This window comes from Aulostomus chinensis, chromosome 10 (assembly GCF_037954235.1).
Source record: "Aulostomus chinensis isolate RoL2024-O1b breed Wild chromosome 10, RoL_Achi_v1.0, whole genome shotgun sequence".
Classification (NCBI taxonomy): domain Eukaryota; kingdom Metazoa; phylum Chordata; class Actinopteri; order Syngnathiformes; family Aulostomidae; genus Aulostomus; species Aulostomus chinensis.
This window is the reverse complement of record NC_141329.1, coordinates 15,635,264-15,707,352: the sequence shown is the minus strand read 5'-3', so window position 1 is coordinate 15,707,352 and position 72,089 is coordinate 15,635,264. Positions and strand designations below refer to the sequence as shown.

At 42.3% G+C, this 72,089-nt stretch overlaps 3 protein-coding genes across 5 annotated transcripts in view; all 3 read left to right on the top strand.

Annotated features, from left to right (window-relative positions):
* The window catches only part of bcas3 (BCAS3 microtubule associated cell migration factor), a 408,395-nt gene extending 406,737 nt beyond the window's left edge, over positions 1-1,658 (top strand). For both annotated transcript variants that reach the window (XM_086216159.1, XM_086216158.1), the window contains one exon: positions 228-1,658. In XM_086216159.1, coding sequence (XP_086072285.1) covers positions 228-376 — 149 coding nt within the window. In that variant the 3' untranslated portion in view covers positions 377-1,658. The remainder of the gene's footprint in view (positions 1-227) is intronic.
* A 6,553-nt stretch (positions 1,659-8,211) lies between these two features.
* tbx2b (T-box transcription factor 2b) lies at positions 8,212-18,182 on the top strand. Of its 2 annotated transcripts, none has more exons than XM_086216164.1 (7): positions 8,212-10,168; positions 11,025-11,292; positions 12,630-12,776; positions 13,854-13,930; positions 14,044-14,213; positions 15,092-15,672; positions 16,198-18,182. In XM_086216164.1, the coding sequence occupies exons 1-7, from the start codon at positions 9,810-9,812 to the stop codon at positions 16,639-16,641; spliced, it is 2,046 nt and encodes a 681-aa protein (XP_086072290.1). In that variant the 5' UTR covers positions 8,212-9,809; the 3' UTR covers positions 16,642-18,182. The 2 variants fall into 2 exon arrangements, with proteins under 2 accessions (XP_086072290.1, XP_086072289.1); XM_086216163.1 differs by having other exon boundaries at positions 11,025-11,295; positions 12,627-12,776.
* A 19,264-nt stretch (positions 18,183-37,446) lies between these two features.
* Positions 37,447-65,902, top strand: tbx4 (T-box transcription factor 4). Its single transcript, XM_086215157.1, has 9 exons — positions 37,447-37,624; positions 40,201-40,346; positions 40,701-40,795; positions 48,165-48,284; positions 50,982-51,129; positions 58,579-58,731; positions 58,879-58,967; positions 61,878-62,113; positions 62,200-65,902. The coding sequence occupies exons 2-9, from the start codon at positions 40,203-40,205 to the stop codon at positions 62,847-62,849; spliced, it is 1,635 nt and encodes a 544-aa protein (XP_086071283.1). The 5' UTR covers positions 37,447-37,624; positions 40,201-40,202; the 3' UTR covers positions 62,850-65,902.
* The last annotated feature ends 6,187 nt before the right edge of the window (positions 65,903-72,089 follow it).

Sequence of the window (72,089 nt, the reverse complement as noted above, 5' to 3'; positions counted from 1 at the left end):
AGTGAATGTGATCAGGGCACTCCTGCAAAAGAGAGTTGCTCTCAATGAGGTTCCTTTGCCTAAATAAATTTTATTTAAATGCATTTCTCTAAAGCTTATCATTAAGGTGGTTTTCTCCTTGTGTTCTTAGCAAAAAATTATATCCACAATGTGCACAAGCTTTCATTTCACTAATGGGTTTCAATATACAAATATTATGAACCTGAATACCTTGTCTCTCCCTTCAGAACTGCAGAGGGAGGGCAGCATTGAGACCCTCAGTAACAGTTCGGGTTCCACGAGCGGCAGCATCCCCCGCAATTTCGAGGGATATCGCTCCCCCCTGCCCACCAACGAGAGCCAGCCACTCAGCCTCTTTCCAACCAGCTTCCCATAGAGTCCAACATCTCCTTGAAGAAGAATCACCTGCATGCCCTCCCAACCATCTGTCCGCACACCATCAGCTCGCTCCCTCTCGAGGATATGTGTCAAAGCAGTGTGTATCAATGTGAGCTTGAGACCTTATCAGTATCTAATGTCTTGTGTTTGATTCAAAGTCCTGTCTGTGTCTTAGTGCAGATTTCCACTATTTTTTAATTTGCCAACTTTATGCCAAAATCATTCCAAAATAACAGGCTAATATATTATTTTAAGCATTTACTTTAAATTGCCTTTGAGTCCTGGACACATTTGATGTAGACTTCTAAAAAACACACTTATGTCCTGTAAGGTTAACAGCCGTTACTGAGCAATTAAGTCAATCTGAGAACTTCCTTTATTTCAAGAAATTATTTTTTTTAATGATAGACCAGTATCAGTTCTGCTTGTTAGCTTGTGTTGAATCCCTTCTCAGAAGCCAGATGACACAGACAAACTCTTTGTTTTTGCGTGTGTTTGAAGTTGTACGGTTTGCCAAGTGTCTGAACAAACCATAAGAAGGGGCACAGCTACAGGCAGAAAACATTGATTCCAGTCAGTAACGTGTAGCAGTTCCTTTTTTGTGTGTGTATGTGTGAGTTGCTGTCCTCATGGCTTCTATCTAAATGTTTTTGAAAAAATTTAGTCTTTTCATGCCTTTGGTTTTCTTGTCATTACATTAGACAAAAGATGATACTACGTTGCTTCAGTAATTTAGATGTTTACCGTGCAATTGAGATGTGTTTTTGAAATCATTTACTTCCAGCATATTCCCTATTTGGCCTTTCCAGATGATGCATTTTAACCAAGCAGAGTAATGGAGGCTTATAATGCCATCTTACTGTGCTTTGTACATTAGCAACATTTGACCAAATCTTTTCCCTGTTTAGTCAAAGATCTGTAAATTAAAAATATTTATATTTTCATTATGAATAATAGCTTCTCCCAGAGCAAAAGATTGACTTTAATAATTAGAAACTCTTGTAATAAACACAATTTGCCTGTTGGTTGCCTGTTGAATGTTTTACTTGGTGAAAATGAAATGCACTATTTACACAGATAAAGAAGATAAAATGATAAAAGTAGAGTACAATCTGAAGTCTGAGTGTTTGTGCATGTTATGTGGGCCTGATACTTCCCAGTCATTGACTCAGGGCTTGAGTTTGCTCGCTTTAATTCAGAGCAAATGCTTGTTGTTGACTGTAAGATTTGATTTGTAAAATACCAACATCTTTTCCCAGCAGTCTGCAAGAGAAACACAATAAAACTCAAAGAAATGAAACTGCCTTTTTTTCATTCTCATTGCTCCTAATTGTGCCATTCAGATTTCAACAATGGTGGTGACCATCAGCATGTTGTATCATTGGTAATTAGGGCCATATTTCTAAAAGGCAGTTAAGTCATGTTAAAGGGACTTTTTATGGTCGACTGGCTCTTAGCTGTTAGAGTGAAATGAGTTGCCATTTTTGTTTCTCTGCTGATCAGCACAAAATTTTAAATCCTTAAAATGTTCAAAAATGAGATTTCAAATTAGAGTATGAAGAAAAAACATGTATACTCTATAAAATTCAAGTAGATTAGTGATAGAGTATGTCTTGTATGCTTTATCTTATCTCATTCATGTTGCAAAAACTGAAAAAAGGTCTTTGCCCAGCTATGATGAAATAGGTGCAGACATGAAGAGTTGACTCCAAGGGAAAATTCAGTATTGAAATGTCTAATTGTCAAATCAATATTTGAAAAATAATTCTATCATTCATTTATTTAGGAGAAAAGTAATGATAATATAAAAAATAGAACGAATACATAAAAACAAAGTATTAATTCAAGATTATACATGCAAGTCTCTTATGGTAGAAGTATATATAAGCTGTATCTTGCAGGGAGTGTATCATCGCATTATATAACAACAAGCAGAGCAGTTCTCATTTTAAACTCTTTTTTTAAAATTTCCAAAAAATTACAAGAAAAATACATATAAAACATTATATATTATGTTAATGTAATATTTACCATTTAATATCTCGAGTAGATTTGATACATTTAGGGGTTTTTTAACATCTGGGTGACTTAGAGATGTATTTAAAGAACAACAATGACACCACACACTGCAAAACCTGACATCTGACAAGAACTGTTTCTGTTTAAATATAAACTGTATTAAACTCCCTATAAAGCAATCTCTTTGAATTATTTATAACTAGAGGAAATTCCAAAATAAGGTTGTGTACTAACAAAATAGACTTGAGTTCACTATATATATTGGTGACCCCCAAACTGGGAGAGTGGCTCCAGCAGATTCCAGGAACAACACCTGAAACCTCGGTCCAGAAGTACACTGTCCGAGCTAAACTGCTTCGCAGAACCCTCCAGCTCCCAGTGTCTCTGATAGAGGACCCAAGCAAGAGGATGACACAGAACCACCCTACAAGGGTGTGAGGGTCATTTTGTGTGTGTGTGTGTGTGTGTGTGTGTGTGTGTGTGTGTGTGTGTGTGTGTGTGTGTGTGTGTGTGTGTGTGTCCAAGCAGCTAGATTTGAGTCAAGGTGCATCATAAATGCCAGTTCTGATTATATCAGTTATAAAATATTGTCATTAGCTTTATTAGTGAGCAGACATTTTCAGCATTTGAAATCCCAGTCATGCATTGAGTGGCCTTGAGTCTCTGTTTGCTTGATAAACTCAAATAAATACTATTTAGAGTTTCCTCTAAGGCCAATATTGTTAGCAGTTCAACCTCTTCAACTAACATTACACCTGTCATGACATCAACTTCTTGCTTCTTCTCCACCATGGAAATTGTGGCTCATAGAATTTCATCTGTCAATCAGATTTTCATTGCAGTGGACATTTTCATTCCTTTTATGCATCTCCACTGCACAATGGAAATGCTTGATAATTAAAAAAAAATAAGAAGAAGAGTGACTGTCTGTCATATTGAACCATTACTTCTTCTGATTTGGTGCAAAGGATACAGGAAGGTAAAATTGGAATAGCCCATCTAAAGTGGAAAGGTGATTATAATAAATATCTTTTACTAAATTAATACTGTCAAAAATAGACATTCAGTTAAATAGCCCACACTATTTTCATTTGTTTGGAGTAACAGGAAAGAAAAAGGTTCAGAATGGTTTTTTTTTATTATTTTTAAATTAAGAACCTTTCAATGGGCAAAGTTTCTTGCATGTATGACATAGTCATACATTAGTCATTCAGTTACAGGTGATGTGTGTTTTTAGAAGTTTGGAAACATGATGTATTTATCACTGGCATAGACAGATGTGTAGCTATTTCTAGTTCAAAGTATACGCTGCAATTAATTTTTGTTTCCAGATAAATTACTTGATGATACTGTATAGTAAGTACACTGCTGTTTGCGTTTCATACGCAATCTAAGTGGCACTGTCTCACAATGTGGCCTCTCATTTTTCTGCCCAAACAAAGAGCAAGTTATGAACATGAAAAACTCAAATCATGAGGTACAAAGAAACATTTTATACAAATGCAAAGTATCTGGATTCATTATCCATATATGTCCTTGATTCTAAAGACCTGTTGGTACATTCAGGAAATCATGAATTTAAAAACAACATGAGCATGTTTTTGTTTGTGAACATTCAAATTGCAATGTACTATAGCTTGAAATTTAATTAAAATTGCTAACATATGAAGAATTTTGCACGTTTATACGAATACGATCTATGTTGTAATGAGGGGATTTGTCTCACAAAAATGTTTAAAAAGGTAAAAAAAAATTCTTAAGCAGAAATAATTATCTTGAGCAGAAAATCCATTGCGTTGCACTTTCTTGTTTATTTATTTATTTATCTAAGTAAAAGCGATATTTTAAATAACTGAGAAATCCTTGAAAATTATTGAAAGGATTATTTCACAGACCAACCAATCATCCAAATATTCACTGAACACAGTTTTCTGTGTGAGTCAGTGTAAGTGCCCTCCTCCAGCCTTCTCAATGAATCATGAAAATCCAGTCTTTACCTGCAAATGGGACCTGTCAAAGCAGGTTTTCTATTAACAGTTGATCGCATTTAGTCTCTTTTAGTATTGCCCTGAGCACAATCTAAACAGCTTAATATGAATTTAATTCACATTTTCGAGCGATTTCTTGGTTGTGTTTAAGAGTTGATTATTTCTGTCTCTTATTAGTTACAATCGTAGAATAAGGCTTATATTAAAATTAAAAAGTCTTCACTCAGCATCTGAGTCTTGGTTTTGCTTCCTTTCTTCATATAAGAGTAGATCAATCTAAAGGCAGACCAATCATTTCCAGCTGATAAAAGAATATGCTTCAATTTTGAAGCTTTTAATTGTTGGTGGCAAATACGCCGTCAACCCATTTGTAAAAATGTGATTAACTTCCAACCTGTTATACTTTCTTTCCCTATAGACCTACAGAAAATGTCTTTCCCTATAGATATTTCCGAATCTCGACATTTTGTCACAGCAAAATGTTTGACACTGATCTTAGTGTTTTAGCCATGTTACTAAATATGACATGACTATTTCCTGGTTCTGCGAGAATCTTGGTGAGAGGTATCAGTGTAATGTTTGGCGTCATATTATAGCATCTCTGGGTGTTTTACTTTAAAATTCAGACTGGTGGAAAGAGAGCAGAGGAAAGAGCAGCAGCCTCCCTCCGGCCTGCAGGTATCTTGTGCTCCTCTGCTGTGCCTCTAATATGATTCAATGTTCCCGCCGCTGCAGCTGCTGATTCAATTTCTCCGCACTGTCAACACATCTGCAGGAAACAAAAGAGAGGATCGCACCGGTTAGAAATAGAAAACAACTGGAATACATATGCGACTGTGACAATGGAGGAGGAGGAGCCTGAACCACATTAACGTATCACGCAACATTTCCATTTTTGTACGCGAAGACTGCACAGCCCATACAAGGAACATCAATTAAACTTATTTACTCATTTATTATGCCATTTTATTTGAAATGTAGATTAATTGAAGTGTTTTCAAACCCGAAATGCGAAACCTTTTTTTGAGAATCAGCAAAGGAAAAGAGGACAAGATACAGCGGTGAAACGTAGTGATAATATCAAATAATACTCCGATCATTTTCAAAATCCTCGATTTAAAATCGCTTTTGAATCAAAGTCTCTTATGTACTTGTTTGTTTTTGTGAAATTATACGATTATTTTTCAGCGGGTATTTTAAGAGAAGCTATGATATTATTTTGGTTTATGAAATAGATTGATTTTGTTTTCGATTTTACTTTTAAATTATGCCAGAGAAATGATGATGGGTGCACAGGAGTTTTTCTACCGCCAGGGAGAATCTTGATGAAGACAGTTAATATCACTGTCTGTCAAAGCCTATATATAGCGGGATTTTCAGTGATTTCTTTCATCATAAATAAAATACCTTCCCGTCCCAAATTTAAAAAAATACTGTACCTTAATTACTAAGCCTGCCATCATACAATTGATCACACTGTTTAAAGAATGCATCATATTGTGTGTGTGTGTGTGTGTGTGTGTGTGTGTTTGTGTGTGTGTGTGTGTGTGTGTGTGTGTGTGTTTGTGCTGCTGAGGCGGCTGTGGGTGTGACAGCCGTCGCTCTTTCCCCCGACTCTCGACAGCGCCCTCGCCTGGTGGTCAGCGTGCCAGGCAGCCCAGATAAGGGTTAAGAAAAGAAAAACTGCCAGTAAATGGCCCTAAAACGCGACTGTGTTTGTCTTGTTGAAGAGCTGTGATACATTCGATACATCAGGTATTATTCTGGTATCTCCTCCATGGTATTGTTTGGGGTGTGTGTGTGTGTGTGTGTGTGTGTGTGTGTGTGTGTGTGTGTGTGAGAGAGAGAGAGAGAGAGAGAGAGCGAGAGAGAGAGAGAGAGAGCGAGAGAGAGAGAGCGAGATAGAGAGAGAGAGAGAGAGAGCGAGATAGAGAGAGAGAGAGAGAGAAGATGGGGAAACATTTAGCTTTCCCTACAAGTGAGAACTGATATGTTTCATTAGGAAAGCTGAGTGAACTGGAGGAGCTGGAGGGGATGAAGGGGAGGAGGAGGAGGAGGAGGAGGAGGAGAGGCACTGCTAGCTGCAAGAGGAGGAAGGGAGAAGCAGAGGAGAAGAAGAGGTGGTGGTGGGGGAGGAGGAGGAGGAGGAGAGCGGCCGTTGGTCGCCGGGTTTCCATGTGACAAGGGGAAATATGAGGGACTTTGACAGGTCTTAAACGGTCTGGCGCCAAGGCCTCAGTCTAGCCGCTAAATATAGCCAAGAGATGATGCAGGAGATGGGGAGGAGAAGATGTGGAGATGAAAGGAAGAAAGGAACAATGTAGAGGGGAAGAAGAAAATAATCTTCGATTCTAGAAGAATATGGCGCAAATTGTCCCGTTATGTAGCAATTAGAGTGTCTCATGGCCGGATCGCTGACAGGGGTCAAATCACAGGACGGGAGATACTTTGATGCACAGTTTCCCATCTGCTGTTGTCTTATTGTGCGGACGAAATAATGAAACTTAAAAGCGTCACAAAGTTAGTGGGAAAACCGTCATAGAACTATTTGTAAAATGAAGTTCAGCTGACAATTTCCCCGAAAAGTCCGATATCTCATGTTTAAATTTTGCAGAAAGGAACATCCGGCTTATTTTCTGGTAGTGATTATAAATTCACTTCATTTACCAATAATAAATTTCACGACAGACTTTGAGAACTCTGGGGGGCAAATCCCCCGGATTTTTTCTGTTGTTTATAAACTTCGTTCCAACCTATCTCCAACTGACAACCTGACAATACCAATGAACAAGTCTAATAAGCATGTTTCGATGTATTTTCCGCTCTCGTCGACCAATATAAGGAGAAAGTGAACATCTTAAGACCACGAACAGAAGGCAGACCCCTTCTCTGTACAGCTCCAGCAGTCCCCCGACCAAATGACTGTTCATTCACGCCTAATGGAGATTCCTGTAGCCTACCGTTGACGGCACAATACGACAAATGGTGGCTCATCCTCACAACTGTACATAAAGTCACCTACTTGAATATTCCGTTAAAAATGTTATCTGCCTCATATCATATCTGTCTTTTAAGATGCAGCATTCCAAACCATCGGTTTTCCGGTTAAATCATACAACACACAACCCTTATATTAGTGTAAGGAGTATGTGTAAAACATTCTTGTTGATTTTACAAATAAAGTAAACGCTCACTGGCATTTCTTTCAAACATCGAATTAAGTGGACTTAACGTGTTGTCACATTGTCATTGACTACTGTTGATGACTCACTGTGAAACAGTTGTTGCCCTGGGGACCTGTGTCTGATCTCATGGGTTTGACAAAACTTTGGTTTGACGGAGTTTGGTGGAGCTCTGTTCTCTGGTCCTGGGCTGCCTGTCTAGAGCAGTGGGATGGAGGGCGAGCAACAAGTGTGTCAATGGAGATATACAAACATGATTTGGACCCTATGCGGCCCAGTGAAACGTGTAGGGACGCACTTGTGGCCGTGTAATAATTTTATTTCATCATATTGCCTCTGTAGTCACAGAGTAAATAGGCTACTCAGGGAGGGAACCATTGTGGTTTCATCTGCCTTCATGTTCTAGTCGGTATAGCTACTCCAGTCAGCGACAGGTAAGGTGGTTTAACTGCTCACTTGTCAATACCTGTCTTATTTGTAAATATCCGTAATGTTTTGTTTCATTTTAGTTTGCTTTCATCACTTTTCTGCCCACAGGTTTAAAAATAATTATGTGTCATCATTTCTGACACAAGTCACGATCGCGACAGACATGTGGAGCAGAGCAGTGGGGGGGGGGGGGGGGGGGGCGCACACGCAGGACCTTGGTGAACATCGGGGTGTCCGCTCTGCGGCCAGCCGACAGACGCCAAGCGGCTCTTCAGCAGCCCTAGTCTAGGTTGATCAAGGGCTCCGGCGCTGGATTGTTCCAAAGCAGCTCAGCAGAGCGGAGAGTCGGCAGGCTGGTGGTTCACCCGTCGCTCCAGGAGTCCCGCACTTTCTTCTTTTAGACAAAATAGTACCTGCTGGCGACTACAGGCACAGCGGCCTGAAATCGCCACCACATTTAATAATGTGAAAATAAAACGATCAGCACCACGGGAGCCAGCAGTTACTACATAACTGTAAGGAAAAATTGGGTCATATTATTTTGAGATTCGAAATTAAAAATAAACATGCCTTATTGTCTCCCAAAACCAACATTTTATTAGAAGCCAACGTTGAGGAGTTTGTAGGCTATTAGAGAGAACTCACCGCTTTCCTTCTCTCTGAGTTTTCTCTCAAAAATCATCCATCACCACTCATCTGGTTTCCTCTTTTTTTTCTTCTTCGCAGCATCTGGTTTGTCTTTTCCAGTCTCGTGTCTTTATAGCGCTGTTGCTGCGCGGCTGCTGTCTTCCAGTCAGCTTGATCGGTCGAGCGCACAGATAGTCTCCCGCCCGGGGACGCCGGGGCCGTGTGCGGCTGTACAAAGCGACCATGGCGGGGTTAATGTGCAGCAAATCCAGCCTCGGCTCCCAAAACGGCCGAGAACATGGACGAACTGGAAGTCTTTTATCACAGAGAAACCGAGAGAAACGCAGCTCTGTGAGCTCAATCAAATCTCCCCGGAATGCAGAGCATTAGCTGCAGCCGTGGATTTACTTTTCTAAAGACAGCGGGTAACGTGGACAACTAGTTGCCCCACTGTATAATGGTGACCATTGAGACACTGAGTACGTGGACAGGTTGCAGTCTCCCGAGGCGACATTGTAAAAACGTAAGCCGAAAGAGGCGATTCTTCCACCGGCCAAGAACTGAGGACTGACCCGGTGTTTGGCTTGGGAATGGGGGTGGGATTTACCGATCCATCCTGTCATTGGTTAATATTTTATTCTGTTGACATGTTTTCTTACTGCTAATGCTTCCGACACCTTCTTGTTCCCCCTCCTCTCGGTCTGGCCAGAGCTGTCAGAACCACGCCTTTCGGGGCCCACAATTGGTCCAGAAAGCGTAAAATCAGCAATCAAAGGGGCTTGGTTCATTAGTGTTGGAGATGGAGGCAGGAAGGACATGTGAGATAGTCACAGATCTGCAGTGAACGAGGCCACATCTCTCCAGTCAGTGTGGGATGACTGAAGCTGAGACACAGCTCTTACCTCCGAGAGGAACACAGCGCAGCCGGGCTCTGCCTCCCCAGCGTCGCATCCACTGACGGGCTCGGCGAAGCCAAACGAGAGGCGTAACACCACTAGCAGAAGCAACTCCGGGTTATTCTCTTCAACCTGATAAGGCGCTGTGGTGTGGTTGACCAGACGCTACGCTACTCTTCTGAGGCGCTTCAAATTGACAGCTCGTTCATCGCGAACCTACGCTGGTTCTGGGACGGGGGAAATACCATTAGAATATCCATTATTTCACTTCGTTTTTTGTGGATGCACCGATGAGAGATCCAGTTTTTACAGGGACTGCAATGGCTTATCACCCTTTCCACGCACACCGGCCGACCGACTTCCCCATGTCCGCCTTCTTAGCGGCCGCGCAGCCCTCCTTCTTCCCGGCGCTTAGCTTGCCCCCCGGTGCGCTCACTAAACCCATTCCTGACCATGGCCTGACTGGGGCGGCGGAGGCTGGACTCCACCCGGCCCTCAGCCATCATCAGGCGGCTCATCTCCGCAGCATGAAAAGTCTGGAGCCCGAGGAGGAAGTGGACGACGACCCTAAAGTTACATTGGAAGCCAAGGATCTTTGGGACCAGTTTCATAAACTCGGGACGGAGATGGTTATTACAAAGTCTGGGAGGTAAGAATGAACAGAATCGCTATTTATTTCTTCACAGCAGTGTATGTGCACAAGAATGAGCTGCAGTTGACAAGTTTTGGATGCATATTTTAGATTTTAGAAATGACAGGCTTTCGCTGTTTGCTATGAACTGATTATGAACTTTTCCAGTTTGATTTGAAAAAAAAAATCAAAATACAAATAAAGAGCTCACCCAGGCCACATGCGACTCGACTGCGAACATATTAAATTAAATACTTAAAAACTGAGTTCAAGTAACTCTATCATTTGGGAAGTTAAAGTCCCCTATATCAAAGAGAGTAAATGAATATGATTTTTTTATTTTATAATATTTCTGATTTTTTTTTTAGACTGATCAAAGAAGAGTATACGTTTGATATATTTTGGATTAATTTAGGGCCCAGCTTTTCTCCAATTTTATCTCCCAGTCTGCATTCTGTTGAGGCTGCAAAGCTTCTGGATTTTATAATCGGGCTGTCACTTCAAAAAGCGGGGATGTGAAGTGGTGTGGTCATAAATATACTGCTCAACTTGTAGAGCAGTGCTTGGACAACACACTCATACACGCACGCACACACTGACACACAAACACACACACTCACACATATACACACAGACACAGGCGAGCAACAGCAAAGATACCACAAACAGACGCGCGCGAAGGTTTTGCTGTTGCCTAATTGCGTGCAAGACTGCGGAAAAATAATCTGACAATTACAATATTTCCACTCGTCGGAGCTGCGTGTTTTTCCGCGTCGCCCTTGCCGGCTCTTAAATCAGATTTGTTCAAGTCTCGCATGATAATCTGATGTTATGATTCGACTGAATCGCAGCGTTTGTGTTTTTCTCTTTGCAGGAGGATGTTCCCTCCGTTCAAAGTGCGAATAAATGGACTCGATAAAAAAGCCAAATACATCCTGTTAATGGACATCGTAGCGGCAGACGACTGTCGCTACAAGTTCCACAACTCCCGCTGGATGGTGGCGGGTAAAGCCGACCCAGAAATGCCCAAGAGGATGTATATTCACCCGGATAGCCCGGCCACCGGCGAGCAGTGGATGGCCAAGCCTGTTGCTTTTCATAAACTCAAATTGACCAATAACATCTCCGACAAACACGGATTTGTGAGTACTCTTATACACTTTTTTTCATTACCGAACAGATATGATTTGTTGTCTAAATTTCAAATGTTCATGTTTTGGCAAACTGGAAAGGACATGCTTGAGTCAACATGCTTTGAAGAGCAGATCAATATTTTATGAAGCATGCGGGTGAAATGGGGTCAATATAGCGGTGAGATAATAAAAGTAAATTAGAGCAACAGAAAATTGTATGGGTACTGTGAAGGAGCAGGACCTCTGTTGCGGTGAAATGTGAAGGAACACTTGCGGAACCGTTTTGAGACGGTTTCAACTGTGTTACAAGCACATTCTTAAATTCATTGTGAACGGTGCAATGATTAAGCTGTTTTCGCCACTTGGCTTCCCACGGCTGCTGACATAGACGGTAGTTGATGTTTCCCTGCGTGTCTCCACAATATAATCAGCCGGACCCTCAATAGGCGTTTTTGAAACCCAAACTATGCTTGGCTATTAGCAGGAGCAGGCCGAGTCTGGGTCAACCTTTTTTTCAATCCTGTTTCAATAACCTTTTTTTCTTTTTTGCAAAATAACAACAAAGCATCATGGTTTATGGGGCGAAGATTAGTAGCAGATTGGGTTAAAAGGAAATGACATGAAATGAGCTTGAATGGACCGACCACTTTAATACCCACCCCAGCTTGTAATAGTATAGTATAGTATAGTACAGTATAGTATCTAAAATGTTAGGTCTAGTGTTGTGGGCATATCGTCGGACTGTACTGGAGGGGATGCATATTTTTCCTACCATTTCCTCTCACGATCTTTAAGCACAGCAGAGCAATGGTATGCACAAAGTCTAAAAAGAACAGAAAAGTATACAGGTCAGAGATTCAGTGTTCAGTCTTCATGTTAGGCATGCCAGTCACACTCATTTATTTGCGTGTATTATTTGACATGTAGGATGCATTCAATTTTTAACATGTTTAAGCTGGGTCTACATGTGTTTGATTTTCGCTTGAATTTTTTTGCGTGTCCTATGTTGTATTGTGTTGTATTGTATGTATTAAAACGCTTTGAAATTCGTTGGTGCTCAGTGTCTTTAAACAGACGGACCTCAAGCTATAATTCATGGCTTGTAAAGTTTCTATTCTCTGTGGCAAATTTGAAATGAATGAAAGAGTGGAAATGTGTAGCTTTCCCCGACAGAAACTGGATCAAATCAATGTTTTTCATCACAACATGTGTGGCCTGGTCAGGTTCTTTCCTTCGCTCCGCAGTAATTACAGACAAGTCTCCCTGCACAGTCATTATACACGCATCCAGACATACAATGCCGTGATATTTACTCCAAAGCTGTGTGTTTGTGCTTATTGGTGCAGACCATCCTGAACTCCATGCACAAGTACCAACCCAGGTTCCACATAGTGCGGGCCAATGACATCCTGAAGCTCCCCTATAGCACCTTCAGGACCTACGTCTTCCCGGAGACCGAGTTCGTGGCTGTGACAGCCTATCAGAACGATAAGGTGAGTTCCAGTACTAACTCAGCGACTGCCTCTAATAGGGCTTCTGTATTTTGCATAATAAATAAGTCCCCTCCCCCATCGGCTCCCGAAGACACCATCTGATTTTGTAGGTCGCCTAATTTCCCCGCAAAGGACTCGAATGTCCCACTTGATTTTTAACTGCTTTTGCCTAAATTTGACGGAGATATTTATAACAATGCATCAGATTTGCAGCCAAAGAGTCGCACCATGTATGTTATCTGCTGTCCGTGAGTTATAAATAAACCTTGACCAGTGGTGCATAAACTAGATGTAAGCTAAACAGAGGACAATCTGTTATGGGAGAGGCGCAGTCTTTATTGTAATTGTTTGGCTACTAAGAAATGTGTGCGTTTCAAAATGAAAGGACAAATAATATAGTATATTCGAGTATAGGGTTTACATTTGTCCGGATCTGGATATTTATCATCAACCCACTCGCTTCTGCTTCATCATGTTACCATGTTACTAATTGGAATTTGTGTCAAGGGGTATAGGGGTTGGGGGGGGGGGGGGTCCTTGTAAAAGTTTATGGCAAAGACTCACAATCGATTATAGGGCAATTTTAAGCTTGGTCACCCTGCAGGCAGAGTGGACGAATGCTGGAAGACACTGTTTAGAAGGCCAACGACTGAAGCCCTTGTTCAAGGGCCACTGAGGGCCTCCAGGAGCATTGAACACACCGATCACATCAGGATGCGCCACTGATCCAAACCACAGTATTAATTATTGATATGACAGTCATCTGTTCAAGTATTGTTCCCTCTGCCCCCCTTTCTGTATACCAGAGGGCTCCAGCTCCATAGAGGAATATATGGCAGAATGTATCTCTAGGGGCCTATGAAAATAACGCTTTGTTATTACGCTTTTATTAGCCTTACTCACGCAAATCTGTGACCCATACCGCGACTCCCGCCCAACAGTCTCCGTTAACCTAAAAACATTGTTTTTCTATTTGCTAAGAATAACAATGGCCTCTATAGCTACGTAAGCTATGTTTTTTATTCGGGTTCCATACTGGTAGCCTAAATTTTATAATGTCCCTACTTGTACTGACAGATAACGCAGCTGAAGATCGACAACAATCCTTTTGCCAAAGGGTTCAGAGACACAGGGAACGGAAGAAGGGAAAAGAGGTAAGCAATTATTATTATTATTATTATTATTATTATTATTATTATTATTATTATTATTATTATTATTATTATTATTATTATTATTAACAATGTTTTTTATTATCATTGGACAGGAAACAGCTGACCATGCCGTCATTACGTATGTATGAGGATCAGTGCAAGGCAGACAGGGAGGGTGCGGATTCGGACGCCTCTTCCAGTGAACCTCCTACCGGCAGAGACGCCATAAACTCCCCCCTGGATGCTGGTACAAGCCCGTTGAGGTTCAACAGGTCCAGTCGAGGTATTTTAGGAATAAGCTACATTTTCTATTTGTGTGTGTGTGTGTGTGTGTGTGTGTGTGTGTGTGTGTGTGTGTGTGTGTGTGTGTAAAACAGTAAAGACATATACACCTATGAAAAAGTGATTTATCATCACGCAATGCAAGTAGGCTGATTAAGACGCATCCACAGTCACCGTGATTTTCAGTATTTCACATCATGCTACAACCTGAAAGCTGTTTTGGTTGCGCCAGTTATAATAATAATAATAATAATAATAATAATAATAATAATAATAATATTATTATCATTATTATTATTATACAATAGTGTAATAATTATATCATATATTATTAATATTATAATATTATTTCATGATTATACAATTATTATTTTCATATATTTTCAAATATTTCTCACACTAGCCAGTCACATATGTCCCTTAATTATTTGGTAGCACTAAAGTAAACCTGAATTTTGAATGGAGCATAATGCAACAAGAGCCTGAAAAATGCTCAATATTTATGACAATGGTAGTTTCCATGAAATTATACATTTCAGTCAAATATATTTTGAGATTATTTTTTATCTGCTTTTGTAAAAATCTAGTTTAATTTCCCTTCCATTTATTTTCCTTCATTTTTTTAGCAAACTAGTGTTATTAATTGCATTGTTTCTTAATGTTTGTATATTCAAAAGCAGATGATGACTGAGTGTTTGTTATGAGCAGCAAAAAATAGCATTTAATATATTTGTAAATCTGCAGTGACAGTGAAGGCCACGCTCATTTCCATATCAGTGAACATATGTTGTCGCAACATTTCTGGTAATATTCTAGTGTCTGTTTCATGCTAGAGATGAGGGTTATGACAACATTTCCTTTTAAATCTTTGTGTTGTAGATGAGAAAACATGCACTGACAGTGAGCAGGAGCTGGACCATCACGATGAGTGCTGCACCAGCTCCAACAGCCCAGGAGCTGAACCCATGTCCCCTTATAGCGCCAGATGTGAGGAGCGCATTAGGGACAGGCCTGCCGAAAAGAAGGATGAGTCAATATTCAGTATAAGGAACCTTGAGAAGGACAAATCAGAAGGCAGGCACAGGAAGGACACCACAGATGTGTTGACAAAGGACTCTGAGGCTGGGGCCGTTGGTGCCAGTAAGGATGCCTTCTCTCCTCTCATGGTCCAGACCGAGAGCCCCTCACACTTCAGCCCAGGCCACTTACAAAGCCTGGCTCTGTCTGGCCTGCACAGCCAGCAGTTCTTTAACCCTCTGAACACCGGTTCACCGCTGTTGTTTCACCCTGGGCAGTTTGCCATGGCCCCTGGAGCCTTTTCTGCCATGGGCATGGGGCATTTGTTGGCCTCTGTATCTGGAGCGAGTGGTTTGGAAAATGGCAGCCTCTCTGCTCAGGGCACAGGAGGAACCCCCAACCCCTTCCCTTTCCATCTGTCCCAGCACATGCTTGCCTCTCAGGTAAGGGAGAACCTCCAGTCAGTCTCTAGTTTAGTTTGCCTTTACACCTGAGGTATTGGGCTGGTCATGGCAGTGAAGGAGTCTGAGCAGGATTAGTAAACCTGAAGTTGTACCTCCCTTTTTAACTGTATGTTTATTTAGTTCATAAAAGATTATTCCTTCTGTTATGGTATATGGGCATTATAAGAAACTGGGTTTAATTCAATACTGAAAATAAGCATCATCTCTCAGCTGCATGTGAAATGTTTTTTCTGAAAACGTTTGTATTATAGCAAGAAAGTTTAAAAGTAACATCACTTTATTTATTTAAATGTGTCATTTGTCTTTTGCAGAATTTTTTTGTAATGATAATTTTTCTTGAAGAGGAAGCAAATATTTGTTGCTTTCATATCTGGTCATTCCAGCACTGCTTGAAATAATTGAGAGATACTGATGTTCTTCGATTTGTGTGATGAATGCATTATTTCATTAATTTGGTTATTTGACCACTTGACTTAAAAAAAAAACTTTTATCTTGTATTCTAGGGCATCCCCATGCCTCCTTTCGGTGGTCTCTTCCCTTACCCTTACACCTACATGGCAGCAGCTGCAGCAGCAGCCTCAGCCCTCCCAGCAACCAGCACTTCCACCCCACTCTCCAGGAACCCCTTCCTGGCCTCATCCCGACCCCGACTTCGTTTCAACCCCTACCAGCTCCCTGTGTCCCTGCCTCAGAGCTCCAGCCTGCTAACCACTAGCCTTGCAAGCACTCTCAACCCAGGCTCTGAATCCTCCAAACCCTGCAGCCGGGAGAGCAGCCCCACCCCAGAACACCACAGCAACCACAAGACTGGAGGCTCAGGTGGGAGGCCTGTATCTCCCAAAACCTCCATGAAGGACTCAGTGAATGAGCTACAGAACATCCAGAGACTGGTGAGTGGCCTTGAAGGCCAGAGAGAGCCCTCCCCAGCTTCAGACTCTCCTAAGTGATAATGAATCAGTTTGGGATGAAGACTTGTCTTGAAAGGACAACAGTGCTGTCTTCTGCAGAAGCACACTCGAGACCAGGCAGTGGGTTTGTCTAATATGGGTTGATGGAGGCTGATAAATGATGATGTATGGATCAAAAGACACATTTTTTTCTTATATTCAAAATTCACAAGCAACTTTAGCCAGGTAGACTAATCTGGACTATTGTTGGACCCCACATCTCTCCCTGACTCCCTGTGTTTTAGGGTCAATTTAAAACTAGCTCTGGAAGGCAGGTTGTATCCTCCCAAAAAACCTCATTAAAATGTAACATTGTTACATTGATAAAAAAAATCTTCAAATTTAATAATTATAAGTTAATGAATCACATTGAAAATATATACATTTAAAATTAAACAATGAAGTAATTATAACGAATACTATTCATCAAAAAGAAATTCAGAACTCACTAGTACACTGAGCATTCCCACAACATAATATTGATTCATATTTCATCACATCTATGATGATGATGACGATGAAAATGATAATGTAGACCGCACAATGCCAATATCGGCCCATATATCGAACCTGTGTGACGGCCTGCAGCTCCACGGAGTGAGCGGAGCGCTGTGCAATTTGTGCATCGAGTTGCTTAGCTGGCTTGGTCCGGGCGCTCAACAGGAGCCTCATGACGCCGGCGGGAAGGCGGGCGGACGGGTCAAAAGCAAAGCGGGTCAACACAGACAGAACTGCTTTTATTTCATGCCTGAAAGTTTTTTCAGAGTTATTTATGTGATTAAGAATAGATTAAGATGTAAATAAAGCTAAGATCCAAGAATATGCAATTGGTATTAATTTATTCAAGGCTGTATATTAGCGTGTATATATTTCGAATTTACTCGTTACTATTTTTCTCCTCCTCTGCCCATTTTATCTACTGACGGGTGACAATTTAAAAGAAAAACCAAACCTAAAGTGACTTCGTAAGCAGCTTTAATTTTCGGCATAGGCTATGAACACCTTATTAAACATAGTTCTTCATTTGGTGTTTGGATTACGGTGGTAGAGAGCGATTTTACTCCGCATTCTCTGACAGGTGCTCAGGTGATTTTAGATCTGGTGACTGTCAAGGTCATAACATATAATTTACACCCACTCATTCAATGACCCCATCTCTGTTACCACACTCATTTATTCGGGGGTTTCCTTTAATTTGTCACCCGTCGTTACTGTAAGTGGAAGCTATTTAGCGATTGTTGGGTTGAAAACAATGTTTGTGGAGCATCGCTGATTTTTTGGGGTGTGTGTGTGCCATGTTTAGTCTGCAGCCACCGGAAAAATACAGAGGAACAGAGCGAGAGCTCCACATGGATTCAAAAACACCTCAGGTCATTTCACTCCAGCCAGGAGACGATCAAAGCAATTCTTCCTATGGACGCATCATTCATATCTATTCATAAATGTATTTAAAGATGAAAGTATCTTGTTTATGCTGGTTGTCCGGGTTTTTTTTTTTTTTGATTGCCTCACAATTTCAATAAAAAATCGTTGTGCTGAAAGCTACCGTGAATTATTATTATTATTATTGTTATTATTATTGTTATTATTATTATTATTATTATTATTATTATTATTATTATTATTATTATTATTAATGATGATGATGATAATAATAATATTTTATGCAACTGCAGAAATGTATGGAACTTTTGTAAGAGACAACTATATTTACAATATCAGCACACACATATTAGACAGGGGCGCCCTCTGTCGGGCACAGAAGAACTACTCTATGTTGGAGAATTTGGTGAAAAAAAATCTGTCTTCTGGATTTAATTGATGTAGGCTTGTTTCGTGTTAATTTCAAGCAGGTTGGGAGATTCTGTGAGTAAGTAATTTTCATAACTTTACAGAAGTGGAAATAACACATTTTGTTCTTACAGGCCATTCATCAAAAACGCTTCCAATCTATTTTGGTGTGTCCAGAACAGTAGCAGAAGAGGGATAGTTTATCACCGCCATCCGGATCTATTCTGAGTAGCTCCTCAGTCACCGTCAACCTGCATTTCCTTTAGTATTGTGTGCTCGCCAGTATTTTTAGAAAGATTCGAGAAATGTAAGTATTTATAAGAGGAGCTTTCTCTGCTGCGCTCACACACATCCTCTCCAGCCTGAGGGCAACTCTGATTGATAGGGAGCTTTTCTTGGAGAAACAATTACATTTTTGATGTTTGGACCTTTTATTCAAGAACAAATCGCCACGTAAATATGCTTTACACAAATCACAGATTTCCATTAATTATTGCATACAATGTCAACATATAGCAGCTATGACATAGTTGCTACATAAATTAATAGTTGCAGTGGATTTCTCAGGTGGCTTTCGTTTTTGGGACCAAAGGCAACTTGTAAAGAAGTTCTATGTTGTTAAGGCCAGCATGAGTGTTTGCAGGTTGCAGTAGCGCGCGCGCGTGCGCGTGCGTGCGTGTTCGTGCGTGCGTGCGTGTCTCGGTTTAAAGGGTTAAGAAGGGGGAGTTTAGAGCAGCAGACAGACTTTTGTCCTGGACCCGGCGCCTGTCGCCTGCCTGCTATCCACTGCCTCCACACCGCCTCGCTTCCTAATTAGAAAGCCCCCTCCTCTTTCTCCTCCTCATGCCCTCCGCCCCACCCCCTCTTCATTTTCTTTTCTTTCTGCGGCGATAATCACAAAACTCTCATTCTCTTACGGGGCCATGCTTTCCACTGTGTTATCTTCAATTAACAGAGAGACCTCGCACTCTGGAAGAAAAAAGTATTTGTCTAAATCAATCAGTCAATGAGTGATCAATAGCCTCCCGTGGAGGCCCCGTGGATCATGACTAATTGCTGGTGACGGCGTGGGGTAAAAAGGCCACGATCACTCCAAACTTTGTTCAGTGATCATCACCGGCCTGTGCTGATGTTTCAGCTTTTGTGGGCTAACTGAAGACGTTGCACTGCTCCGGTGTTCACGTTCAAAGCATCAGACAACACCTTTCGTAGATGGTTTGTGTGAAGCAATGTGGCAGGTCTGGCTGGCCCCCAGCTTCTGTCTTCTTTCTTATCTATGTCCAGGACTACAAGAGATATCTCAGAACCTGGTGACTTCAAGTCTGTAGCAGTCATACACAAGAAACACACACACAAATATTCACTTGCCTGCCTCTGGAAAAAACCTACTTTTTTGAACTAAAACTTACCAGTACCAATACAATTCGCAGAAATGCTTGGTTGTCATAAAATCATGATATGAAATGACCTTATATAAGTTACACTAGGCATTTAGTGACTTTTTTTCTGAATTATATGATTGATTAAGTTTATAACCTATAGCATCCAAGCATTGTCAGTCATTTTCTGTTTTCTACTTACATGCCCGAGGCAAACAATGCACTGTTCATTACACTATATTCATGTGACAATTATTCTCCATATGAGTATTTTATACAAAAAAAATTGTTAATGTATATGACTTGCCACAACACTGCAGTGGCAATAATCAGTATTGACATGCCTGTGGTACTAGGACTTTTAATATTTTGCTTACATAACAATCAAGATAGGTATGAGAGAAAGCTCTTGTAAAGAAAAATATTACAATTTTTTATCCCGTTAGATCAAATAAAATCAAGTGAATTGTCAAATTACAGTCCCTAAATTTCCTGACAACCACAATAAACTTTTTATACAGCTAATCCATTGGAAGTGCTGGTCCTGTTTTTTTCTCCGCTGCCTACTTTTTAATGGCACATGCTGCTTAGATGAATCTGTTGATTTTGTAATTTGTGAAGTATCTTATGACATTATAATACTAAGTTTATAATAATATTAAGGAGGGAGAAAATACCTTGTAGGCACTAACTCTGACCCTCAGAAACCTTCTTGTCTTCATATAAATATGACTGATTTTAATGTTTGAAGGAGACATATTGAAGACATGATATGAAGACCAAAAATAATATGCATCAGCTTGTAGTTTTTATTTCTATGACCACAAAAGATTGTATTAAATCTCCATTCAGTCTCAGGACAAGTGAACTGTAGAGTGTCAGTCAAACAGTGTTGGGAAGCAACCATGTGAGAGACCTGTGCTGTTTACACAGTATGTATTATTAGACCGCAATACAGCCCTTGTTCTCTTTGCTACTGACAGCAAGTGTGGCCTATTGGCTGCTTCACACAGGTGAAGTCATTACACTGGCCCAAAGTAAAGCTCTAGGGATCCAATCACAACCTAGGAGAGGAGGGAGAAAACACTCTAACAACCTAACCCTTCTTCAATTTCAACAATTTAGCACCTAGAGTACAAATACAAAAAAGGAGAGAAAATTAGTTAGCAGTTATTCATTTTACCAATAAAGTGAGATGTGCTAAAGGGAAAAGTGAAGAAAGATTTGAGTTACCTCCAATCGTCAGAGCAAAAAAATCCATTAAAACACCTAATAAACACACCTATAAAAATACAGCTATAATAGAATACAGACTGATCACATGGGCTACTACAGCTTCATTAAACTAGGATGGATCGTGATCTAAAACCTAAAATAATGATTAAAAAAATAAGGTTGCAACTGTTTCTTTTATATGATGTAATCCAGAAATGGTTGAAGTCTCTGATTGGCTTTTGTCATGGTTGTGTAAACAACACATGCAACAAGACATGACCGTGTGTTTATGTGTGTGCGCGCGCGCGCGTGTGTGTGTGTGTGTGTGTGTGTGTGTGTGTGTGTGTGTGTGTGTGTGTGTGTGTGTGTGTGTGTGTCCATGTCTGTGTCTGTGCCTGTCCACTGGGTAGTTGAGAGCAACAGATCCATGGCGTGCAGACCCGTCGCCCCCTCCTGGACACTGAGGAAGGAGAAGGGTCCACATTCCAATTCTTTTAACATTCCAATGTTAAAAGTGAGCAACTGTGAGCTTTTTTTGTGTGTGTCTTCATCCCCTTGTCAATGTTGATAAGAATCTTGGAAGTCATATAATTCACTCACACAAATACATCATATATACAGTATATATACAGTGTGTGTGTATATATATATATGTATATATGTGTACAATATCTCTAATTATAATGCCTTCCTGCAGATATTCACACACACACACACACACACACAATATTCTTATTTTTTCATAACAAAGATGGCAGACAATCTCATCTCAGTGCCTCTTCCAAAACAATAAACCACTAGGTGGCACACTTACTTCCTCAAAAAAAGAATCACTGATGCCATAGGATTATATGGCACTTCTTAACTTCAGTGTGTTGAATTATGCAGGTATAATTCAAAATCATTATATCTACTGTAAATGCAGTCATGTTTAAAATTCATTTAAAAGACAAACTAAACTAATTTTAAGTGAAAAAGTCTGGATTTACCTGGATTTTGGGGGGTTAGTGAGGAAGGAGAAATATGCAAATAAGGAAAAACATACATATGTTTACAAAATTGTAAATAAAATGTATACAGCATCCAGCTTCATTCTTCAGAGTGGGTGACAGTTTCTGTCTGAATGGCAGATGCCTTTCACTTGTCAGAACTCAAACAGCAGCCAGCCTTTACACTCCTGTAACCCAAATCGTGCACACACCTTTTGCAAATCAAGGTCTTTGAGAAATTGAGCTCCTTCATCATGTATATGAACCAGACAGCAAGAGCAATTATATTGGATCTCTGCATCTAACCCAAAGGATATATTTGGTCTGATGGCTCCGAGACCCATGGCTTTCATTAGGAAATGAACAGAGAATATTACCCACCAACCGTTCGACTCCTCTCAGAACATGTACACCCTCCAACACTTGTCCAAGCACAGACATATATAAAATACACAATGCCTGCTTGGATAAATGCTGTGTCGCTCTGCAGACATCTAGTGTACTCAGCCTGGAGTTTGACTCATTGGCGCTTGTGCTTCAGGCGCAAGCACACTAAACAGTAGATGTATATATATATATATATATATATATATATATATATATATATATATATTATGATGTTCATTATTACATGACATGTCATCCAGGTGCAAACATGGAGATTTGGGAATTATCAAATGAACATTCCAAAAGCACTTCCTTTGCCTTGTGGCGATCCGTATAGACGAAACAATGGATAGGATGGAAACACTGACAAACCAACTTGTAGAAGCAGGGGAAAAAAACAATCATACCATCTTTTCTTATCTTGTGTTTGCCAAAAGAAAATCAGAATATAGATCTGATATAGTAGTGCTTTTTTCTACTGACTCCAACATACTAACCCCTAATAATGAACCAACTGATGCCAAGGAATAGTGACACCAATGTTATAGACAGTTGTCAAAAGCACGTACTTGTTTGTAGCACTGTGTGTTTAGTGTGTTTATTTGCATCTGTGTCACTGATCAATATTTACAAAGCACAATATTTTGTCAAAAATAATGAACAAAAATAAAACAAACAACACAAAATTCAATCACTCCACTGTGCCACCTGACGCAGACGCTCCTTTGTTTTAACAACAGCATCCACTGCCCATGGACAATAGAATAACTGCAATGTGGTTTTAAGAGGTCGTGGTTCTGATTTTCTGTGGAATCAACCTGAATTTTTAGTTTCCTTTCACATTTCACTTTCAGTATATGTTTCGAATACTGTGGTATGTTTACTAGGAACAAAATAGCTTTTGTAAAGCTCGACATGTTGTTTATTGCAGAGTGAAGTATGTTTCTAAGACAAAAATCCTCAATTCATATCAGAGAGCTTCTCGAGCAGTTAATTTGTATAGTTTTCTATCATTTGAACCTTGAGCTGGATTAATTACGATTACTGGTCACCTCACAAAGTGCCTCCGAATAATGAATTTTTGTGGGCCAAGATGAAATATAGTTTGTTCCTTAGATAAAAATCTATGAGATTTTATGATGGATTTTGGATTATTGCTAAAAATAAGGCCTCTGGTAAACAAAAGTTTATGAGACTTGCAGATATTTTTTTAGTAAGAAATGAACATCACTTTCAGATTTTTGAAGCAGAAATGTAACAGTAGAAATACACTCCATTTGGAACAATATACAACAGCTATGACCTCAAATCTGCATGTTTACTTTGGATCGGCACTGTGAAACTACATGTTCATTACAAAGGTTGTAGTTTGCTTAATTCAATGGGAGTACATCAACTAATATAATATTTTAGTGCTCTCCCAAACAACTACTTCTTTGTCTGTGCTGACCCTGCACAAAATATGCATGAGTCCAGTAGATGCAGAAACACAATGACATCATCAGAGTGAAAAGTCTACTGCAGCAACTTTTCTTCTTTTGAGACCAAAGACTGAAACACATAATGGTTAAGATGACTGCAGCAGTCATTCACTCTTAATAAAAATAGAGATATAGTGAGATGCAGCAGACAGACAAATGACTGGTTGTCTTTTACCATCAGCAGCATTGCAACACATGGTAAATTAAAGATGACAGGAGCAAAACCTCATCCCTAAAATCTAATGTTGCATTTATCTTTAATTAGTGTGACTATGCAATGTAAATAAATTCAAGCAACCTTCTTCTGATTGCAATATCTGTATTTATGTTTGTCCTACACAAAAGTACAATACCGTTTTGCACTCAGTTTAGAGATGGTTGGAGCGACAGGACTGTCTTAATCTGTCAGCTAGATCATCACTGTTTAACATCCCAAATTCCTACTTTATAATCTGGTTCCATTTCATTTCTTATTAAAGTCAGTCTTCTCCTATTGACATCTGTTATTAGAAAGACACTTTATCATTTACACATCAGTGGAGCACAGCTGAAAGACTTAAGTTTGATTTATTGATGATTTTTGTGTAAGTAGATGACATCAAGGGATTTCACAGGTTCCATCATGGGAGGTCCGAGGAACAACTTCCACTGGGCTAAGACCTGTGAAGTCAGCAGGATAACCAGGTCCCATGTCAGCCCTCTCACATGTTCAGGGATCAGAGGAATTGGAGGAGCTGGAGTGTGTATGTGAATGTAACTAAGACTATGGGTTTGACCAGATTTTGAACCTGGTAGCACATGATGCCCACATACCGCCAGCCAGGCAGCCTCTAAAGTCCAAATGAAATCAGCAATTGACCCTGACACTAATATCATCAAGCTGTGCTCTGAATCTAATGGTCACAGTGCAAACATGGCGCCCACTTCAAAGAGTGTAAGGGCTTACCTCTGAAAAACAAAGGGCATGACACTGTTTGAGAGCGAGCACTGGGAACTAGTGAGACGCCAGAGCTTATGAGGTGCAGCTGAGAGAGAGAAGCCAGATAAACAGGAGCAGTTTTATAGAAGCTTGAACCGTGCTTGTCTGCTCATAGACATAAAGAGACCATGCACCACTCTGTGATTTATGAGGCTTTAAAAATAAAATAAAAGATTTACATTTAAGTTTATCGATACCACACCACAACAAAAATATTGAAGTTTGACACACTGTGACTGAAAAGGTGAGCAGGTTTGAGATTCCTAAGACCCTTCCCATTATGCACTGTGCATCTTTATTACAACTTGATTGCCATATCATTACCTAACCCTTCTTAAAATAATTGCTCATGTCATTTTTGTCAATTTTTTTTTGCCTAAATCAACTCCTTATGATGTTTTGTCTCTTTTTTTTGTGTTTTCTGATGCATTTGCAAACTTCATAATGCTTTTAATGGATTGCATTTATGTTACACCACAAGCTTTGGAAACAGAGTCATATTATGGTGCCAGTCATATCAGTACCAATAAGGGTTTTGTGTCTTCTTGTGATTTGAACCAGAAACCTTCCATTTATTAGAGGAGCAGTTTGAGATATTTTTCAAATATCTTACGCTTTTTTAAAACAATAAGACATAATGTCAACACATTCCATGTCCCAAAAGCCAGTTTTGATGTCCAGGGATCAGACAGCCTACGCCCCCACCTTTGTCTGCTGCCCAAACCAAACTGCACCGAACCCTTCCGGTTACTCCTACAGGTGGTGGGTCCATGGGGGGACAAGTCCATGTAACCTTTCGGGCTAGGCCCGGCCAGACCTCATGGGCTAAGGCCAGACCTCATGGGCTAAGGCCTGACCACCAGCCACCGGGCCCCTACCCCAGGCCTGGCTCCAGGTGGAAGAGTTTATGTATCTTGGGATTTTGTTTAATGAGGGTAGAATGGTGCTAAACCAGTCCGTTGTGGTCAAGAGGGAACTTAGCCAAAAGGTGAAGCTCTTGATTTACCTGTCAATCTATATTCCAACCCAATGACTGAAAGAACAAGACAGCAAATACAAACAGCCAAAATGAGTTTCCTCTGCAGTGTGGCTGGGCTCTCCCTTAGTGATAGGATGAGAAGCTCTGTCATTTGAGAGAGACTCCTTTCCATATCGAGAGGAGTCAGTTGAAGTGCTTCAGGCATCTGTTTGGGATGTAAAAATGTTGTACAAAGCTGTCGAGAATATAATTTAAGTCCTGGGTCCTCATGTATCAATACTTGTGTGGATCACATCCTAAAAGATGGTGGTCGCAAGAATCCCAAATGTTGCGCACGCAGAAAAAAAATCTGGATGTATCGATCTGTGCGAGTGGAATCCACTCACGTTTTCTTGATACATCCCAATCAGCGTGGAATTGAATGCAGATGTCGGAGTGACTGGGCCCTCCACCGTTATGCCCACCTATAAATACGCAAATTTATTTAAATAGGGTCTCCGCTGTACGCGCTCGCAAAACAATGTCAAAGAAAAAGAGGTTCATGGCGTGCGAGCTGGAGGTGCTGGTCGGGGAGGTAGAGTAGAGACAGTAGATTTTGTTTGGCAGCCTGGCCAGTGGTGTCAGTACAAAAAATTGTGAGTGGGATAAGGTGTGCGAATGGCTGCACGGTGGTGCAGTGGTTAGCACTGTGGCCTCACAGCAAGAAGTTTCCGGGTTTGAGTCCAGGCTCGGGCGCGGGATCTTTCTGTGTGGAGTTTGCATGTTCTCCCCGTGCCTGTGTGGGTTCTCTCCGGGTACTCCGGCTTCCTCCCACCATCCAAAGACATGCAATTTCGGGACTAGGCTGATTGGATTCTCTAAATTGACCGTAGGTATGTATGTGAGTGTGAATGGTTGTTCGTCTCTGTATGTTGGCCCTGCGATGGACTGGCGACCTGTCCAGGGTGTACCCCGCCTCTCGCCCGTAGATGCTGGGATAGGCTCCAGCCCCCCGCGACCCTTACTAGTAAGGAATGAGCGGAAGATGACGATGGACGACGATGGATAAGGTGTGCGAGAGGGTGGACGCGATGGGTTCGGAGCAACGCACCCCCACGGAGATTAAAAAAAAGTGGTTGGACCTCAAGGTGGGGGTCAAGCAGCATACAGCTGCCCTCTGGAGGACTGCAGGCCATACAGGTGGGGGTCAGGGAGAGGGGCACCTGACGGAATTTGCGCAGTGGTTGGCAGCAGTTACAGGCAGCACCTCTGTGGGGGGGATTGTCGCCGCCACCCATGCTGACTCCAAGAGCCTGGAGAGTAAGTGGCAACTCCATATCTTACACAACATTTCTACATGCTTTGCCACAGATGTAAACGCAACAAATACACAGAATCAGCCATTTAAATAAACCAGTATGTTTAATGTTTAACAAAAATTGATCCGTCGGCCGTGCCGCCGACATGCAGCACTCCTGCCGGCTCCCATGCCAGCCCATCTGCCGGCTCAGAGTCATCTGCCAGGACCAGCGGCATTCGGGCCAGCCCGTCCCCCAACCCCAGCACCAGCACAAGGCAGACAAGCGGCGGACGGCCCTCCAGCCCACCCGGACCCAGTGGCGTATCCTCCGGCCCACACGGATCCAGTGGAAGGGTCCTCACACAGGCGATCCTGCAGTCAGTCGCAGGCGGACATTATTAGGGGAATAACGAGGATCAATGAGTGGCTCGACCGCTTGATAAATGTTCTGGAATGTTTAGTGGACAAAATAAATTAATCTGGCTTCATGAATCGTGTAATTGCTTCTTACCCATTCACATTGTGGAAATGAAATTCTGGCGTGCAAGGACGGCTGCCCGGCCAGGATCGGCGTCCATCCCTCCAGCCTCTGGGTCATCTCATGGGGGGACATGCTGCTCGGCCTGGGGGACGCCAGGCAGGTTGCCCACATTGTGAAGGATGCCACATGCCATCACAATGCGGCACACCTTTTCCTGGCGATAGAGCTGCACGTCCCCACTCCGGTCCAGGCAGCGCCACCGACCCTTCAGCTGGCTGATAGCCCTCTCCACCACTGACCGAGTGTGGGAGTGGAGGTTGTTGTACCTCCGCTCTCTGTCATTGTGGGGGTTGTGGAGAGGGGTTATCAGCCAGGTTCTCAGGGGGTAGCCACTGTCACCTGCAGTAAAAGCACAGTGTTGCACACTTTTGGTTTAAGTGACTGGTGCAAGTTAAGTTTCTCAAATAACATAATATAATTAAGCATTTACTCACCCAGCAGCCAGTCGTCTGTCACCGCACCAGCCTGCAGCCTCTCCCCAACGGTGCTGTTGGTCAGAATGTGCGAGTCGTGCATTGAACCAGGCTACTTGGCAACAATGTTGAGCACATTCATCTGCGCATCGCAGATGATCTGCTCATCGATGGAGTGGAAACCCTTACGACTAACCTAAGCATATTCCTCATGGGACGGCGCTTTTATGGCAACATGAGTGCAGTCAATGGCTCCGATTACATTCGCAAATCCAGCCATTGCTGGAAATTGCGCTTTAATATTGGCCTGTTCCACTGCACCGTGAAGGAATTCCATGTACCTGCGGGAGAGGCGGATGATCAGGTCCACCACCAAGGGCATGGCCCGGCTGAGGGTTGACTGGCTCATCCAGGAATGGTCCGTCTTCTCCCGCTGGAAGGAGCCAGTGGCCAAAAAGCCCAGCACCAGTGTCAGCACTGGCACAGCTCAGCTCCTGGTGGTTCTGCGCTGGAGCGCCGGTCGCAGCTCCTCACAAATTTGCAGGAGGATGGCCCATGGTAACCGGAACTGGCTCATCAGCCACTCGTCAGAATTGTGGAGCAAGTCCTCCCACTCCCTGAAATGTTGCTCCCATCTTATTGCACCGTTTGCCACCTCCTCCAACAGTGCTGCCATTTTTGAAAGTTGCAAATTCAGCACAATCGTGCAGGCTTTTTTATAGCCACTTAAGTAATACCAACAGGCGTTTGGGTTTGGGTTTGTGTTGATGGCTTTTTGTGCCCGATGTATGTGCGGTTGTCAAATAATGTCAGTCGCCAACAGACCAAAGTGCAGTCAACGCAAGAATCAGCTTTCCACCAACTTTTACGGCACCTCCAGAGTTGGTGTGAAACAGCGCAAGAATCAACAAACTTCCCGCGTTGATACATCTGAACCTAAGTGCCGATCCTGGCGTGTGCAAGTTTTTCTTGCGTAAACAGCGTTGATACATGAGGCCTCTGTTTACAGTGTTTCACAACTGAAACTCTTCCATTTTCTTTTATGCTTTGAGAGTAATGGAAAAACCTTTTATTAGACGCTGCACCATCGTCATTGTGTGAAATGAAACTTCAACATCCAAACAAACATAGAAAAATATGTTACGTCCACAACATTTGTTCCTGGATATGTTCATCTGTTTTCTGTAGTGTTTCAGTAGTCTCTGAACAATACTTAGGCAGCAAAATTCATAACATTGGCTAAGCTGGAGAGAGATTTCAATGCACTTTTAGGAATGAAACGTGTCAGTCATACTATATTTTCAGATGCCTGATTTGCATATTAAAGTTGGGTTATTAGAATGTTTCTCCAGGTGTAGTCAGCCTTTTAAAAAAAAAAGATGTCAACCCTACTGTAGGATGCCAAAAGATGAGAAGCACACCATTGGGAATGAAAATATCAGTGCATCAATATTCAATGCGTCACAATATTAATTTCATAAAGTTTTAAGATAAACTGAGCATGAGTTGTATGGGTTACGAAATGCCACTTATCCGGAGGAAATGCCACACAATTAACTTAACAGAAAAATAAAAGTAGTATCCTCCACTTTGGTGCCACTTTAGTGCAAAAAAAAATGTAAGTAACCCTCTTCATCTTGTTCTTCTCTTCCGAAACCAGGAAGTTCGTGGGATGTGCCAATTTGCCCCCTGCTGAAATAGGAAAGACTCTGTAGATGCTGCACAGGAACGTTTCAACTTGTCCACTCTGTCAGTCACTCAGCAGTTTTTGGGTTTGCTACCTTTTGGTCCATCCATCCGTTTTCAGGGGGGCCTGGAGCCTATTCCAGTTGACATTGGGTGAGAGGCAGGGTAGACCCAGTCTATTGCAGGGCCCTGCCTTTTGGTGTCAAACCAAAAAGATCACATTGTCAAATCAATCTATAGGTGACTGAAACACATCATACATAATTTCTCTTGTTCATAATGGAACAATATTTTAATACTGTAGAAATATCTCTACTTTTTTTCATAAAGTGCAATGCTTATCTGTGTTTTTTCTTCTTTTTCTGTCTTTACTGTTCTGGCTCTTAATTGTGTTATCTGCTATCATTATCTGTTACATTAGTGTCCATTCTGGGAGTCCCTCCTCTGTGACCCTCCATGTGGTCTCTGCCTTTTTTTCCCAGTAAAAGGGTTTTTTTCTAGGAAATTGTTCCTCTCCCTGAGCAAGACTCTAAGGACAGAAGACACTGCATTATTTGTCTAGCCCCTGAAGGCAAATATTAATTTGTGATTTAAGGATTTACAAATTAGATTTGATTGACTGAACATACAGAAGTTTTCCAGAACTAAACCTTAACACCTCAGACATTTTTAGATATGGTATGCACTCACTCGCCATTTAAAGTACACTTAGATTAAAAAAGTAACACAGTGTGAATCAAATTATGACTGGACTGCTTAATCTGCACATAATAGATAATAAGTAAAATTGTTTGTAAAATAAGAAAGACAATGTATATTAGGATGCAGTTCCATATCAGACAATGGCTGTGCTTTCAGCTTTCAGCCTACCTTTAATTTGGACAATCAAGAGAAATTAGAAGTGATAGAATATCTTTTTGTCTCTCACACACAGGATGGACTCCATGCTATTCTGCCTCCCTGCCTATCAGGAGGGTGGCTCTGGCTGCAGGTCCCTACTTATGGCTCTTTTCTAAAGGAAGAAACATACATTCATTCAAAAGATTAATACATTGTTCATCTGTATTTTTAAGCAAATTAAGGTGTCAAAATAGTAACTACATCAACAGCACCTCATGGAGCTGCACAACTAACTGGCTACTGCTCAACATCATTCTTTGTGTAAATGTTCTAGATTGTCAGATTAATTAAAGACATATGTAAAATGCTTGTAAAGCCTGTATGTAAATATCTTTCTAAATAGTCAAAGAGCTGAAATGAAATATTGAGGAGTAGTCACCAAAATCTTATATAATTGTACCAGTGCCAGTATGTGCCTGTTTGGAGGAGTGTAGCGAGTGCAGCTTCATCACTTCACACATGCTAAGAGTGTTTGGGAAAGTTAGTGTATGCAGCTGCCGATGGAATGGGAGGACACTGACTCAGTGTGAGTTAGTCGTTAGTTAGTCTTCTCTCTTGTCAGATCCAGTACACTGTTGGCTCTGAGCTGAAATCACAAATTAGTGTATTTAAGCATAGCTGATCCCAGCAGTACGTACATAAAGCAGTCTGATAATCAATCATTATTCAGTTCAGCTCAATGACTTACATAGCTGCCACTTAAGGCATAGGCAAATTGAAATAATTCCTGAGAGTGCAGAGAGAAGAACAAGGTCCGTATCCAAATGCGTAAAGCTGATATGTGTGCCTAAATGAAATACCCTTTCAAAAATGCAAATAATCACTCTGTCGTTAATGGGCAACAGAGGATATTTTACATTAAGATGACATACTCTTTGACTTATTCAAATCAACACAACAACACTGAACATGAAGTTCAGGTCTTCCATGTGTGAAGAGTAATTGAATGGATAATTTAAATTCATGGAGATCAGGATTTCTAGTCGGCAGAAAAGGTTTTTCATGGGAATTGATAAAGCTCTAAAGATTTACACAAGTTTTTACAGATTCTTTAGGTTCAACAAAGTCCTTCAAATTTAATTACCTTCATTTTAAAATCATATTGGAAAAGGGCAGGATGATCAATCAGATATTAAAATCACGATCTAAAAAGACTGATGTTCAAAGTAAATTTTATCAAAAAAATGCTGCTTGTGCAATATGTTGGAGGTCATCAATAATAACCCACTGGAAGCCTGTAGAGCAGAGGGAGATATCTCCACCTTGTTTGTGACGCACTGTGGCAACTTCTGGCTCAGCACTGGCTGGAGGAAGGGAAAATGACCAATCAGTGATTATGGAGAGTGAGGTGGTGGGAGGGGTTGATGCTGTATTCAGCTAATAGAATCAACCCTTAGTTTCCTGAGGTTTATCTGTATGGGAAGTGAGGAGACCTTCAACAGAATAAGAACTGTGCCAGTGCGTATATACCTCTTCTCCCTTTAGCTTAACAACACAAGAACATGTTTTTTCAGGGAGACAAAACTGCGATAGTCTGACCTCTGTAAATCATATACCTGCGCACCCCTCCATTCACCGCTCCAACAGCAGCTCCATTTCAGGGTGAAATCAAAGCATCTGACTCGATTGGATAGCTTAACAGGTGTTGGACACACTGAAGATACACAAAGAGGTAGATGAATGAGGGAAAGATCACTTCACATTCAAATGGACAATATTACCTACTTATGAAGCTTGTTTCAAGCAAGGCAGCAGGGTCTTGAAATCTTGAAATAGTGCCCTCACACTGGTTTATGAATTGGTTTAAAACTCTGGGTGTGTGAGTAAATGACTCTAAAACGTGACTGTCTTGTTAATGAGCTGCAGTGCATTCAATAGATCAGGTATTCTGGTATCTCCTCCATGGTAGTATTGTTTCTTTTCTGTGTGTGTGTGTGTGTGTGTGTGTGTGTGTGTGTGTGTGTGTGTGTGTGTGTGTGTGCGTGTCTGTGTGTGTATGTGTGTGTGTGTGTGACAGAGAGAGAGAGAGAGGTGATGTAGACACACAAAAAAAAAATACTCATAGTATTGACGCGTGTGTGCGTGCGTGCGTGTATAGCCTACAAGATAAGGTTCAAGGTAATTCACAGAACTGCATATAGTCTTAATAGTCTCCTTTACATGATGAAAGGAGGTCATATTTCCAAAGCCAACATTTGTGTCAGACTGACTGCAGTCAAAACCTCCTCCTGCTCTGACCATGTGACAGTGGGGGTGTGTGGAGATTCAGTTTCCTCTCAGAACCTCAGCTCAATCCTGTTGCTATAAAAAAAAAATCAAACATTTTGATGGCAGCAGATACTTGCAGAGCTGCTGCATGGGTCTGGCACAGTGAGAACTGACTTGGAGAAGAGTGGAGAAGAGACGGTGGCGTGAGAGGAGTGCGGAGGTCAGGCTGAACCGGGAGCAGAACAAGAGGTAAGATTGGTTTACACCAATTGAAACATTGTTCAAGGTTAGTTCACAAAATGTATTTTTCCATTATGTTACAAAAGTGCTTTGTTTCAATGAAGTTTGGTGCATTTTTCCTTAACTAAAATCTGTCTTAAAGTGCAATAATAGTTGATTTGGCCACGTCTGTACATCTGTGCATGAACTAGCTTTAGTTTTGATTAATTGGAAGTTAATTCTTTGGGGGGGGGGGGTGGACTAATAATTAGTTAGTCTACTTGGTTTGTCTTCAGCCACATATTTTGTGATCAATATGAATTAATGATGCACTGTGGTGTCATATAAAAGTTCATACACAATATGATATTAATATTCAAAGCACATCTCAGGTGAAATTAGCTAACTATACCCTTCTTAACTAGGTTGATTTGATTTATTGTTTTGAGCTGCATCCACAAATCAACGTTCTATTAATCCACTCACCTAAAGACCTCACCAAAAAAAGTTATTAATTCATTTATCTAATTTAGATCTAAAATGGGGCTTTCTCAAAAATGCTGCATGGGTATTTCCATCAGATTACAGAACCGAATAAACCTGCAATAGCTCAATCTTCTTCAAGCAGCTGAAAGTGGTGGTTGTGTCTGTCAGCAGCGGCCGTTTCAGGCTGCTTGGAAGGGCAAGGGGCTTTATCGGAGATAGCATGTGCGCATGGGCGCAGCTGCACCTGGGACATATACAGTGTATATATATATATATATATATATATATATATATATATATATATATATATATATATATATATATATATATATATATATATATATGTGTGTGTGTGTGTGTGTGTGTGTGTGTGTGTGTGTGTGTGTGTGTGTGGTTTGCTTGCTCGTAGGGCCCCGTACGGACACTATTAATTGTCAGTATTTGACCGTTCTCACTTTACCATATTATTGCCTATCAGCTGCTATTATGGTACGTAACAGCCAAAATAAACACACACACACACTCTCTCTCTCTCTCTCTCTCTCTCACACACACACACACACACGCACACACACACACACACACACACACACACACACACACACACACACACACAAACTCGCCACAGCAGAATTAAGTTGTAGGCGTCTGCGGCTCATTTGCGCTCATGAATGGATAAGGCCAGAAATTCAAATCTTACTTAACTCCTTGTGGAAAGGGACATAAATATTTTTAGGGAAAAAGTGGAGGGCAGAATTGGCATCATGAAGGAGAGGGGTCGAAGATTTCAAAAGATACAATGATGTAAGCAGTATAGAACTATTCGGATTACTTTTTTTCTGGAGGATCTTAAATGGACTTCATTAAACCAGGCAAGTTGCTCAGCAAGGACAACAAGAAAAAAATAATTTCTCTCTTGTACTTAACATTTCGGGTATGAAGTCACTCATAAGTTTACATTAGTCTTTGCTTTTACTCCATGGTTAATACATCAAAGCTCTTTGTCACTGCCTGCGAAGATGCAAACGGACCTGGAGTTTGAGCCGCGATACTCAACCAGCGGCTCGCCAGCCGAGGCTCTAAAGAAAAAGAAAAGAAAAAAAATCAAAAAAATCAGGGAGATGTGCTGGGATGTGCCTGACATTCTCCATGGAGCTAATTACGACCGTTCTAATCAATACTTTTTTTTTCCATCATGAGCCCCGCTGCGCACGTCAGGCACAACCACATCTCAACAGCGGCTCGTCGCTCAGAGCTGACAGGGACAGCGGGAGAACATAAGTGTCTTGATAACTGTCTATAAGTGTAAGATAACTGTCTTGTCTCTTGTCGTTGAACTCTGGCTGCTACTGATTGAATGCTCCTGTCAAGAAAAGAGTTGAAGAAGAATTCGGAGAATCTGGTCGGTTGACAGACTGCCAGTAATGGCATTTATGGTAGCATTGATAATTTGCTGTACTAAACTTAATGCTTTAAATATCTTAATAAAAACGTACTTACTTACTACTTACTTATACCTATTCTCAAGTAGGCTACATATTGCTTTCAGGGAGAAAAGGAACACAGCTCTTGCAACATATTTTAAGTCAGAGCTCCTGACTGGGCAAGGTTGAGTTTCAGAGTGAATGCCGTGGACCGCAATGTGTAGGCTAATATATTGAATTGTAGTACTGATTAAAAGAGAACACTTACCTTGATCATTATGCACCACTGCTGTCCATCAGCTGTCACTGTGTCTGTCAGCAAGGCACTGTCACTGTGCTGAAACATTTTAACTTGACTGGCAACCTGTTATCTTTGTTCTTTGATACAAGCTTGTCTGACACAGTGGCTTTTCTGTGTGTTTATTTTACAGGTTTACTTGGACAAGTAATGGGCACATTTTACATAATATGTATTTATCAGCTACTTCACCTCTTTTCTTACTGTCAATTTAAGGTGAAAATGTTGCAGAAGGGCCCCATAATAAAGCTCAGCACCCACTGTGGTGAGAATGTAGTTCCACCTCTGGCAAAGCTGCAGATGCAATATGCATACACACCAGAAAAATTGCGGGAAATATGACTTAATTCCTCTTTGGCCACAAATTTCTTTCCTTAATAGTGATTATTTCGCTAGTATTAAAATAACCAAGACGGATTTTACAAAACTTGATTAGGGATAGAGATAAGGTTAATGTTTATACCAGAAAAGGTCTCCAATAGGTAACAAAAAACAGGTACAGAGAGAGAGAGAGAGAGAGAGAGAGAGAGAGAGAGAGAGAGAGAGAAGGAGGCAGAGAGAGTCAGAGAAAAAAAAGAGAGAAGCATTTGAACATGTGCAGACACATACATATTGCATGATTAAGAAATTGACTACCGTCAGAGAGACAGAGAAACAGAGAGAGACAGAGTGAGAGAGAGAGAGAATCAATGTCATGATCTATTATTTTAAGATAATTCATAATTGCGTGTAATGATAATTATTATAAATGATGACTTTGGACAATTTAAACAAGCCACTGAATCTTAACTTGACCATTTCCATCTCTTATCCATATGACTGGCTTTGTAGAAGTTCAAAAACAAAATTAATCTGATGGCTTCAAGGGTAAAATAACGAATATGCATAAACTGTTTGGAGTCAATAACACAAACTCAAGCTTAAGTGATCATATTAGCAATTGATTTAGCTGAACCAGAATTCTGGATTAGACTTGGAATACTCTGTCATGGTTGGTCGGCAAACTGGTTCACCACAAGGTTGAACCTGCAAATAGTTCATCAAAGAGCAACTTGAGGCTTTTGGGTGAGAAACCGGGCCCTGGACTTGGGATAAGCAGTGTTTAAATATTCTGGATTTTAACTGTCGTGCTGGAAGCCTTACCCTTTATAATTTAGGTCAACAACTTAAAGTAGCCTTACGTTTCATCTTGTACATGATATATTTTTACAAAGGATATATCATTAAAATTGCGCTACACAATTTGATGCAGGAGAAGCAAAAGTTTATTTTTTCAAAAGAAAGGTACATTTATAGATTATGACTTACATTTTATGTGTGATTCTTCACAGAGTCACTTTCCTGAAGTTTGGCTGTTCATAACTTAATTTATTTTTCTCTATAAAGCACTTGGCCAAATAAATGTCATTTTATCATCCAGAAGTAGGCCCGTATGATTTTATTTAGTTGATTAGTTTTGTGTGGTTAAATTCTGCTTCACCTAATCCTCATCATCCTCATGGTGGATGAAAACTGTGTGTCTGGAGGGTCCATTGGGCCAGGAGCCACTCTGAGATGAAGGTCCCAGGCTAAATGATTTCTAGATTTGTTCACTAGTGCCTGGCTTTCTTAAGAAGATGACATTTAAATACAGGGAAATATTTGAAACCGTAGTAGGTGTTTGTCCAGTTACGGTTTGTTGGGGATCAGTAGAGCCTACTGAGATGCCAAGAAAACACAAAGCAAGAAGCACTGCTGGACTGTTCCAACATCAGGCCGCTGAGAGGTGGTGGTGCACATACTGCCATCACCACGCGCGCACGCACACACACACACACACACACACACACACACACAGTCCCATTAAAGTGAATATGTTTTGAGGGCTCCTGTCAGATAGCCTTTTGACCCTCAGATCCTTGTGAGGTACTAGGCCAAAGGAATACCCCCCTCTTAAACCAAACAGTGTGAATTTGGTTTGCTTTGTGCCCTCTGTGTATGCTTTGTTTCTAGATAATTCCAAGCAAACACCCCACTGATTTCCCCCATCATCGCGCTGAACGCACTGCACAGGCGCACAGCGCAGCTCTGAGATAAGGAAGCTGAAAGGCACTAAGGCAGCCACCACAACACTTCCAAGCGGACAGCCGCTGCCGCTACCGCTGCCGCCGCCGCAGCCCCCAGAGAGGGAGAGGTTTAAAAACAAAAAAAAACAAAAAAAAACAAAGCAAAACAAAACAAAACACGCGCAGTCGCTGTGGGAAGGAAACAGCCCGCTGTCTGAGCCCTCTTAAGACAGAACTGCGGTGCTCAGAAATGGATAGAAGCAGATGACTGCAGACTGCATGAGGTAGGCTTCAACAGAGACACGTCCGCCAGCCATGAGCTCAGTAGCCTATGTAAATGCTACAGAAATAATATGCTAGGTAGTAATAGGTGGTATGTTTAGACGACGTAAGACAACACGGGTCCTTTACCCCTGCGCTCATTAGACGACAAACTGATCAAGATTAAAAACTGAAAGTTGTCGCCAGAGGATACCCTGTATGTAAAGTAGGCTTCAGTGCCAAGGACAATTTGACTTATGGCTCAAAATGAAACATTTTTATTTGTGTTTTTATAAGTGTATTTTAACTGTTTGATACATTTACTAAAATAAGGGAAGTATTTAATTTAGGCCAAAATTACCAGTCCAAAATGTCTTTATGTATTTATATTTTAAGTAATTTGAGCATTACAATAAAACAGGCTACTCTAAATTTTAAAACTACTTTTGCTACATAGGTTTGGTGAAACACATACACACAATTGTTTATTAAATATTATTGTTGTTGTTGTTGTTGTAATTAACTTGTTAAACACTAGATGTTCTGGTTTCATTTCTTACATAATTGTATCCAGCAGTGTTCATCAGATAGCCGACAATCTTCAACATAGAATTGAAAAGTTAGAAGTATGCTATTTTGAAGCATAGGCCAAAAAAGACTGATTAAATTATTAGCGATTTGTGTTTTAAACGAATGATGTTGAACACTTTCTATTTCTCTGAACTGACCTCCACAAGATAAAGACATTGTCTGTGGTGCCAGAAATAAGGTCTGTGGACCATCACATTTTAATGTGTGAATGTTGGTTGTTAGATTAAATACCCAACCCGATTCGATGTCTTAATTTTGATCATTTCCAAGGTCAATTTATGTTGTAAAAACAGGTTTAAACTGTTGAGTAAAACAGATAATTATGATTTACTCACATATACCTTCTCTCCAATTTGTTTATCTAGAACAAATCTAATTTTTCTGTTGATATTCAGGCCTTCAGAATTGCAGAAACAAAATGGTGACAGGTTGATATGTATTAGATCTGTTACACCTCATCTCTCACAAGAAAACACACATAACTATTTTTCTTAACCTCCTAGGTCTTATTTACATTTGCTATTTTCAAACTCTTAAAAGGATTGGAATAATTTGGTTAGTGAAGAAATAGATGCAAACTGAAAGCACACCAGGGACAGCTATGTTCTCCGTCCATAGAAATGCAAAAATTTATGCTGTATATTTTCCAAGACTTTCAAGACCTGCATAAGAATTTTGTGAACCCCGAACAGTGCCACACAGGAATTAGGTGTTATGTTTTGAAGGTAGATCCAATTAGAGCAAACATTTCCTACTGGTTTAAACAGAATAGTACAACAAATATGATGATGCCTTGTAGACAGCCTTTTCAATTCTTATTCATTTACATTTAACATGTGAGAGGGTTTTCAGATTTGATGTCCAGAGTGTCAGAAACAGCTATTGATCAGCTCAGTTCAACAAGTGAAAAGCCCAGATTCACACTGTAAAAAAGCTCTGGGGCTATTCTTCTGCTAGCTATTATCTTCAGTAACATCTAACATCTCAGTCAGTTTACTCAAGATGCTGCCTCACCACTTTCATGGGTAAGAGACTAGATGCTCTGATGTTAACAGGCCCTCATCCCCAGTGTACAACCCACACTGAGGTTTCAAGTGTAGCAACAGTTTTTAGACTTTGTGTAGCTGTTATTTATAATAGTCTAATTTTATGCCATCAAATGATCTTTTATGACTTACCATAAGTTATTGAATCACATTAAACAAATAGTGCCAAATACAGCAGTTAGAATTATCGGAGACATAATCAGAATGTAAAATATGTCGGTCTGTGGAACAGCAGGATGAGACAGAGAGCTTGATTTGGGGATGTGACGCAGTATGAAAAACAATCTGCACTAGCCCCTGGCTGTCACAGTTCTGGGACTGTGACAGCCAGGGGCACATTTGACCATCAAGATCACACAACCAAATTGAAGGCTTCTCCATCATCCATTTTTACATGTAAAATATTTTTGCTTTTCAGGCAATACTAATTGTGTTTCTTGCTTCTACATACAAAAGTACTTTTTCAAGTTTTCTTGCATGAAATGAATGTATCTTTTACTTTGAGGAGACATTTCCAGGCAAGTTTTAATTTTAGGATGCAAACAATGGATGTGATTGAATTAATTAATCTGCAAAACTGAAAAATGTCAGAAGGATCTGGTTTGATTTGCTATCATCATTGAGGTGAGGGAAACAAACACCAAAATATTTATAGATTAATCTTGAATACATAGATATATAGATCTATAGTTAGTAAGTTAGTTATAGTTCAATTTCAGTGTTGTAAGTTAATATTCTTTAATCTTCATACAGTATTGAATAATCATATATATATCACAAAGTTATATTATAATTACAACAGCCCATATTCAGTAGAAACAGCCATTGTAACAGCACAGTATAAATAATGCTAATACAATTATATAATAACTGAAGAATAAAACAAGCCCAGCATTTTTGTATAGTAGTTGCAGCTACTCACTGATAAGTCTAAGAGCTAAGAATTTTTTTTAACCCTGTAGAGATGCTGCAGGAGAAGGCTTCAGCTGTGACAGATGAATATATGAGCCAGGCACAGAGGGGAGAGGAGACAGATCTGCTCCCAAACCAGTCACAACTGGATCTGTCCAAAGCTCCCACCATTGCCAGCTCAAATGAACTCAACCAGGTACATATACAGACCATGCAAGTTGTGTCCCATGGCTGCTGCTTATATTTTTTAAATGTTAAGTTATGAATGCATATTCATGGTAAATGTCTTACTGGAAATAAAATATATGTTCACAAGGCTAAGGGAGGACAAAAAGTTCACCCTTTTATATTAACTATTTCTAAATTTCCCCCGAATAAACACCTTTTGATCAAATTCGGTAAAAACAAATGGAGTGGACCTTTTTTGAGACATGCTGCATACAAAATTTGGTCCAGAGTGTACTTACACTGTGTATAAATAGTCTAAATTTGAATTTTCTTTATGCGATGATTGATTTGTATTGTTTCACATCAATTTCCTCTCTTTCAGAGCATTGAGAACATTAAGGTTGTTCTTCACGAGAAGGAGCTGTGGAAGAAGTTCCATGAGGCTGGCACAGAGATGATCATTACTAAGGCAGGCAGGTTTGTAAAGTGGAGAGCAAGCCATTAATCAGTCTAGACTCAGAGGCTGGAAAACCATCATATGATATAAATGTTTGCAATGTGCTTTTTAAGTACTATTTCTAAACAAATGAGACCATTTTTTCTTCCCAAACAATGAAAATAATATCGGAAGTTTTTTATATAATTGACATGATGCTCTGCAACAGTTATCGATGGTTAGTAGCCCACTACTATGTTAGCACTAAAGCTTACCATTCAACACTTCTTGCCTTCCAAAATCAAGAGAATAGGTCTTTTGCCAGTTATTCCAAATTTTTCTAATATGACCCAATTTCAATTGGTTAGGATTGTGCAAAGAAAAAACTTCAGTAGGGAGGGGGAAACATCATGACTTGGTTGCAATGCAAAGTTACAATAATAACTGTAAGCAGTAAAAAAAAAAAACACAATTCATGAGAGTCACATGGCAACAGTGGACGGCTTGGCTCAGGGGTAGAGTGGCCGTCTAGCAATCCAAGGGGCACTGTTTTGATCCTCTCTTCCCCTGGTGACCATGTCAAAGTGTCCTTGAGCAAGATACTGAACCCCTAATTGCTCCTGATGAGTAGGTTGGCGCCTTGCACGGCAGCTCCACCATCAGTGTGTGAATGGGTGAATGAGATGACACTGTAAAGTGCTTTCAGTGCCGCTTAGGTAGAAAAGTGCTATATTAATTGAATCCATTTACTATTCAGTGTTAATGTAAGATTTTTTGGATGTTTGCTTTTATCAACCTATCCTGTTTCTCATGACAAATTATACCAGATTTAATTGATCCAAAAGAGCGATTCACTGTCTAAATACTTCCCAAGAAAAATATTTAATGTCCTTGTGACTAAGGTCAAACTTTTTGTCGAAAAAAACCCGCTATAATTACCATATTAAAATCTCCCTCATTTTGAATTTCAGATAACATCATTTAAAACGTTTTTCATATTACATGTCACTGCTGAGTACAGAATGTTCTCATAAAGACCATTCTCAATGTTTGTGACATATAGGATTCAAAGTTCCACTTTATACTTAAGTCTGCTTAATTGTGTTCCAGCTTCAAAGATATTTACAAATCTGTCTTGTTAGACCAAAAAATCAAACTTTCACCACTGAATGTGAATGTGTCTCCTATGTTGAATGGAAGGGTGCTTCAATTGTATAGTATATTTTAGAAATTGATATTCAAGTGATAAGACCACTAGTACCATACCTTTCTCTAGCCATTTGACAGTTAATGACTTTGCCTTTCGGGTAACGTAGACAAAATGTTCCTTAGTACATAATTGAAAACTGCTCCATTTCTCTGATTTAATGCGACCTGAGGATTAGATGGTAAGGCTTTTGGACATTAACCAGAGAATGAGTACCCATTTCAAAATCAACCTCTGCCTCTCATTCCTCATGGGATGTTTTTCCAGGAAAAAAATGTAAAAGGTCACGGCATTTTTTCCTTGATGCCATATAACGCAAAGAGGTTGGCTTTCCCTTGTCCAGCTGATAAAGTGTGCTTTGAATCCTTGAAGCCCTTTGAAGAACAGTGCAGGATTCTGCTATGCAGCCGTCTGTTTGCCTGCAGTCAGCCTGTAGCACACACTGAAGGTCACCAAGAGGGTGGCCTCATTAGTTTGTGAGCAACAACTCTGAATAGTAATTCACACATAATGACATCAACACCTGACTTGTTACACATAGTGCACATTCATTCCGTTAGCATGCAAATGAATTGTGGCAAATCTGAATTGTCTTGTGCCAATGAGGACAGTGATGTAATGACAAGATGCTGACTCGAAAAGTTCCTGATGTCCTCATTATCTGTGGGTAAATGTGTGTTGAAAAGTGCTTTGATCAGTAGGGCTGTATAAAGTCAGTTAATTTGTTTTACAGTATAGTGAAATCTGCTATCTGGCTAGCAGGCTTATTTGAACTTGTCATGGTATTTGTTTAGGTGTTTAATAACATGAGACTAATTTCCAATGTTAGTCCAAGTATTATTTTCATTGGTTGTTGAGCAGTAAAGAACATGTAAAAACTGATCTGGATTAATAAGTATTTGGCTCTGATATCTTTGAGTGCTGAAATTCATCAACTTCTCTGTGCCAAATATTTGAATACTTGAAAATTTCTTACCATGGAAACATCTTCTAAGAGAAACACAGACAGTCATCCAATACAATGATACAACCTGCTGACCTGCTGTTGATGGGAATTACTGAGCAGGTAGTTCAAAATAATCATCATTATTGGTTATCTTGGTAAAACAATCATATTTCCCAACTGCCATTAGCCTTGTGAGTAGGTTCTAGTACTTTTCACTTTTATCTCAATACATATAAAGGAACGGTACCTTCTATTTCACTGCACTGTAATATTCCTTCTCTGAAAAACAGTTCCAAGTTTTTCCATGAATCACATAGGAAATTTTTAAGATAAAAACTGCCAAAGCTAACAAATGTATTCACATAGCTTATTAAGGGTCTGTAAAAAAACAGTTGCAACAATTCTGTATATATACAGGTATATATGTATACACACATTTTTATATATATATATATATATATATATATATATATATATGTGTGTGTGTGTGTGTGTGTGTGTGTGTGTGTGTGTGAGAGAGAGAGAGAGAGAGAGAGAGAGAGAGAGAGAGAGAAAGAGAATGAAAGAATGTTAGTAATTATCACTTCAAAAATTCTCAACTGGAATCTAACAAAAATATTCAGCTTCAGTCCATATTTGTTAGAATTTAAATTTCAACATGTGTTCAGTGCAGTCACAATCACTCTGTCCACCTTTGCTTGGAGATGAGATGGAGGAACCTGTTGGCTATAGAAAGCTATCTTTGCAGCATTGTAAAATTGCCTTTTGGATCCTCTCATCCTCTTTAAACATTTATCAAAACTGATACCACCTAATATCAAAATTAACAAAAAACGGATCCATTTTCTGTTCAGCTGTTCCCTCCTCGCTGGCAGTTCTTAGGCAGTTCCGCTACAACTTTGCCATGGAAATGTTATATTTTTAGGGAAAGATAATCCATCACAGTGATTTGAGCACACTCTAAATGTAATGTTATCGTCAAAGCTTACTCAGTCTGAACTATGTTTGAGATATATATATATATATATATATATATATATATATATATATATACATATACATATATATATATATACATATATATATGTATATATATATATCCATCCATTTTCTTCCGCCTATTCCTGTTAAGGGTTGCTGGGGGGCTGGAGCCTATCCCAGCGGCTACCAGCGAGAGGCGGGGTAAACCCTGGACAGGTCGCAAGTCCATCGCAGGGTCAACATATATAGACAGACAACCATTCACACTCACAGTCATACCTACAGTCAATTTAGAGTATACAATTAGCCTAGTACATATACTGTATATACAGTATATATATATACACACATTATACAGACACACACATACACATATATTGTACATATATGCTGAAGCTGGAGACAAACGATTGGAGTCAACCGAAGATAAAGGCATCCCAGCCAGATGCAATGTTCTGACCTATTCTTGCACAGAGTCCATGCTTACCATTTAAATTTGAACGTTTGTTAAATCAAAACTCTAAAAGCATCGCTCTGTGGTACCAGGCTAATGACACTTAAGTTATCATCCAGGACCCAAGTTGTGTTTGCTATCCAGGGACAAAAAGAGCGTTTTTGGCCCTTTTGGCTCCATATCCCAATGTGTGATACTCCCATGCTCAAGCTTGCTGAGCCAAGAGTGGATGTGATTGCACAGACTGTAATCCTCCCTCTTCAAAGCAGCCATTGCAGCTCTTCCTTCACTCTTCCTCTTTGTACACAACCTGTCAAGAGTTCCATAGCAGGTTGATAAGAGGAATCCGGCACCCACAACAGGCCCAAGTCTAGGTTGTAGTGCTTCATCACCCCCACCCCAAATGCTTCTTTTGATCTTGCCATGGTACTGGAGATTCCCAGAGAGGGAAGGGATCACTGGTAGGCCTAAACATGTGGAACTGTTAAGAGAAACAGCTGGCAGGGCACACAAACGCACACACACACAAATACAAATACACACACATGCACACACACACAAATACACATACACCACACAGATGCACACACAGCCAAGCTTCCTTTCATGACTACACGTTACTGCTAGTTTGCATTAACGCAAGCTTTGGTGAACTCTATAGCTAAATGATACCTAGTGTTGTGGGGGTCTGGCAGACTGGCATTTGCAACAAAAAAAATCTCCCAATTAAAACGTGCAGCAGACTAAATAGTGATGTTTATGATATTCTGTGTTACTCCAACAACACAGATAGCAGCTCAGACAAGGTGTGTAAAGCAACAACAAGGCAGGTCAATAAAAAGGTAATATTCATGATGTTAGAAAAATGAAAACCCCAGTTAAGCTGCACTGTTGGGTCATTTGTAGACTCATAGAGTTTGGCTGACATTTGAAGACATCAACTTTTGGTACTTTTTTGATCCTGAGGGAAACTGTAATTTGTATTATCATCCACTATGCAAAGAATAGTATCGAAAGAAGATCCCATAAAAGCCCAGTAAATCACTTAAACAATAAAATTAAAGATAGAAATATGCTAAAGAAAAAAATATGTAATGTCTTTGTTCCAGGCTCAATTATCCAATATGGTTATCACAGGTAATGGAAACATATATACTTACATAGGCCTACACACATGGGCTGTGACCCATCTGAGTGGCTGAGATTTGAGAAGATCAGCCCTTTTCACAGTAGGAAGGTGTTAAAAAGCCTCATAGCACAAGCCAAACAAGTTCTTCCAGCCATGAAAAATTAGCCTGCCTCTGAATAAGCTTCTCTGGCAAACCACAGTATTGTGGAGGGGTTGCTCGGGGATAGTCATAGCAGCTTGAGTAAGGTCTTTCCTTCTGCTACTCTCTTGAGTGTGTTCAGTTCTAGGCTAAGCATCATAAATTAAAGAATCCATTTATACAAAAGATTGCAGCAAATCAGCTTGTTTTTGTCTTAATGGAAGGGCTAATGTCCATGATTAGTGTAGTACAGGCAGCAGCAGACCTATGTATGGTCATATCGTTCAAATTCAAGGTCCACATGTGTTGACACAGGCCTCCATCTGCACAGTCTATATGGTATGAGTGGAGCCAGAAATGAGCAGAGGTCTGTTTTGAATGTATCTCTAAGCTTAACCCATCTTTCAGTGAGGATGATACTGGGACTGATCTGTCCTACTGATTGGATTTGAAGCCTGGGAGAGAGATTTATATTACCTGCCCTCAATCCCCATCCTCGCTCCCCTATGTGAGAGAGTATTCATAGTAACATGATCAGTTGGTGTCAGGCACGATGAGCCTTTGAAAGACGGCATTTACACCAATTGAAACAGCTAGTAAGAAGATAGGGGTTTGGATGCCACACCATCCACTCCAAAAGCATGCAAAGCTGTCTGGGTGTGTGCTCCAATGTTTGAATGTGTTGCCATGGAGAGAACCCCACAGATAAACTGCAGGCTGCTCTGACCTGCCTCTTGAGCAATTACGACTGGGCTCTTTGAGCTGTTCTCCAATCTATGGTGCCATTAAAATCCACTTAGGGCTTTATGAGGAGGCGCATTGCCCTTTTCAATATTTCTTTTGGCGCAGATGGGATTACAAAGTTTTTGGTTTCCCAGAAGAGGTCAAAAAAGATCCCTTTAAGTGTTTTATGACCATGAACGCTACATTAGCATATTGCTGTCTTGAGCAATTTTTCTTGATCTTTTTTATGAACTTTTTTTTTGGCATCATTGTATCACAAGTATGTGAGGATTCTCTCCTTTGCAAAGCAATGCCTGTAAAAAGACAAATCATTACCTGATCATATAATGTGAGAATTTGATAACAGGTGAACCTTCTTTAATATGCTTGGTGAAGAGGCATGTCTCAGCCTCTTAAAGGGAAAATTTGGTACATGTCAAAACAGATTTGAATGTAGTCAACTGAAGTAATACATTCTTTACTGTGTAGTGCATTGATTAAGAAAGCTCAGTCAGTACAAGATCTCATGTAGCAGACCTACTTATGGAGCTGTGCAGCCACTGCAGCCATGTACCAGTGTGCATTGTGTGCAAGCCTCTGATACCAAACCCATCAAATATTCCATCTGAATACATACTACATATTTGGACTTTTTAAAGTTTTTTGATTATATTTATATTTATATTTATAGCATTTCACCAACATACAGTCCAAGTTCATAAAGTGTTTAGAGTTAAGCTCCTGATAAACACTGAGCTCCAGTCCAGTTAACGTGAGCTTTTCTGGTGATTTATTTGTGTGTTGAATTGATTGACAGTTTCTTTTTTTTATGCACAATTTATTTAAAAGATTGCAGAGGCTGCTTTCAGTCATTGTAAATGTTGAAAGCATGTGTGCAATAAATGAAGAGGGACACTTAACCAGCTAAGTTGAAAACCATAATTGTTATACTTGGACAGTTGGAACTCTACGAAAAAACAAATTTAGTCTTTCTTTTATTTTTGGTTATTCAGGATTTTTGTTGGGTATTTATTACAATTGCTATTTTAAAATGAAAACACAGATGCAAGTGGATTTCATTTTGTTTATTTTCATTGTATATTGTTTTATCTTTTCAACAAACAAGTTTTGGACAGCCGGGGGTAGAGGCTTAAAACACTTGCACAGATTGAGCCAGGCTGCTCGTACCCAGACAGGCCAGCTGCTCCTAACATCTATGAAAACTTTTGCACAAATTTCCAAATAGCCATGATTTTTGATAAACCTTTCATGTATTCAAACTCTAACTTTTACCTCCTCACCTATAAAGTGATCAAAACCTTGTAAATATAGCAACAGTAGTAGGTTAAGAATTGTAGCTACTTCAAAATCAGGCAGAAAATCAGACAGCAAGGTTCTGAAAATAGGTGGTTATAATGGGAAGTTTAGCAAAGTGCAAGGGCAATCTAGTAACTGCAGAAAACACTGGTAAATGCTATATAGAGGGAGACTGGTGAGGAATGAGGATCAGGTGAGCAACTAGTTAAAACCTAGTTTCAGTTGATTATTGAAGGCTCTGATGACTGCAAGGTAGGTGGGAGCATCAGGATTGAGGAAATTAAAGATATTACAAATAAACACAAAGGGATTAGGGAGGATTCGCAACAGTGATGCCTCCAGACATAAAAAGTAAATGTTAGATTGCCAGATCTCTATTACTGCTCCTCATCTCTGCTTTATCCTAGCTGCCCCAGGCTACATTAGCCACAACTAGTCTTTCAGTGAAATTTCAGGAGTAATGTTGCATCTCAGGTTCCAAGTTTTGACAAGTGATTTTTCCATTCATCAACAGGAGAATGTTTCCAGGCTACAAGGTCAAAGTAACTGGGATGAACCCCAAAACTAAGTACATCCTATTAATTGATATTGTTCCAGCTGATGACCACCGCTACAAGTTCTGTGACAACAAGTGGTAAGTTTGCTATGCGCCAAGTGTATCTTTTTGCATATTACCTCGTGTCTTTTAAGATTTAATTTTACTGCAAAAAGATAATGAAGTTATTTAGAATGAATATATCATCAAAGACATAATCATTATGAGAAACCTATTATCAATTCAGTATACTAAGGGTTTATACTGTAGTAATCTTGTGGTGTCTAACATGAGCCAAGTTTGTTTGTTTTTGTTTGTTTTTTAAACCTGTCCTGTTCAGCAGCTGGGGCAAGCAGAATAAATATTCCTGGTGCCTTGTTGTACTGAAGCAGTTTTACTCTGCAAAGGAGGAATCTGATATACTCCTCCTATCGCCATCTGTGTTTAACTTTATTTGGAATGGTATTGGTTCATTGATAAAGCAACCAAACTAAGGCTCAGGAGTGGATAGAAAAAGAGAACAGGGAAGGGATAGGGAAGACGGGGGACACAAAAACAACAATTGAAAAAAAACAAAAAAACAAAACCCCAACAGCAACAACAATAACAACAGAAAAAAAAAGAAAAACATTGGTTGCAGAATTTCCTGTGCAAATTTACCATTTGGTTTAATATAATTTAAGATAAATGTCTGAGTGTGTGATTATGTATCAGTTTTTGCACCGCGTGTGTGTATGTGCGTGTATTTGTGTGTGTATGTGTATGCTACGGTTTGTCATTGGATGCTGTGGGTAGCTGACTGTAGGTGATGTGGGGGACCGGAACAACACGCTCCCGGTCCAGGATGGCAGGCAGGTCAGGACCAAGCCACCAGGGCACCCAGAAACCCCCAGAACAAAGGGAGCCCCAGCAACCCCCCCCCCCCCCAGGAGACAGCCACAGGCAGCCAGAGAAACAGGGGATACAGAGGACCCCAGGCCCACCAGGCTCCCCCACAGTACGAGCTAAGCCCAGGGGCACAGAGCCCCTCCAGCCCGAGATCCGGCCAGAGCCCCATAAGGGGCCCGCCACCGGCGAGGCCGAAACCCGCCCACACCCCATGCCCAGACAGGGCAAACCACAGCCCACTACAATGACCAGGCCCATGGCCCCCGGACAGAGCACCTCCCCCCAACCCCCCACCCCCATCCCCTCTACCTATCCCCTGTTCTCCCCCTCACTTTAGAGCAGGCATGGACCCACTCGCCGCCCCAGCTGCCCCCCCATCCCAACATGGGTGTAGGGTGTGTGTTGTGCGTGGGAGTGTAGATGTGATGATGTGGATGACTAGGATGTAGTTAAAATTGGGGGAGGCACCCAGGGCATGGGAGCCCCGCCGGTTGCAGACGGCAGAGTCTCCCAGTACATCCCCATGCACTACCCCTAGCCCTCGATGTCTATTATGTGATTAAAATTGGGGGTCCAGCCCCTCAAGATCTAGTGTCACGTGAGATGTGGTTTGATGGGACAGAGAGGCGATAAGATGGGGCGAAGCATGGGCCAGACCCACAGGGGGCCAGCTTCCAGACCGGCCCCGCTGGCCACCCCCATCACCGCCACAACCAGACGACAGGGAGTCCATTCTACCTGGTCCAGGGGCCAAACCGGAGCGCCAAGGGGCACCGTCCGGAGATCCGGGCAGAGGGTCCACCACCCCACCCCACCCCATGGTCAGGGCACCCAGTCTGATTAGCACCGAGGAGGCCAGCCCCCAACCCTCCTATATCCCCCCACATCCTCTCATTGTCCAGGAGTGGTGGCAGCCCAAGACATTGCGCCAAGGCTCAGCCTGTCCAAGGACCCCTCCCAAATGTGGGCGAGACCCCCTGGGGGTGCGGGCAGGGTCCCAGGCCAGCAGGTTCCAGGTACCGAACCATCCACCTCCCCCTCCTTCTCCACCCCAGTACCTCCCTCCCTCCCGACCCCCCCAAACCAGAGTACCAAGGGGCACCGTCTCCCCCTCCCTCTCCACCCCCCCTACCTCCCTCCCTCCCTCCCGACCCCCCTCCCCCTCCCCCTCCCTCTCCAACCCCCTCCTAACCCTCCCCTCTCAGCATCTGGGGGCAAACATGCCCCAGCCACCACATCGGGCCCCGGCACGCCCCACCAATGCCCAGGGACCAGGCTGGCGCCGCACCCCCCACTGCATGAGAGACCGGCATGGACCCCAACCACCAGGGCCCAGGCCCAGGCCCCGGACCGCCCGGACCGCGGGGAAGCCCCAACCCAGCCCAAGGACACCCTAACTCCCAATCCCACAGGGTGCCACCATGATAGGGGAAGAAGCCCCCATGCCCCCCACACCATCCCACATAGGCGAGACCCAAAGCAGCCCCCGGAGGCAGTAACCCCGAGCCCACTGGCTCAGCGAGCCGCTGTACACCCAAGGAAGCCAGCGGCCATAGCCACCTGCCCCGGGGCCAGGGCCACGAAGCCCAGCTCCCCCCGATTAGCCAAGTTTAGCTTATAAAAGATAAGCAATTCCAGAGTTTTATCAGAAGAAGAACACTTTATATTGTCAGTTCCCTGCAACTAGCAGGTGAATCTACTGGATGTAGCATATGTAACATTTGTGTAAACTTTAGATTTACAGCCATTTGATTGGCCAAGGAGTGCTACAGAGAGATTAATACTTATACCCATTAACCAAGATTCAATTGTTACATGTTGATGTAACTGGTTCTTGAAATAATTACATTGATTTTGTTTTTCTTCATCTCAGTTTGATCCTGTATGTCTCTCTAATTTTTGTTTTAGGATGGTGGCTGGCAAAGCTGAACCAGCAATGCCAGGCAGGCTCTATGTGCACCCTGATTCCCCCACCATGGGAACACACTGGATGAGGCAACTGGTATCATTTCAGAAGCTAAAGCTTACCAACAATCACCTGGATCCTTTTGGACATGTGAGTACCTACCTTCTTTTACCATTGTGTCAACTTTATATTTCATCCATCCATCCATTTTGTACCCCTTATCCCGTTAAGGGTCACAGGGGGGCTGGAGCCTATCCCAGCAGCCTTCAGGCGAGAGGTGAGGTACACCCTGGATGGGTCACCAGTCCATCGCAGGGCCAACACATATAGACAGACAACCATTTAAACGCACAGCTACGCCTACGGTCAATTTAGAGTATGCAATTCGTATGCATTTGTCTTTGGACTGTGGGAGGAAGCCAGAGTACCCAGAGAAAATCCACGCAGGCGCAGGGAGAACATGCAAACTCCACACAGAAAGATCCTGTTCCCGAGCTGGGGCTTAAACCCGGCACTATCTTGCTGCAAGCCGACAGTCATAACCATTGCACCACCGTGCCACCCTCAATAATATTTAATTTAATATTTTTCTCACCAATTACTGAAATATAAGAACATTGCAACAGTTCTTATCAGCTTTACAGTGGGCTTTGCTCTTTAATAATTACATTTCTCTATTTCTCTCTAGTGTACTGTTAGAACAGTAATATGACAATTATCCAGGAGAATAATCATTTGTAAAACTATTAAAATAAGATATGTGTTTAAAATAAATATTTAAATATAACTGAAATTATTTTTAAGTATTTGGAAAGTATAATTTGCATTTGAATCCATGTCAATACACAAGAGTGAGGGATGTAATCAGGCTGGGTAAGGCTGGATATTGATCAACTTCTCCCACCACTCTGTCAATTTATACAGATGTCATACATTATAGATATATACTTTTTTCAAATTGAAGATGTTTTTCAGGAGGTGGTGTGCGTATGCAGCAATGAAGACAGCTCCTGTTACCAGCCCTTTCTAAAACATATTCTCAAAGTTTTGAGTGAGATTCAGATATTGGCTTGTTATGGATTTGCCTCGCCATAATCCAGTTTGTTTAGGGATGGTGGTTGATCCTGCAACAGGGGCACGCTTGTGAAGAATGAGGGACTCAAACAGTATTCATGGTTTGTATAGCAGAGATATGGTGCGATTTCTTTGTATATGCTGGGTCTATGCCCACTGTGAAGAGAACAAAAATCTTAGCGAAAACCAGGATTTTTGCTCTCTTCTGTTTGAGTTGTTGATTCTTAACAAGTATGCGCCTGTTGCATTTCATACCTTAATCAAATTTAACCCATCATGAAAGACTCCTCCCACCCGGCACACATTTTTTACTCCCCTCCTGTCAGGCAGGATTCTGCGCTACTACCAGAACAACAAGGCTAAAGTGCAGGGTCCTACCCAGAGAAAGTGAATATTATTTACACTGCTGGAGCTGGGTAAGGAATTTAATTTCCAACAAGTTTTTAACATGTTTGATATGGCAGTAAATTGAATTGAATTGAATTGTAATTGACTCATATCAAATTGAACTGAATTGAATTGACTTGAATTGAATAAAATCGAATTAAATTGAATCTGGCCAAGGTGCAAGTTGGGTCAATACAATAAGATCAAGCCTGACCTCTTGTCTTAGCTGTATGGTTGTGGTTGGGCAGTTGAACCAGAGTTTTTTCAAATATTATTTTTCAATTCCAAGAATTGCAAAGGATATGCTCACCATTTGGCAAGAGCATTTGTACACCTTTCTTGTAAAGGTGCTGTAATGGCTAAGTGCCATTTTTCAGGCCTGACCCCTTGACTCCCTCTTTCTGGAGTGATGTTATGGTAGTCTTGAGAAAAATTAATTGTGCAAACAAATAAGGTATGTTGAAAACTGAAAATGTATATGAGAGAGAATGGAGAGACAGACAGAGGCAGAGGGAGGTGAAGAGTGACTGTTGCACTACTGCCCAGGGGGTCTCCTGTCCGGAGCCATCTCATCAGTGGGCGGGCTCATTAAGTTCATAACCCCTTAGATCAGTGGTGGGGCTTGCTGTCGGATTGGGTTGAGTGCCTGGCCAGTGATAAGGGCGAGTAATTAGGACAGAGTAAGTTAAGAGGCCAGGCAGAGCCAGATGACGCCAAGACCAGGAGGTGTGCAGAAGGCCATTGTTTTTCCAAAAGGGAGTAAGGAAACTTCCATTCATGACAAATGTTTTGACTAGTTATTAAAGAATATGTTTAAATGTTTCGAGGTAGGGCTGTGCAATGTGATTTGAAAATGAGATACAGTAAGGCAATTTGTTGGCATGTTCCTATCTTGAGTCAAACTCAAACATTTGTGCCACTGACCAACAAAAAAACAGGTCTCAAGTATTTGCAGTGTTATTCCGCTTTCCATAAGGCCCAGTATTCAGTTAGTAGCATCAACACAGATCAAGTCAATTTTATGTATATAGCACAAAATCCCAACAAAGGTAGGGAATGACACAAATAGAATAGAGGAAATCAAGTTTGTATGGTTTTCTTTTGATATCAGATGAAAACAACTGCTTCCATAACTCTTCATTGCCCTCAGGTAGTCGTCCAGGGCTAATGTGTGCCAGATCCTTTTCTAGCTTTCTAGATTGGGACCAGCACATATTTGATTACATCTGGCACAGTCAATTATGCGTCTCAATTTCTGTAAATTCCTCCTGGAACCGTCACCTTACCGTGGTGGAGGAGTTTGAGTGCCCTAGTGACCCTAGGAGCTATGCTGTCGGGGGCATTTTGCCCCCGGTAGGGTCACCCAAGGCAGACTGGTCCTAGGCGAAGGGCCAGACAAAGAACGGTTCAACAGACCCTTCATGGAAAAACCAGCAAGTGCGATGTGTACCCTGCCCGGAGGGGCACCGGGGCCCCGCCCTGGAGCCAGGCCCAGGGTGGGGGCTCGAAGGCGAGCACCTGGTGGCCGGGCCTTGGTCCATGGGGCCCGGCCGGGCCCAGCCCGAAGAGGACACACAGGCACGTCCTCCCTTGGACTCACCACTCATCGGGGGAAGCGGAGGGGTCCGGTGCAATGTGGCTTAGGTGGCAGTTTCAGGCGGGTGACTCGGCTGTCTGAACCACAGACATGGAAGCTGGCTTTTGGGACATGGAACGTTACCTCTCTGGTGGGGAAGGAGCTGGAGCTGGTGGAAGAGGTTGAGCGTTACCGGCTAGATATAGTCGGCCTCACCTCGACACACAGCTCTGGGTCCGGAACCCGAATCCTTGAGAGGGGTTGGACTTTCTCTTTTGCTGGAGTTGCTCCGGGTGAGAGGCGGAGGGCGGGGGTGGGCTTTTTGGTTGCCCCTCGACTCTCTGCCTGTACGTTGGGGTTTACCCCCGTGGACGAAAGGGTTGCTTCCCTGCGCCTTCGGGTCGGGGAACGGGTCCTGACTGTGGTCTGCGCATATGCGCCGAACACTAGTTCAGAGCACCCACCCTTTTTGGAGTCCCTGGGAAGGGTACTGGATGGTGCCCCGGCTGGGGACTCCATTGTCCTACTGGGAGACTTCAACGCTCACGTGGGCAACGACAGCATGACCTGGAGAGGTGTGATTGGGAGGAACGGCAGGCCCGACCTGAACCCGAGTGGTGTTCAGTTATTGGACTTCTGTGCAAGTTGCAGTTTGGCCATAACGAACAGCATGTTCGAACATAAGGATGCCCACCGGTGCACGTGGCACCAGGACACCCTAGGTCGCAGGTCTATGATCGATTTTATAGTCGTATCATTTGACCTGCGACCGCATGTTCTGGACACTCGGGTGAAGAGAGGAGCTGAGCTGTCAACTGATCACCACCTGGTGGTGAGTTGGATCAGATGGCAGGGGAAGATGCCGCGCAGACCTGGCAGGCCCAAACGAGTAGTGAGGGTTTGTTGGGAACGCCTGGCAGAAGAACCAGTCAGAACGATCTTTAACTCCCACCTCTGGCAGAGCTTTGATCACATCACGGGGGTAGTGGGGGACATTGAGTCCGAATGGGCCATGTTCCGCTCTGCCATTGTCGAGGCGGCTGCTGTGAGCTGTGGCCACAAGGCTGCTGGGGCCAGCCGCGGGGGTAATCCTCGAACCCGCTGGTGGACACCAGAGGTGAGGGGAGCCGTCAGGCTGAAGAAGGAGGCTTACAGGGCATGGCTGGCCTGTGGGTCTCCAGAGACAGCTGACCGGTACCGGCAGGCCAAACGGTGTCAGAACAGAAGTCGCCGAGGCAGTTAAACAACTCCGCAGTGGCAGAGCCCCGGGGGTGGATGAGATCCGCCCTGGGTATCTCAAGGCTCTGGATGTAGTGGGGCTGTCTTGGCTGACACGTCTCTGCAACATTGCGTGGACATCGGGGGAAGTGCCTTTGGAGTGGCAGACCGGGGTGGTGGTCCCCGTCTTTCAGAAAGGGGACCAGAGGGTGTGTTCCAACTATCGGGGGATCACACTTCTCAGCCTCCCTGGTAAGGTCTACGCCAGGGTACTGGAGAGGAGGGTCAGGGCGATAGTCGAACCTCAGATTGAGGAGGAGCAGTGTGGTTTTCGTCCTGGCCGTGGAACCATGGATCAGCTCTTCACCCTCGTTAGGGTGCTGGAGGGTGCGTGGGAGTTTGCCCAACCAGTCCACATGTGCTTTGTGGACTTGGAGAAGGCTTACGACCGTGTTCCCAGGAGCATACTGTGGGGGGTACTCCGGGAGTACGGGGTGGATGGCCCTTTACAAAGGGCCATTCGGTCATTCTACCGAAGGAGTGAGAGTCTGGTCCGTGTGGCCGGTAGTAAGTCGGACTTGTTCCCAGTGAGGGTTGGACTCCGCCAAGGCTGCCCTTTGTCACTGGTTCTGTTCATAACTTTTATGGACAGAATTTCTAGGCGCAGCCGGGTGGTGGAGGGGGTTGAGTTTGGTGGCGGGAGGATGTCGTCTTTGCTGTTTGCGGATGACGTAGTCCTCTTAGCGCCATCGGGCCACGACAGTTTGCAGCCGAATGTGAAGCGGCTGGGATGAGAATCAGCACCTCCAAGTCTGAGGCCATGGTCCTCAGCCGGAAAAGGGTGGTTTGCCCACTCCGGGTCGGGGGGGAAGTCTTACCTCAGGTGGAGGAGTTTAAGTATCTCGGGGTCTTGTTCACGAGTGAGGGTAAGATGGAGCGGGAGATTGACAGGCGGATTGGGGCGGCATCCGCAGTCTTGCGGTTGCTAAACCAGTCTGTTGTGGTGAAGAGGGAGCTTAGCCAAAAGGCGAGGCTCTCGATTTACCGGTCAATCTACGTTCCAATCCTCACCTATGGTCATGAGCTTTGGGTAATGACCGAAAGAACAAGATCGCGAATACAAGCGGCCGAAATGAGTTTCCTCCGCAGGGTGGCTGGGCTCTCCCTTAGAGATAGGGTGAGAAGCTCAGTCATTCGGGAGGGACTAAGAGTAGAACCGCTGCTCCTCCATGTCGAGAGGAGCCAGTTGAGGTGGTTCGGGCATCTGGTGAGGATGCCTCCTGGGCGCCTCCCTCTGGAGGTTTTCCAGGCATGTCCAACTGGGAGGAGGCCCCGAGGCCGACCCAGGACACGGTGGAGGGATTATATCTCTCGGCTGGCCTGGGAACGCCTCGGGATCCTCCCAGAAGAGCTGGTTGAAGTGGCTGGGGAGAGGGCAGTCTGGGCTTCCTTGCTGAGACTGCTGCCCCCGCGACCCGGACCCACCGGATGAAGCGGAGGACGACGAAGACGAATTTCTGTAAATTATATGTAATTTTTATTGCTATCTACACTGTTGTTCTTCAATTTCCCATTGAAGTTACTGTACTCATAAATACGTGAATTGCCTATGGTTTGGATCAATTCAAATGTATTGCAATAAAGAGAGATGAGTCTCTGTGTGCTGTGATAGTATTGACACACAGTGGATGAGATGGACAGACAGGTAGAACATCTGCTTACACTTCTGAAGTCCTGATCACACAGAAGGCAGTTTGAGCAAAAAGAGGTGCCTTTCCCAGTTGCTTTTATAGTCTGCTTACTTTTGCAGTTGGAAATCTAATTTTATGCCTTAGAGTCAAAGCGAGAGCTAGAGCCAAAAGCAACAAGGAGGCGAGAGGATGTGGTGCAAAAAGGAAATGTTTATTGCAGGTAGAGGGATAAGAGACAACAAGAAGCAGGCGGGAGCTTGTGACAGTGATCAGGGTCCTGTGAGGCGGCAGGTGAGAGTGAGGCATTAGGAGGGAGAGACAAGGAGATCAGGTTAGTTGCAGGTAAATAGTGCTACACAGAATAATAACTATAAGTCGGTTTAGCAAGAGCTCAAGAGTCGCCCGATCCACCACTTGTGGTTGCGCAAATCATCTGGTGCTCGCATGAAGGCTTCAAGTATGAGCATGCAGTGATTAGCAGGTGACTGAATTGTAGACATGCTGCAGGAGTGAGTGCACTCCCCCGACACAGTCCTGTCACATATAACTTCCTAAAATGAGTAACAAAACATTTGTTCCAATACTACCTCCCCTCCTGATTATGAATGATTATTGGTAACTTTCTGATTATTAAATACAAACAATTATTACTTTCTGATGACAGTTTCTTTTGTGTTTACAGGTTGCACCTAGGTGTTTGTCTAATGAGCCCCTTGCGCTGTGGATTTTTTTTACATGGTCCATGACTTTTTCTCTCCCCTGACCCAACAGAACAGCATTCTTTCTGTGTTGCTGGACCTCCAGATATACAAATTAAGCACAGGAGTCTTCAAAGACTCTCCAGTATCACCCTCAGACAGCAAAGCAGACACAGATCAGCAAAAGCCTCCAGTGAACCTGCCAATAGCTTATCTCTGTCTGCACCCTGCCAGAGCATCGGGATAATGTGAATACAGGGCCATTCAATATTCAACCTGAGCCTCGTTTCCTGTGCCCTGCTCAACCTTTGTTTCTCTCTTGAGAGTCCCTAGAGGGAAAGCCTCCTCAGGAGTGTCAGGCAAATGAGAAGGGGAGCCAGGGTGCAGTGCTTGATGCTTATGGGCCCTGACAGAACTCAACAAGACCCTGCCCTACTGTTGCTTACACTTCACTGGCTACAGTACTGGACTGCAGTGACCAGACCAATGCTAGTGAGCCAACCTGCAACCACCCAAACAACCTAAACATAGAGCCTGCCCACTCATGCTACTGATACTTGGAACAAAGACTCCTGATCACTTGTGATCCCACTGCAGGGGCAGTTACAGCATTTCAGTGTTCTTTCAGTGTTTCAGTGTGGCTTTAAGTAATTTCTTGTCCTTATTGTGCAGAAATATGTCTTAATTTCAGCTGGGATATGCTTGTGAACATTAGGGAAACCACAACACTTGCTTCACCGTCAACATCAGGGATTGTCTGCCTGAATCCTTGTTCATAATGTAGGCAAAGTGATTTTTGCCAGGCTTCATTCTCAGCAGGTTAGACCTCATGATCAAGGGCTCCCTCATATCAAAACCTCAAATGTTCATTGAAACTGCACCCTTATCAGTGGCTTCATTTTGAATAATAATTTGAAAATAATTACATGTTTCCCTATCTTCTTCTCCTTTCTAGATCATCCTAAACTCTATGCACAAGTACCAGCCCAGACTACACATTGTCAAAGCAGATGAAAATAATGCTTTTGGATCCAAGAACACAGCCTATTGCACTCGAGTCTTTCCTGAGACAGCCTTCATTTCTGTAACCTCTTACCAAAATCACAAGGTACGACAACTACAACTAGCACAAATGAAATTAAGGGAAATCCATAGTTCTGTAAATATAATGTTAATGCTAATTTTTCTGCTTTACCTTATTTCTTCCTTTCTACCCACGATGAATTAGACCCTAAATGAACACTAATTTTCTTAGATCACACAGCTGAAGATAGAAAACAATCCATTTGCCAAAGGATTTCGAGGTAATGAAGAAGGAGATCTGCAAATTTCAAGACTGCAGGGGTAAGTTTACACAACAATCAACAACTAGAGTAAAAGAATTTTCTTGGTAATCACTGACTCTGTAGCAAACTACTTAGGGTACGACAAGGTACAGATATACATTTAACAATTACCTTTAGCTTAGGGTTTCGGAAAATGGTCTGCACAGTGGACAGGGAGGTATCAGCTACCCTCACAAAACATTTACTCTCATATTGCTATCCCCAAACTTTACAACAAACGACTGGCTGTGTGCAGAGCATCAGGTTGCCATCACCCCAAACAACTCTAATAAGTTTACAAAAATGTCACACTGTCACTCTTTACACTTTGCAGAAATACCTTTGTGCTTTTAAAATAATATTTTCTTAATCACTCTAACTATTAAACCATTTTGAAAACAGTACTTAGGTTTTTATATTTTTTGCTACCCTAATCTGTGTTGAGTTGTGAAACACATTTAAAAGATGACAATATTGTCTCCATTTTCCCAGATAAACAAGAAGACTTATTTATCATACTTATGATCATACCACAGATCATAAGATTGTCCACTATAATCAGAATCACACACTTTTACCAGTTCATACAGCACAACTGTCTGTCACTTTCTTTTGTTCGTCTATCTAACTTGTCGTCGTCATCCTCCGCTTTATCCGGTTGGTCTGGGTCACAGGGGAAGCAGCGTCAGCAAGGAAGCCCAGACTGTCCTCTCCCCAGCCACTTCCACTAGCTCTTCCAGGGGAATCCCGAGGCGTTCCCAGGCCAGCTGAGAGATATAATCCCTCCAGCATGTCCTGGGTTGGCCTCGGGGCCTCCTCGCAGTTGGGCATGCCTGGAACACCTCCCGAGGGAGGCGTCCAGGAGGCATCCTCACCAGATGCCCAAACCACTTCAACTGACTCCTCTCGACATGGGGGAGCAGCAGGTCTACTCTGAGCACCTCCTGAATGACTGAGCTTCTCACCCTATCTCAAAAGGAGAGCCCAGCCACCTTGCGGAGGAAACTCATTTCGGCTGCTTGTATTCGCAATCTCGTTCTTTCGGTCATTACCCAAAGCTCATGACCATAGGTGAGGGTTGGAACGTAGATTGACCAGTACATCAATAGCCTCGCCTTTTGGCTAAAGCCGGGACAAAAAATCACACTGCTCCTCCTCAATCTGAGGTTCGACTACTGCCCTGACCCTCCTCTCCAGTACCCTCCTCCTTCTTCAGCCTGACGGCTCCCCTCACCTCTGCTGTCCACCAGCGTGTTCGAGGATTACCGCCATGACCGGCTCCAGCAGCCTTACAGCCACAGCTCACAACAGCCACCTCAACAATGGCAGAGCGGAACATGGCCCATTCAGACTCAATTTCCCCCACCGCCCCCGGGATGTGGTCAAAACTCTGCCGGAGTTGGGAGTTGAAGATCATTCTGACAGGTTCTTCCACCCAGCATTCCCAACAAACCCTCACTACTCGTTTGGGCCTGCCGGGTCTGCACGGCATCCTCCCCTGCCACCTGATCCAACTCACCACCAGATGGTGATCAGTTGACAGGTCAGCTCGTGTCTTTACCCAAGTGTCCAGAACATGCGGTCGCAGGTCAGATGATAAGACTATAAAATCGATCATAGACCTGCAACCTAGGATGTCCTGCTGTCACGTGCACTGGTGCACATCCTTATGTTCGAACATGGTGTTAGTTATGGAAAAACTGCGACTTGCACAGAAGTCCAATAACTGCACACCACTCTGGTTCAGCTCGGGCCTGCCATTCCTCCCAGTCACGCCCTTCCAGGTCACGCTGTCATTGCCCACATGAGCGTTGAAGTCTCCCAGTAGGACAATGGAGTCCCCAGTAGGGGCACCATCCATAACCCTTCCCAAGGACTCCAAAAAGGGTACTCTGAACTGGTGTTTGGCACATAAGTGCAGACCACCGTCAGGACCCATTTCCCAACCTGAAGGTGCAGGGAAGCAACCCTTTCGTCCACCGGGTAAACCCCAATGTATGGGCAGAGAGTCTAGGGGCGATCAAAAAACCCACCCCGGCCCTCTGCCTCTCACCCGGAACAACTACAGCGAAAAGAAGAGTCCAACCCCTCCTAAGGACTTGGGTTCCGGACCCGGAGCTATGCGTCAAGGTGAGGCCGACTATATCTAGCCGGTAACGCTCAACCTCTTCCACCAGCTCCGGCTCCTTCCCCGCCAGAGAGGTGACATTCCATGTCCCAAAAGCCAGCTTCCATGCGTGGGGATCAGACAGCCAAGGCCCTTGCCTCGGACTGCCGCCCAAGCCCCAATGCACCAGACCCTTCCGGCTCCTCCCACAGGTGGTGGGTCCATGGGAGAACGAATTCATGTCTCCTTTTTGGGCTAGGCCTGGCCAGGCCCCATGAACCAAGGCCCGGCCACCAGGCGCTCGCCATCGAGCCCCTACCCCGGGCCTGGCTCCAGGGCGGGGCCCCGGTTCCCCTCCGGGCTTGGTACACAAATTCCTTGATTGTACTTCCATAAGGGTTCTGTTGAACCATTCTTTGTCTGGCCCTTCGCCTAGGACCAGTCTGCCTTCGGTGACCCTACCAGGGGCAAAATGCCCCCGGTAGCATAGCTCCTAGGATCACTAGGGCACTCAAACTCCTCCACCACGATAAGGTGACAGTTCCAGGAGGAGGTCCGTCTAACTCCTCAATGAAATATGTGGTTTGAGCCCTTCTCCTTATACCTAGTATGCCATATATTTAAGAGCACTTTCAAATGAAATTACGCCTAAAACTGGTATATTTGCCCTTTGAACTCATCGAAAATGAATATGCACAAATGAGCTTTCAGAAAACAGTTTGCGTTAAATATAAAAATCTAACTTGCATTTTAAAGATTGCTGAGGGAGATTGTAGACATGTTAAATTAATCCTCTTTTCTGTTGCTACCACTGGCCCGTAGGAAGGAATATCCAATGATTTCGAAGAGCGTGGTTCGTCAGGGGCTCATCTCTTCCCGTTGTCACCTAGCAGGGAAGCTCGGAGCAGGGGTGTTAACAGGGCATACTCAAGTCCTGTCTTCTTATCAGTTTGAGGCTGGGCTTCCTTTGTCGAACTCAGACCTTCAAGATCCTATCTCAAACCACTTTCCTCAGAACAGAGATCCCAGCGTTCTCTACCACTGCTGCAAAAAAAGAGGTATGTTCTTAGCACTTAGTGCAGAATTAGTTATACCTATCAAATACTCTTTCAAATCCAATACAGTTGATGATAACATTTTTCAGACAATGCCCGGCATTTGGAGCTTGGATGTAAGCGTCCATATCTGGAGCCATCATCTGTACTCTCAGAGGATAATTACTTTTGTTCACCTCCCCCTTTTGAGTCTCCCCTTCTGTCTCATCCATACTGCACTGAGGCAGGCACCTCCAGAGAAGCTTGTATGTACGGTAACATGGAACCTGAGTCTGGATCTACGGCGGGGGAGCCAGGTAACCTGAGCAACTCTCCTTCAGTAAATTGCAATGTGTGGGCTACAATGCAGACGTACCCTTGCTACAGCGTGGATGGCATGCCATACCAGACCTTCACTGCTCACTTTTCCAACAGTGCCACAGTCCCCCCTGTGGTACCACACCCCTCATCATCCATGTCATCCCGGCCACAGGCTGACCTGGGGGTCTACAACTCATCTACAGTCCAGCCTTTCATACCATCAGCATCATCCCCTTCGTCCTGCTCTCCAGGTGTTCTGGGATTGAGGAATAGGTCAGGCCATTCACCTCAGCACCAGAAGAAGCCAGGATCCCCCATCTGGCCTCACAGAAACTTGTCGGTCTACCCATCACAAAGCACGATACCAATCTGTGATCCATCCTATCAGTACCAAGTGGGGCTGAGTAGTGCAGGGACTCACTGGACTGACAGTAATTAATGTGGACCCTCAAAGGAAGAAAGAATACTCAAGCAGTGGTAAAGATATTCAGTTTAGAATTATTGCAATAATGCCCTAAGCTTTTAGCTCAAACAACAGCTGATAATTGTAGTGAGCAGTGGATAACCTCATCTGTACCTATGAATAGCATATTTACGGTAAGCCTGTGACCAGAGTTGGTATATTCTCACATTCAAATCAAAAAATGCTGTTTTGAACAATTGGACTGCGAACTGGCTTACTCCTATCAGATAAGTCTTTGCAAGCTCAAAAAGGAATTATTCCCACTGATAATACAAATACCATGTTACAACAGGGATGTATAACTGCAATATTTTTTTGGTCACTCTATACTCCTCAAAAACGAAAATTAGATGGATTAATAAATTAATTAAAGTCCACATGAAATTTACTAATTTTAATTTTGCTTGCAAGACACCACCAATGCAGTGGTTTGAGTGGATATTGTATCACAATTTACATTACAAATGTAGTTTCTTACTGTTTTCAAAGGCTGAATACTATGTCATTATCTGGGGGTAACAAAATTAACTAACAGTATGTGTTCATGATAAAGATAAAGTGGTAAACATTACATATAAATCATATGAAGATATACTGAAAAATGCTGCATCAAGTCTCCACAGAGTGATGGTTTCAAATTAAAAAGAAAGATACTCAGCATTTCCATGAAGAACCAGTCAATAATAATAGCAAAATTAAAGACAAACTTCCTGAAGTGTTTTGCTTTTTTTCAAAATGAGTTTGCATACATCAAAGAAGAGGGAAATGCATTTTCCATGTAAGTTAATATGTAACAAACATTCAGTTTAGTCTAAGAAAAATGGACTGGATTATTAATAAAATGGCTCCGTAAGAGGGGAAAGTGATAGATTTATACAATAGCAACCACAAGTTGTGGATGGAAACATACTCCGTGTTTTTTTCTTTGACACCCTTCAAGAAAACCTGATGACTACAATTGATCAGTCATCATGATTGACTTTTTTGTCCATCTCAATGGAATTTTTTTTCTATCAAAGTACGTAAAACACCATTTAAAACAGGGGTCCCCAAACTTTTTTCTGTGAGGGCCACATAACTTTTCCCTTCTCTGATGGGGGGCCGGGGTCAGTTTGTAACAGAAAAAGTGTGACGATCGCAGGGGTGCCTAAACGTAAAAATGTATTGTTTTCCAGAAAGCCGCACAACCAAATAACCCTCCCTGGGTTCTTCACAGAAAAATAGTCAGGAAATATATAATGACACTCCCAAATAACCCTCTCTGGGTTCGGGTATAGGATTTTTTTCTGGGGGTTGCCAGATAGGGGCACAGACTGCAGAAGGGTGGAATAGAATGTCATGTTCTATGCGTGTATGAAATAGTTACAAACTGACTGTGTGTTCACACCAAATGGCAATGCGAATTTTCGCGTGGCTTTATTCGCGAATGAAAATATAAACATATTGATCCAGCGATCCAATTCGCACGAATAAAGCGACGTGAAAATTCGCGTCGCGTTTGGTGTGAACACACCTTAACAGTTAATAATGAAAATAGTTCATAGCTAGCTATCAATTTTATTATCAAATACAAATACACATATATGGGGGGAAAAAAATGCGTTGTCTGGTATTGTTCAGGGGGCTGGGCCAAATGTGGAGGCGGGCCGTATCCGGCCCGCGGGCCGTAGTTTGGGGACCACTGATTTAAAACTTCAACAAACAATAGTTCTAATGAGCAAGTGGAAGCAGATGGTTTATGTAAATGATACTGTCATATCAATTTCATCAAAATGGAGTAGATCTTATTATATTCTTATTTTGTAGTCAAATAATGCCTAATTGGTAATTTGCTGAAATATTTACAGAAATAGGAGGACCACTGCCTCGGTGAGGCTGGTAGGTCATCTTGGCTGCTGGCTGCCGGGCTCAGTGGCTGGTCATCCCTTCATCTAGCTGCCTAACTGTACAGTCACCTTGCTCACAGCCTAACTACTGGGATGATGTGCCAATTCCTCTTGTCATTTCTTTGATTTCTATGTATGAATCACATGGTATAAGTTATTTGAAGAGACGTTTTTGTCCAAATACACATATTTTATTTATCTTTTTTATATAATAGAGACTGAGATCTTTACAAGTTTGAACTCTCAAGTATGCATGTGTGAACTTGTATCTACATTTCCTAACTACATTCAAAAGAAAGAATTACTGTTCTTTAAGCAGCTTTCATATAACAGTGTTTTTTTGTTGTTGTTGTTGTTGTTCCTCTTCTGTTTGTACTTTGTCCTCAGGAATTCAATATGAATAAAAAAATAACTGGTCCCCCAGAGGATACATGACAAAAGAAGATACAGTACTTGTATGATGATTAGTGGCCAGTGAAAAAAAAAATGAAAAATTATGCTGCCATCCTATCCTTTCAGAGAAGGCATAAGTGGGGTTGATGCCCAAATTTGAAGATTTTACGACATATCTTCCATGATTGTAGGGTAAATGTGTCAACCAGACACAATGGGACTTATACACCAATCTCTAATTGCAAAGTTTGATGATTGTTTGACCCCAACATGCTACATACAGACACCTCATGAAGATGTCTTTGCACTTGTCATAACTGTTAATGTGTGTTTTTGCTCATTTTATTCTGGTGACAAGGAAAGTATCACACAAACCACTCATCAGATCTTCATGTTAGTGTTAGACTGAGCTGCAGTTCCAGTTGATTATAGCATTGCACCAAGCAACAGTCTAATGAAATAAGACAATGAAAAGGCTTTCAGCTCATTGTTGGATCACAAGATTGTTAAAATATGGTGAGCACCAGGAGAAAAGAGCTGCAGACAAACCCCACTCCAAAAGGTTTTGAATTTAAAATACCTCCATCCAAGACTGCCAACACTAAACAGCTTGTTGAGCAGACAGGGAAAATGAAAGAAAAGAATCACATTAACATTATTGATGACAAAGATATGAAGGAAAGGGTGGTGGTCCTTGAGCATTTGTGCATTGTACTTTCATTTCATGTTTTTGAATACATTTCCATCTTTGATATATATTGGCACCAGTTATAAATAAACAGTTCCATACCTCCAAATGTTTGCTATATTTAATTCACCATCCTGAGTTACAGCTTTAAAGTTTTACTATTACACTTACATGAAGCTAATTTTTAGTTGTGTGAATATTGTTACAACATGTCTGTATTGCTCAACATCATTTTTCATACCCAGGAGTTTCATGTGTCTGAACTTACCCCAGCTCATTTGCTACAATGATTTATCCGAACTTTAACTGTTAAGTTTGGGGGGAAACATGTACTGAAACATAATTTCACATTTGTTAGTTTATTTGCTTAATTGTTGTTAAATGTAACAACCCATTGTTGTTGTTCATGTTTTTCATGTTTACCATCTGTGGGAGAGAATGTATCAACATATTGCATGCCGAGTTTCAGCAGACTTCTTCAAACATGCGGAACAGAGCCTATGTAGAACAATACCAAAGATGTCTGACCCAGTAATGCATGTGGTAAAACCTCAGCACCAGTCCCTTTTCAAACAAATCAAATAAATTCCAGCTTTGGGGACTGAATAACGACTGACCTCACAAAATGCTTTGCTGGGATCAACAATGTGCTGTAATGGAACTCTGCCAGAACCATGTATTCATCCTTATTGCTGTGTTTTAGACACCATGATCTAAAAGCCTTGTCCATTACTGACATATTTCCATATATGGGGTTGTCATTTGAGTCATAGGCAAATGCTGAAAGAGTAATCCATCCAGTAAAAGTCAAGGTAAAGCACATTTGTTGAAAGGAATGCAGAGAGTGCACGAGAGAGGGAACTGCTTTCACTCATACAGAGCTCTCATCAGATCATGAGTTATGCTCATGGCTATGTCCTGGTTTGTGTCAGCACCTCCTTTCTCTATCTCCTTTTCAGTTGTTGGTACATTTTACATGAAGGTTTTTCACTGAGAGACACTACTCCAATCACAGATTTATCAGTCAGCTATCTTTATATACTGATAAAAATCTTGCCTAACAACAATTATATTAGCAATACTGAGGTCTGAATTCTGGGGGTCTAGGCAGAGCGTCCCCAAATTTTGTTTCTTTATGAAATTACATTCATGACATTTGGAGAGCAACTACTGGATAACAGTACCATCAAAACCAAGTCAGTGGGCATAGGCATTATTGACCAACCACAGGGAGGGCAGGGATGACAAAGAGCAGTGGGGGTGATGGGCAGTCACCTTTCCCAGTCACTGAAATTACATGAATGCTGACTGACAGGGCACCATAATCATAACAAAACACCATAGCAGTCGCTTCATTTTAGGCTGTTTTAGAGAAGAAGGTAAACACAACAGTTCAGATGATACACTGAATGTATATAGTAATAGCACAGGCTATATTACTGGCCTCTGCTCCCAATGTTGCTGTATGCCTAACCCTGATGCCGTTCTTTTTAATTTTCCAATAGAGCTAACTTTAATAGTCCATTAAAGGGCAGGGCAGGCATATTTAAATCTATTTAATCTAACTTTCCACATAAAACCCCAGTCATCCTCATTGTAAACAAGCCAAGTTTAAGCCCCCTCTGAAGTGCACATAAGCCAAGGTAGGTACATATCTCCAGTAAGAGAACCTGGGCCTGCAGCCCATCTGGAAGTCATTGAGCAGATATCTGGCCATTTGACTCTCTCCTGAGTCACCGTACCAATATCCTACTGTTGTTCCATGATCCCATGTAATAGCTACCTGGGTCTGGCTGGCCCATTCCAGCCCACTGATGGCTTAATTTGGCTCTCTTGTAAAAAAAAAAAAAAAAAAAAAAAAGTGGTTGTTCAGCAAACCACTCCAAAAAGACACTTTAAGTATCTGAGGGGGATTTAATTTCAACTCTATAAGGGCTTTTCTCAAGTCCCATAAATAGTCAATTAGTGGATTAGTCTGATTTGATCCACATGCTGAAAGATCTGCTGTTGGAGAGGGTGAGGTCTGTCAGGGGCTGTCTCATTTAACTCTTTTTCATATGATCATATGTACCTTGGTAACCCATTCAAAAGATTATGAAAATAATTTATAAAAAATGATTAACTCTATGGCAAAAGAACACCTTAGTCTTATTAGACTGATTACCAATGGTGAGCAAGCTCAGAGGAATTAAAAGAAATAACCTGAAGGGCACACCCTTCAAAGCTTTGCAGGAGAGACATTACTTAAGGGGTGGCACGGTGGTGCAGTGGTTAGCACTGTCGCCTCACAGCAAGAAAGTTTGAGGTTCGAGCCCTGGCTCAAGTATGGGTCTTTCTGTGTGGAGTTTGCATGTTCTCCCTGTGCCTGCATGGGTTCTCTTCAGGGACTCCAGTTTCCTCCCACAGTCCAAAGACATGCAAGTGGGGACTAGGTAAATCAGATACTCTAAATTGACTATAGATGAGGCTGTGAGTGTGAATGGTTTTCTGTCTATATGTTATGGCCCTGCGATGGACTGGTGACCCATCAAGGGTGTATCCCGCCTCTCACCCTAAGGCAGCTTGGATAGTCTCCAGCTCCCCCACGACCCTTAGCAGGATAAGCGGTAGAAAATGGATGGAGCGATGGACATTACTTCAGCTTGTGTCCCCTCATCAAATAAGCAGCCAGTTCATAGTAATGGCTAACTCTGCTGTATAGGGAAAGGATATTGGACTCCTGTAAATAAATGGATTTCTCCAAAATAATTCACATCAAAATATTCCTGGATTCAATATTTTGAGATGAAAAAGGAACACGGGGGCGGCATGGCTTGGAGGTAACGTGACCATCGAGCAACTGAAGGGTTGCTGGTCCTATCCTTGCTTCCCTTGGTGACCATGTCAAAGTATCCTTGATTAAGATACTGAGCCCTTAATTGCTCCTGATGGGCCTGTGACAGACTGGCAACCTGTCCATCTGGGATTGGCTCCAGCCCCCAATCCGCGACCTTTAATGGATAAGCATTATAAAAAAATGGATGGATAGATGGATAGAAAAAGGAACACATCATTTGCTTTATACACTGGGAAAGCTCCAACGTCTCTCTTGTAACTGGTGTACAATGTCAGCAGAGGCTGAATAGTGCAGTGTGCTAAGTCCTCTCTTTGTGTCCTAGAGACAGCTTTTTTCACAGTATCATTTGTGATGCAAGAAAAACCTTTCAAGAGATCAATACAAATGGATATTTTTAGTTCTCATGCAACATACACTACATACATGAAAAAGGAGAAGGCAAAGAAAAAACATGGGAAAAAATGCAATGAAATGATGGATTGCAAAACAAAGAGCCAGGTTTCCTTCCACCAAACAGGCTCATAAATTAGTTTTAGGATTAATTTCAGCTTTTCAGACTTTGAGGCATAAATACAATTATTTCATAAAATGCTGGTAAAAACATCTTTTTTTCAATATTATTCATATTTTCTGTGAAAGGTCCTATCTGCCATATCTTTGATTTACTCACAGAACTCCATATAGCCAGCAAAAGCTTCATAGTTGCTGAAAAATCCCCATAAATTCATCATTCTGAGGGATACCTGACATTACCCATTACCCCTTAACCATTACCACAGCCAAAAAGGCTGTTTTTAGTCTGGTTTGTCCGACTGTTAGCAGGACATTACGAAGCTGATTTAGGTGACATTTTGATAAATTTCACAGGAAACATCATATTGACCGTGAAGAAAAATTACAAATTTGTAATATATCACACAACTTCTGCAATGGTTTCAGTTTTCTTAATTCTTTAACATTTTTTAAAATGATTTTATAGAAAAAATAAACATCTTCGCTATATGTGGCTAATTACTCTTCAGAATCTCATCAATCTTCACAGAAAATGCAATCAGTCAACTAATTTTAACAAACCTAAATAAATGTTACTTGTTGCACTTGTAGATCATTTAACATATTACACAGCAAAAAGTTTGTAATAATCTTTTTATTTTTAAATAATCTAGTGCAACAAAATTAATTAATTTGTCATTGAAATAAAAAGATATTCCTTCAAAACAAAAATGCAATATCCAGCAATGCAAACAGGTACAAAATAGAGCAGTTCAGGTGCTCCTTTCTACCTACCGCTCACTATTCAACAGTGCCTGAATGAAATAGAAAATGTGCACGCACACACACATATTCAAATGTACTAGTATTTTAACAACACGTGGACTTTTTTGATTGCTATTGCTGTCGCACATAGGAACAGTGATTCTCTTACCTTTTCTTTGTGTCTTGTTTTGTATCTATTGCTGCTGTGACAATATGAATTTCCCCCTCAGGGATTAATAAAGTTTTATTCTATTCTATAACGCTACACAAGCATCTCATTCCTGGCCATATTATGGCCATATCATGTAATGAGTTCAGCACTCTCCTCCTGGAACCATCACCTTATTGTGGTGGAGGAGTTTGAGTGCCCTAGTGACCCTAGGAGCTATGCTGTCGGGGGCATTTTGCCCTTGGTAGGGTCACCCAAGGCAGACTGGTCCTAGGCGAAGGGCCAGACAAAGAACAGTTCAACAGACCCCTCATGGAGAAGCCAACAAATGCTACGTGTACCCTGCCCAGAGGGGCACTGGGGCCCCGCCCTGGAGCCAGGCCCAGGGGTAGGGGCTTGATGGCGAGCGCCTGGTGGCCGGGCCTTGGCTCGTGGGGCCAGGCCTAGCCCGAAATGGTGGCACGAGCAAGTCCTCCCTTGGACTGAGCCATAGGAGGAACTGGAGGGGTCCGGTGCAATGTGGCTTGGGTGGCAGTCCAAGGTGGGGGCCTCAGCTGTCTGAACCCCAGGCATGGAAGCTGGCTTTTGGGACATGGAACATTACCTCTCTGGCGGGGAAGGAGCTGGAGCTGGTGGAAGAGGTTGAGCATTACCGGCTAGATATAGTCTGCCTCACCTCAACACATAGCTCTGGGTCCAGAACCCGAGTCCTTGAGAGGGGTTGGACTTTCTCTTTTGCTGGAGTTGCTCCAGGTGAGAGACGGAGGGCGGGGGTGGGCTTCTTGGTTGCCCCTAGACTCTCTGCCTGTACGTTTGGGTTTACCCCAGTGGACGAAAGGGTTGCTTCCCTGCGCCTTCGGGTCGGGGAACAGGTCTTGACGGTGGTCTGTGCGTATGGAGTCCTTGGGAAGGGTACTGGATGGTGCCCCTACTGGGGACTCCATTGTCCTACTGGGAGACTTCAATGCTCACGTGGGCAATGACAGCATGACCTGAAAGGGCGTGATTGGGAGGAATGGCATGCCCAGGCTGAAACAGAGTGGTATTCAGTTATTGGACTTCTGTGCAAGTCGCAGTTTGTCCATAACGAACACCATGTTCGAACATAAGGATGCCCATCGGTGCACATGGCACCAGGACATCCTAGGTCGCAGGTCTATGATCAGGTTCATAGTCGTATCATTTGACCTGCGACCGCATGTTCTGGACACTCGGGTGAAGAGAGGAGCTAAGCTGTCAACTGATCACCATCTGGTGGTGAGTTGGATCAGGTGGCAGGGGAAGACGCCACGCAGACCCAGCAGGCCCAAACAAGAAGTGAGGGTTTGTTGGGAACGCCTGGCGGAAGAACCAGTCAGAACGATCTTCAACTCCCACCTCCAGCAGAGCTTTGGCGGTGGGGGACACTGAGTCCGAATGGGCCATGTTCCACTCTGCCATTGTCGAGGCGGCTGCTGTTAGCTGTGGCTGTAAGGCTGCTGGGGCTGGTCGCGGCGGTAATCCACGAACCCGCTGGTGGACACCAGAGGTGAGGGGAGCCATCAGGCTGAAGAAGGAGGCTTACAGGGCATGGCTGGCCTCTGGGTCTCCAGAGGCAGCCGACCTGTACCGGCAGGCCAAACGGTGTGCAGCCATGGCGGTCGCCAAAGCAAAAACTTAGGCGTGGGAGGAGTTCAGTGAGGCCATGAAGAACAACTATTGGTTGGCTCCGAAAAGTTTCTGGCAAACCGTCTGTCGCCTCAATTCTAATAAAACAGAAAAGAAAAGCTACATTTCCCTATTTGCTAGCGGGGTTTTCAAAATACCTTTTTTTTTAAATGGCTAAACTTGCAGACCCATCTATAGCACAAGCTCATGTTCACCCAACAGCTGTTGGTTTACACTCACTATGGCAACAAAATCTAACAGTAGACATCGTTGGGATGGTACTTGACTGAAGGCTAATGACTGGCTGTACAGTGATGCCAAGCTTCCTGTACTGTAGCTT

Coding starts and splice junctions, on each gene's coding strand:
- tbx2b (XM_086216163.1), top strand. CDS start 9,810: ATGAGAGATCCAGTTTTTACAGGGACTGCAATGGCTTATCACCCTTTC. Junction 10,169..11,024: donor GTTATTACAAAGTCTGGGAG/GTAAGAATGAAC, acceptor TTCTCTTTGCAG/GAGGATGTTCCCTCCGTTCA. Junction 12,777..13,853: donor CAGCCTATCAGAACGATAAG/GTGAGTTCCAGT, acceptor TTGTACTGACAG/ATAACGCAGCTGAAGATCGA.
- tbx4 (XM_086215157.1), top strand. CDS start 40,203: ATGCTGCAGGAGAAGGCTTCAGCTGTGACAGATGAATATATGAGCCAG. Junction 40,796..48,164: donor ATCATTACTAAGGCAGGCAG/GTTTGTAAAGTG, acceptor ATTCATCAACAG/GAGAATGTTTCCAGGCTACA. Junction 48,285..50,981: donor AAGTTCTGTGACAACAAGTG/GTAAGTTTGCTA, acceptor TTTTTGTTTTAG/GATGGTGGCTGGCAAAGCTG.